The following is a 70,424-nucleotide window of genomic DNA, read 5'->3' as shown; positions in this document are numbered from 1 at the left end:
TTCGAGCTGTTTTGCATGCTCACGCGCAGAACGCGTCTTGGGTGATTGCAGCCATACCCGCGCCTGCGGGCGCTACTTTGAGGAGACGCAATGCGTGCCTTATTGGCCATATGCCAATCAATGATCAATTACTAATTAACAAATAATAAGTCGTTTTATTAATGTTTAATTATGAATAATCAATTAAGGACTGCCTAATCAATCTGTAATTATTACTAATTATTGTCTAAATAATTATTAAATACTAATTAGCGGCGGTTGCTTAATTGTTTAATAACTATTTCATATCGCGCACCCAGTGAAATCAACCACACAACAGTTAACGTAGAACTGCGAAGATACAAGGAGCGCGATACAAGCAGAATTCACCATGTTTTCGAATATGAGACCTTCTGTGCGCAGTAATGTGTTAGCAAGAAATAAAACTAGATATATACTCTGAATCCTTATACTCAATGGTCACCAGCCTGCCCTCATTCTATTCATCATCAGCATACCCGTTATACCACTATAAAGAAATAAAGCGCAAAACAGCCGAAGTGCCAGTACATTTGGTAAGGAAACTGGTAGGTCTGCCAGTGTTGATCAGCTAGGCTGCTGGTGCGGTGTTAATTTTTTTCTTTTATTCCAGTTTTTGGCGTGCTCACGCAGAACGCGTCTTGGGTGAATTGGAGCCGCACCCGCGGTATACATAAGCGCCTGCGGGCGCAGCCGCTCTCGTCTCCCTTCATTCTATAAAACACTACACCTCCACAGCCGGACGCAAGCGCTCAAGCGGCGCTGCCCCGCATGCATCGCCGCCAAGTCGCAAAGCTCTCCTGTACTTCACGTTGTGCCAGGAGGAAAGATGAGAACGAGAGCAAGAACAGCGCGCGTCTCCGTTGCTAGGCAACGACCAGACAGGCGCAGAGCAAACCCATGCGACACGTACTGCAGATAACCTCTCCCTTGTTCTTTTGAGTTTCTTTATTTTGATGCTGAAAACCAGGAACTGTTGATCCAGTTTCACTTACGATGCGGGCCACAACAACGAGTGAGCCGCCGTACCAGAGTAAACGTGTGAGAAAACGGCCACACCTAGACGCACAACCACGGACACAACTGCGCATCGGGGCCTAGCGGAGCTTTCCCGCTACGAAACTGGTGGTGGTGGTGAAAAACATTCAATTAGAAAATGAGAGTGCGCAGTCTCAAAAAGGACCCTTTGCATGAGTGGAGTCTTTAGTCCGGGACCCCGCTGGATAAAGTAGCCGCCCTTGCCATTTTCACCAGAGCCCGTTGGGACTAGCGATGAGCAGCTGATGGTGGAAGGGATGGTGGAAGGGATAGGGGAAAGAGTAGATTTCTTTGCACATGCCCACATCATATGGTAGACATCGGAAGTCTCTCCACAGTATGGGCGCCGCCCATCTATCTTGGAATCGAAATGTTTAGCTATAGCAGGATAAAACAAAGTGTAGGTATACAGGCGCCTCATGGTTCGTTCGTCCTCCCTACTCAACCCCTTTGCAGGAGCCGGGTAAAGCTGACGTTGTTCGCAATAGTCAATGAGAATTTCGCGAAACCGCAGAAGCGATAGCCTAGGCTCGAAGCCGGAGGAATCTGCGTGAGGAGCCCGGTAAGAAAGCGCTCGGGCAGCCGCATCAGCGGCCTCGTTACCTCGCAGACCCTGGTGGCCCGCAGTCCAAATGATGCGTTTGGAAGAGGGAACCGATTCCCTCAGAGTCTGTCTAAGACGGTGGTAGGCTAACGGTGACACATCGCCGGCCACGTGATGCTTACAGGCTCGTCGTGAGTCGGTCGTTATTGTTCTCGATTTCGGGTCAGTGGCGGCTAACGCAATGGCGACCTCCTCTGCCTGAGCAGAATTTCGAGCTCGATAGGAGAGCCCGTTCATGTAGAGGTACTGGTGAAGTACAGCTGCCATATAGAATCCGGAGGGCGATGGCCCTGCCACGTCCACGTAGTAGACCCCTGTGCCTGTCCTGTGTTGATGTTCGAGTGCCCGAGCCCGTGCTGCTCGTCTACCTTCATGTGTTTCTTTATCCATGTTTCGAGGGAGTGGCTGGACCCAGAGCTTGTGACGCCACAGCTCCGGGATCCGAAGCGTCTCCTCTGGTGTATGTGTAAGCGGTCTAGCCGGCGGAGCCCGGCTGCCGTCTGCGAGTCGCATGTATTGGTTCACGAGATGAGCCTCCCGTAGTTCCTGGTAGGTGTTATGCACCCCCAGTGCTAACAACCTCGCGTTAGCGGTGGCAACCGGGAGATCCAATGCTCGCTTTGTGACCTTCCTAATTATGGCATCAATGCGTTCTTCGTGTTGTTTCGTGGTGCGTAGGTACGGCACGGAGTATAGGATCCTGCTGGTTCCGAAGGCATGGGCGAGCCGAAGCGCGTCCCTGCCACGTAACTCACCACGCTTGTTTGAAACGCGGTGGATCATAAGTCCGATCTGTTCACCTACTCGCTTGAGTTTGACGAGGGTAGACTCCGGTCAGAGGTTATTGTGAATGAATAAGCCCAAGATTTGGAGCTCCTTCACCTCTCTGATGGGACCTCCCGTCAGCGAGGTGTGTAGACTCGTGTTATCTTTTGGGCGTGATAGGATATGTAAAAGTTCAGATTTCGCGGGAGTGCATTGGAGTCCACAGCCAGCGACGTAACCATCAAAAATTGCGGCTGCCTTCTGAAGGCGGTCCTCCATATCTCCAAGGCTCCTCTCGCCCGTCGAAATTTTTCGTCCGCGTATAACACGTGACGGATGCCTTCCACCCGGGCCAATTGATGTGGAAGCTGCATCATGCTATATTAAAAAGGAGTGGTGACAAGACCACCCCTTGCGGTGTGCCAGTGTTCCCATGGTGCAAGGTCCGTGCTCCTCGTCCTCAATCATGTGGAGGGCCTGACACTTCGAGAAAAAATCCCGAATGTAGGCGAAGGCATTGTGCCCACAGTTAGTTGAGCTCAAGTTAGACAGGATACTGCCATGTTTGACATCGTCAAACGCCCCCTTCAAGTCGAGGGTAAGGATGACCTTGTCATTTTGGCGCATTGCAGTGGGTCTGATTATGTCTCAGTGTAACTGGAAAAGGATATCCTGTGCCGACATGTGCGGGCGGAACCCGAACATGGTGTCGGCAAAGGGTCCCTTGGACTCCATATATGGATAGAGGCGATCCCTTATCATTGTCCCCATGAGCTTGCCCACACACGATGTGAGTAAAATGGGCCTCAGGTTGTCGGTATTCACTGCCTTCCCTGGTTTCGGAATGAGATTGACCAAAGAGGTCGGCCAGTCTGGGGGAGTGGACGTCCATCCCAGATCTGATTAATGTACTCCAATAGGTGTAGGTATGCCGAGTTCGGAAGATTCGTTAACAGTTTGACTGTGATGCGATCTTGACCCAGAGCAGTACCTCGCCTCATTTTAGCTAGCGCTGCCTCAAGTCATTCGTCTTGAAGGAGGCGTCGATTTGGAGGTTAGGCTGTCCAGCGTACTCGTACTCTGGTCCAACTGGGTCTTCCGTACAACAGAGGTACCTGTCGCACAAGGTGTCCTCTAGTTGAGTCGTTGTACCATCGTACCCATGCAAAGCCTGCCGGAGCTGTCTCTGCGTCTCCGCTCTCGTCTGAGCGGGGCCAATGAGATTGCAAAAGAGGCGCCAAGTCTCTCTCGAGCTCATTTGACGGGCTGCCGAGTTACAGCGTTCAATCCAATTTGATTCTGTAAGCTGGGCAGCATACGCCGCGGCCTGCTCAGTCAGCTCGGCAATGCGAGCCTTGAGTTTGCGATTTAGTTTGTTTCATGCACCTTTTCGTTAGACTCCGGCGTGCCTCCCACAAGTGCAGGAGGTGGTTGTCCACTGCGCGGATCTCTTCTGTAGTCTGAATGGCGGTGGCGTACTGTTGTATTTTGTCGAACTGTTTTGCCCACTCCGCATAGCCGCCGGTGAAAAGCACGGGCAGGATTTCTTTCATTCGGAAGCGGCGCCAGTTGGTCAATTTGACCTCCCTCCACTCTTTTCGATGTGCCTTCGCAAGAAGGGTAATCCTAAGAAGGTAGTGATCGCTAGTGAACCATGACCATGCTGTACTCGTGATCTGTTTCTAACTCGAGATTGACCGAAGCGGCGGTATATGCCTTATTCACCAGGATACACGTTGTGGTGCCCCGCCCCCTGAAACGAGCTGTACTCAGTGCATTTAATGTCTGCTGCGGGCTCCTGTAATACAAGAATCGCTGGTTCAGCACCGAGGGACTGCAGGTAGAGTTGGAGATGCGACCTCTTGTTCCAGCTCTTCAACCCCCTGCAGTTTCATTGCATGATCTCAAATGGTTCGCGTTGATTGTTTTTGGCTTTACGCTGGGGACGATTAGCCATACTTAACGTTATTCTTTTAATTTGGGTGGCGCACGTCCTATCCCGTGGTTGATGGTTCGCCAGGCACAGGCACCAACATCTCCGACGTCCAACATCACCTTCACCTTCCACCTACAAGTGCCGGGTCGCGAAAATCTCGAGCAGGAATGGCTAGACCGGATTTGGCTTTGAATAGCCAGCGTGACGGATTCGGTCACCTGGTTAACGATGATGGGCAGAATATGGCTTAGTTCGGTCTGAATGAGCTCCAGAATGGAGCCCTTGACTGCCTCCATGATGTTGGCTGGGAGCGACTCAGTCTTATGCTCTAGAGCGCTCTGGCGGCTCTCGAAGAACATGAGTCCCTTGGTCACGATTCCACAAGAGGAGTCAGAGGCGCTGGTTAGCCCGGATGATACCAAATGCGCATCCTCACTATTCTCCGGCTCAGATTGATCCATAGACGAGAGCCCCGCCGGACGGGACTTCGATCGCCTGTTTAGCTTAGTTTCCAGTTCCTGAATTTTGCGCGCCAAAATTTCAGTTTGGCGCCTCAGATCAGTGTTTTGTTGCTGAAGGGCGGTTTCGGTGGCGGTAGGGGAGTGAGAGCTGCCCTAGCCAAGGCTCTCACCTTGGGTTCAACGGGTGCCAAGGGTGGGAAATCCCCGGCTGAGGCACCGGTGGAGGCGGCGGCTGCTCATGGGCCCCAGACTTCACATGATTTGCACCACCGGAAGCCTTCTTCAACTTCCGGCGTTTCTTGTTCTTGGGGGCGGATCCCGGGGTGGCTTGCCCGGTTGCCCTTTGGCTTGACGGGAGATGGGGTTCCTGGCTTGCGGTACTTTCCGGAACATTCGGAAGATGCCGTAAGATGTGCTCGCCTGCAGAGCAGGCACTTTGGGGAGCATTCGTGTTGAGCTAGGCCCTCAGGCGTGACAGCCACCTGAGACCCACAGAAAGCACATCATCCGGACTGTGGGCGCGGGCAAATATCTGCCCGGTGTCCTACCGTGCCGCAGCGTTAACAAGCAGGAACAGTTTTCTTATAGAGGCGTGCAGGGACACTCTCTCGATGGTATTCAATTTGTCGCAATGTTGTATTCAGGGGCTTTGAGGTGGCCCCGGAATGCGAGCTGACGGGCTGCGCTCGTCAGCGTGACATCACCGAGTAAGTGTACGGCGGCTGGAAGGAAGATACGGGCTCACACCAACGCATTTTGGTCGCACACAGGCTACACGGTACATCCCACGTCACCGAGGTCCTTGAGTAGGCCGTCGACGGCGGCTCCGGCTTGTCCAGGGGCAAATGTAGCCTTCAAGTCCAACATTGCAGCTGGCTTGAGCACAACAATGATTTCTTCTCGCCCAATGCGCGGCGTCTGCAGCGGCCGCCATTTGGGCTGGGAGGCTCCGCCTGTCACGGAAGACCCAGCAGCCGCCTGTTGCCGGGCGGAGATGCCGTTGTCTTTAAGAGCTGATGAGTTCTTGTTGCGCCGAATTCTCACCATGTCGTCGAGGCATTCATCTTCAGATGGTGTAGAGTCCTCGGGATAGACGGTGTCCATGTTCACCACTTGCAGGGTCGACGGATCATACCCGCGGACCGAGTTGGAGGCCGTCATTTCCGGGGAATCCGCGGTAGCCACGGGAGCTGCGGCGCGTGATCGTCTGGGGTGGAGATGCGGCTGGGACCGCGGGGCTCACCATTCAGGCGCACGGCTTCCCGGGAGGCCCGATTTGGGTGCGGCGCGGGCCAAAGTTCGCGTGCTGGCTGAGCTCGGAGCGTGAGAAAATCAGATCCGACCTCTCCGGGGGCGTGCGCAGAAGCCACGAAACTGGAGACGCAATGATAAAGCGAAGAGGGCCGCTCTGAGAGCTCAAGTGACGACGCTGCTCGCGGACATTGACTCATCCCTTCGAAGTGAAGCCGACGTTTTGTTGCCGAGGTTACGTGCACTGCAGATGCAGCTTACAGAAGTGGATGCAGCTATAGAATGAGTTTTACCAGACAGCGACGCTGAAGAAGACTACATCCGCATAGTCAATATAAGCGACCAGATCGTCGCGTACATGGCGAAGCTGGACCAGGAACTGAAAGAGGGATCACTGGCCGAGAGATCGACAGGTCCTAAAATGGAAAATGGGAACAGCCATGTATCAGAGCGTAACCTGCCGAAATTGCAGCTTAGAAGATATGGTGGTGCCATGACAGACTGGCAGCGGTTCTGGCAACAGTTTCAGTACGCTGTACACGACAACGCTGCGCTCACGAACTCTGAGAAATTTCTCTACTTGCGCTCACCGATTACAGGAAAGGCATTGTCAGCTGTGGAAGGCATTCAGGCGGCGGGAGGAAGTTACAACGCTGCTATCTACCTCCTCAAGGAACGCTTCGGTCGGCCTGATGTCCTAATTTAAGAACATATGACACAGCTGCTCGACTTGCCACCGGTACGTAACAAAAACGAAGTGAGCTCTTTACGACGACTCTATGATCACCTGCAGCGTAATATGGCAGCTCTAACGACTCTTGGAGTGCAGAGCAGTAGTTATGGAGCCATGCTTTGCTCCGCACTGTTCAGAATGTTACCTGGTGCTTTCGTTGTGGAGTTTCACAAATGCCGATTTTCATACAAAATGAATGACAATCTGAAGATGGAGAGGTTGCTGGAATTCTTGAAGTTGGAAGTCGAAATTCGAGAGAAGGCACTTCAAGTCGCTCAGTGGCAGAGCAAGGAGGCAAGTCAAAAACCATAAAAGAGAATTAAAGGTTTAGAGTTGCTGAATGGCCGAACACTCCAAAGGGATCGGTAGCTTCATTGCTAACAAATCAGCAGAAGTAGTCCGAAGATTGCCGAAGTAGTCCGAAGATTTTGTGCATCGAAAGATCGTGTTACTCAGGAATGCAAGATCACTTTCTTTGCAAGAAAAAAAATATTATGCTGCAGAAAGCCGGCCGATGCTTCCAGCACACAATCAGAGAACACACACAGTGTCACAACAAAAGAAATAAATGTGGAAATTGTGGAAGGACGCACATCACTTCAATGTGCGACCCAAACTGCAAAAGGTCAAATACCAGATCAGGTAACACAGTGACTGAGTTGCACTCTGCAACGAACAATACGGCAAAGTTGACGTCCACTGCGCTGCAGCAGACAGCTCAGGTCTGGGCAGAGAATAGCCAACGAAGAGTTCTCCCTCGTACACTTTTATTGCGTTAGCATTACTGTCCCATGTTTCAGCCCGTCGCGTCGCCACGGAAAAGGCCACGTTTGACCTTGAGCCGAAGCCGAGCCGCAGCCGGCTTTAACCAAGCCGCATGAACATGCGTTAGTGGCCTACAGGGGTAACATGAATGTCAGAGTCCTGGCAAGGTGATTCTGGCATAACCGTCCCATGTGAAACGAGAGACCCAAGTAGTGCTAACGCAATTCAACCCGGTTTAACCAGAGCTACACCACAGCAAATTTTTAGAGCGCAGCTCTTTGGCGCCCGTTTCTGGGTTTCGCGTCGTCGGCGGCGTTGGCCGCGTCGGCCTCGTAATCATCTCCGGCCCCCTTTCATTCCTCCAGTTCCAGCCGGCGCTTCGGCAACCGGAGCCTCGCAGGAAGAGGGGGGGGGGCTACACTCAGCGGCGAACGATGGGGGCACGAGCGCGCGCAGCAACCGGAGAACACGAGGAATGAAAGGCGGGGGGGGGAGTCGGCGGAGGCAGCGCTAGCAGTGACTGACTGATGCCGCTGACGCCGCTAGCGAGTCAAGACAGCGTGACTGCGTAGAACACCGTCGCCGCCATGCAGAAAGAGGAGGAAGGGGTCCCCCCCTCTTCCTGCGTGGCGGCGAGGGTGCTCTCCGGTTGCCGAAACGCCGGTTCGCTATTAGCGGATCCCTGTGCGTGCATCCCGTTCTCACTCGCTTCACTCGCTAGCGGCGTCAGCGGGGTTAGTCAGTCGCTACTATCTGTTCGTCGCGCAAAGTTCCTATGGCCCCACGCGCTGCCTCCCGCAACCTCCCGATAACTTAATTGATCTCTTCAAGTCAAGTCCAGTCATTTTTTATTTACATCAAAACGATGTGGGTAAGCCCGGACAAAAAAGTGAAAAATATTTCACTTGAAGTCAGTCCGAGCCCCCCTGTACAAGGCAGGACAAAGCAAAGACAGGTCAAAATGCTGGATAACAACGTCGATGTTAGTTTGGTAGGAACAGCATAAGGTGAGTGTCACAGAATAAGCGGCATCCATTCATTTGCCCATGATGCATTTATACACGCACAGAATTGTTCTGTAAACCCCATATGTTCACGGGACGTGTATATGCGACCATCGGTCGGGCGCGCAAGGACGCGTATGTGCACGTTGCCTCGGAACAGTATAGCTTTCCCTGGGTTAGCTCCAACTCTCTCCATGCTCGAGCAGAAAAGTACGTGCTGCCTGTGTCGTACGTTCCTCACTCAAAGTCACCCCTACTACGTTCAAAGTATAGGGCTTCCTTTGTATATCCGTATATTCGTTATGGTACCCCCAGAAGAACCGAAGTCGGGGAGACTGTCGTTTCTGTTGTGCCTTATGTTTTTCAAACCTAAGGTGGCGGCCATGCAGTGCTAAAGTGTGGTGTGTCTACGTGCGCCTTCCTCTGTGAGTGAACTACTTTGTGCGCTCTAAGTGTGTGTTTTATTACGAACTCCGACCCTGCGCACAACGCATCAAAAAGGAGCCGCCGAGGCTCCAAAGTCAGTCGGCCCAGTTCGCTCCCGAGGAAAGAAACCCGAACTGCCGCGTGCTCCCGGGGGGTGCCCGAGCGCAGCCGCCGGCACCGCATCCTCAGACCGCAAGCTGCACCGGTAGGAGCGTCGCCTTCGAGTGCCGCCCGTCTGCGTCGTCCCAGTGATGGACTGCAGCCGCGTCCCAACAACCGGATGCGGCGCGAGGGGGAAACCGAAGATGGAGAGAAGAAGAGGCCGTACTGGCTGTACTAGCTACGGCCGGCACCCCCATTTCCAGCTAGCAAGGGTAAGGGCCTCGGCACCCGTGCACAAGCCCGTGCATCTTTCTCTATGGCCCGTGTTATGGTGTGCCTAGGCAGCGTGCGATGCGCGTTGTTGCGTGGATGTGAGTGCGTGTTCTTGAGCTATACTTGTGCCGCGAGTCTTCTCCAAAGATTGCATGAGGCTAGTCGTTTTGTCTTGCCACGGATGAACAAACTGCCATTTGTGCATTGATTCAATCGCTGGCGCACGGTCGCTCCACGAAGCTCTTTGTGGCTCAAACGCAGGTTTGTTACATACGGCTTATGCAAATCGGCCCCGAAATGGTATTTTTGCCAGTTATGAGGGAACGCAAGCCTTGTATTTCGGCAAGATCGCCATGTGCTGACTGCTAGAGTTCGTTCTAGTAACGTTGCTGCTAGCCGTTGGATGTGCATGCGTGCTGTCATGCCGCGAGACTTCCCCAAAGACCGCAAAGGCTAGCGCTCTAGTGGCTAGTCCTGCCACGAATCAATTAAATGTGGTTTATTTGTGCATGTATTCAATCGCTGGCGCACGGCCGCGCCAAGAAACCTGCCGTGGCTCTAAGACGCAGGTTTGTGTTACATATCGTTAACATGTGAAGTGGTTCCGAATGCTATTTTTGCCAGGTATGAGGGAACGCACGCCTTGTATTTCGGTGAGATCCTTACTTAAACCGTCCGGTGAAGAAAACGCCTGCATAAAAAAAATGCGAACCGTCCGCAGCTGTGCTTCAACCCTAAAAACTGATACATTACTTTTCTGAGTGCCTCTACTGCGTGCAGACACCTTCCGCCGTGCGTGTAGTGAAAATGGTTTGTGTATTTTGCCAGGCGAAATGCAAAGCAAAATGTTTCTTTACTCGTCCGCTTTCATGAGTGACATGCAAGCCCTTCTGTTGAAGTGACCGGTGGCTTTGAACAGCTCTTGCAGCTGTTCCAATACTAATACAGTGTGAAAATTTGCTGTTTAGGTATTGCAGCAATGTGGCACTTTTGAAAGCTATCTTGTTTGCTTCTAAGTTTTGCAGGGTATCAGATAACAGTGAAAAGGTACTCACAATGTCGCAAATGGCAATATAGCATCAACAAAACCTGAAAATGTCACGCAATTATCTCTAGGCCCTTCGTCAACAATATTCCTTCTAGAGATTTACTTTCAGATTAAAACAAGCATTCATTGAATATCCACGCCCAGGTGGAGACTACCATCACCAGCTGTTGCCTCTGAATACAATTTCTTTCCTTCAACATCAGTGTTAAAGGTCAGGGCAATAACGAGTTTCGTTTCTTTTTCGTGTCATTAAAGAAAGTTTTGTTCCTTTTTCGGTGTGGTATGTTTAACTTCTAAAAGTAATATATACTGCCTATAAGAGACGTCATAGCGGACAGCTCTGCATTAATGCCATTGATTTGGGGTTCTTTGTGTGCACTGACATTGCAAGTGTCTTGCGTTTCACCTTCATTTATTTGCAACGACCACTATGGCTGGAACTGAACCCAGGTCCTCGGCCTACCGTGTCTTAATATGAGTGCTATTTTCGTTTGCAAATGCAATTCTTAGAAATGTAGTTTGTTGGTTGCAGACAGCAGCAGAAGCAAAGCCCAGCACAAACATAGACTAGAAATCACTTACTTTATCTGTGTCATTGGGATGTGGGCATCAACAAAATCAGCCTTGCATGCTACACACATTTGCAAAAATGTTTTTTTTTTCTTGCAAGCAAAGTAAGTGGTAAAAGTTTGAAAATAATTTATTGGTACAATATATTAATCCATTTATTTCTGCCACCAGCCCGAAGTGCAATGTCTGGTGAAGGTATGTGTCTAATACTGATCAGTTAAGCGAGGCAAAATCCATGAAACAAAGTCGATTACTGTTTTCACATAGAGGAGAAGTAATTCATTTGTAGCCAGTGTGCACGAAGCAAGAAAGGTATTAACTTTGGCATGTTTTAACCTTGACAGTGTATTCCATTGCAGCATACTTGCGCTCTTGCTGCCCATGTGGCCATGAGGGAGCTGCACTAGTTGCTACTGTTACCATATGGACAAACTGTCCCGAATAACTAGAATGCTGGCAGGGGTTGCCCACAATCACTATAATATTTGGCTTCTGCTGTGCCTTGGATGTATAGTCCTTCCACCTAGCAATAGCAGCACACTTTCACCGCTAGTGCAGTCGTCGGCATACGTTTACAATGCTGGAAAGGTGTGCTGCGAAGCAAACAAAGTGAAATTATGTCTGGGATTTCAGCTAAAAAACGATTAAAGTAATAATTTCCCACTGAATACCCTGTGAAACAACAACAATAATAAAAATTTCCATATGCTTTACTTGATTTAAGTCACTTTTGGATTTCGTCATATGCATGTCGTCCCGAGCCATCCATTTTCCTACCCTTGTCTGTGCTCAAAAAGAATGAAGTTGTTACATAACTGCTGCATGGAAACTACAACAAAGAAGGAACAAATAGATGAGAACAAAGCTGCATGCATTTTTGTGATAATGAACCAACTAGTTCAGCTATCTCACTTGATTAAAGGAACATTGAAAAGGTGTTTGCTGTGGCTAGAAAAGGTGCACTACCGATTAGTATTTCATCGCTCATTTTCGCAACACAAATGTTTAAGCTGGTTTCACTAACAGAGATTGAGGTAAAAAATCATGCCCCTTCTTTCCATTCAACTCAACACACGCCGATGAGAAAAGTGAAGAAAATCTCACAACCACTCCCCGCTGTGGCCCATTTCGCCTGCATCATTTGGTCCCAGATGCCACACTGTAAACCACTTTGCACCCTTAAGGGTATATTAGTCATTTAACACCCTTACAACACTCATGTTTTATCGTGAAATGGGTGTTCTTAATTGTTCGCACCTATGTTACCCCCACTGGGGATTTTTGGGGTGTTGAAAAGGTTCATTTAGTAAAACGCACCCTGCTAATCTCCAAGGGTGTAAGGGTATTTTTGATTTTTTTTTCATTTTTCATTAATAACGGAAACTTCAGGATAAAGGGAGGGATCAGCGTGGATTTCGTTGGCAGAATGACGAAGTCTGTTCAAGTAATTGTGAAAGCAGTACAAATGCTGTCACGGTGCTGATATCATGTGCTCTTTACTACACGTTCAGGCGCTCATTCTGTTTTGCAAATGATTGCAAGAATGAAAAAAAAAATACAGTATGCGGGGTTCAGTGCCCATAATTAGGCTATATATATCAGTAACAGCTAGGGAGCGTCGTGCGTAGTAGAGCAATCCGAGATTAACTTGTAATGCACTACACATTGGCATTGTAAACATTACATGTTTTTAGTATCCATTCCGGCAGCCTTACGAAATCTGAGAACTGCACTATGCCGGCCAGAGTCCATGCATCGGATATAACTTCAAGCCAACATTTTCATCCACCCCGTTACCATCGTATTGCGGACTCAGAGTGACGGCGCCAAACGGAGCGTGCAATGCCGTTGCGGAATTAAAATTTTTCCAGCATTTCTTTTGCATCCTGACGATCTAGGAGAAAGTTGCATATTACTGCAGGTGCATTGTTAACTACATGCGCAGCTCGTAAACATTACTGCATGTTACTATTTTATTTGGCCATATAATTAACGCCTAGACCACCAACACTCTACCTCACCTTAAGGCTTTCCTGCCTCGCATGACCCCACTACGAGTAGCCAGATGCGTACATCACTGCACCGGCACTTACACGTATTCAGCCACGACTTGCTGAAAAGACCTCGGACGAGAGCGTTACGAAGGCGAGTGCCCGTCGGAAAATCGGTCTTCTTCCGGAATTTGGCGGCAGCGGCGGCAGAGCAAGGACGCCCACCTAATTCACACCTACTTCGTTTTTAAGGCAGGAACCAAGCCTTTTCAACAATACCTGCATCAGGCTCAAGTGGACTGGATTGGCGGCTGACGTCACATTACCAACGCGCTGGTCGTGCTTTGCTCTTGGTGGCTGTTATCGCAAACGAGGCATTTTGGCGGCCGCGGCGGCAGAGCAAGGACGCCCACCTAATTCGCACCTACTTCGTTTTCCAGCTCGGCCCACTAACCCTGTTGCTGGCTTACCTGTGTTCCATACGACCAAGCGAGGCGTGTTCCACTCATCATTGTTGCTGTATTTCGCCTTCCCAGGCAGGAACCAAGCCTTTTCAACAATACCTGCATCAGGCTCACGTGGACTGGATTGGCGGCTGACGTCACATTACCAACGCACTGGTCATGCTTTGCTCTTGGTGGCTGTTATCGCAAACGAGGCATTTTGGCGGCAGCGGCGGCAGAGCAAGGACGCCCACCTAATTCGCACCTACTTCGTTTTCCAGGTCGACCCACTAACCCTGTTGCTGGCTTACCTGTGTTCCATACGACCAAGCGAGGCGTGTTCCACTCATCATTGTTGCGGTATTTCGCCTTCCCAGGCAGGAACCAAGCCTTTTCAACAATACCTGCATCAGGCTCACGTGGACTGGATTGGCGGCTGACGTCACATTACCAACGCACTGGTCGTGCTTTGCTCTTGGTGGCTGTTATCGCAAACGAGGCATTTTGGCGGCAGCGGCGGCAGAGCAAGGACGCCCACCTAATTCGCACCTACTTCGTTTTCCAGGTCGGCCCACTAACCCTGTTGCTGGCTTACCTGTGTTCCATACGACCAAGCGAGGCGTGTTCCACTCATCATTGTTGCGGTATTTCGCCTTCCCAGGCAGGAACCAAGCCTTTTCAACAATACCTGCATCAGGCTTACGTGGACTGGACTGGCGGCTGACGTCACATTACCAACGCACTGGTCATGCTTTGCTCTTGGTGGCTGTTATCGTAAACGAGGCATTTTGGCGGCAGCGGCGGCAGAGCAAGGACGCCCACCTAATTCACACCTACTTCGTTTTCCAGGTCAGCCCACTAACCCTGTTGCTGGCTTACCTGTGTTCCATACGACCAAGCGAGGCGTGCTCCACTCATCATTGTTGCGGTATTTCGCCTTCCCAGGAAGGAACCAAGCCTTTTCAACAATACCTGCATCAGGCTCACGTGGACTGTATTGGCGGCTGACGTCACATTACCAACGCACAGGTCGTGCTTTGCTCTTGGTGGCTGTTATCGCAAACGAAGCATTTTGGCGGCAGCGGCGGCACAGCAAGGACGCCTACCTAATTTGCACCTACTTCGTTTCCCAGGTCGGCCCACTAATCCTGTTGCTGGCTTACCTGTGTTCCATACGACCAAGCGAGGCGTGTTCCACTCATCATTGTTGCGGCATTTCGCCTTCCCAGGCAGGAACCAAGCCTTTTCAACAATACCTGCATCAGGCTCACGTGGACTGGATTGGCGGCTGTCGTCACATTACCAACGCACTGGTCGTGCTTTGCTCTTGGTAGCTGTTATCGCAAACGACGCATTTTGGCGGCAGCGGCGGCAGAGCAAGGACGCCCACCTAATTCGCACCTACTTCGTTTTCCAGGTCGGCCCACTAACCCTGTTGCTGGCTTACCTGTGTTCCATACGACCAAGCGAGGCGTGTTCCACTCATCATTGTTGTGGTATTTCGCCTTCCCAGGCAGGAACCAAGCCTTTTCAACAATACCTGCATCAGGCTCACGTGGACTGGATTGGCGGCTGTCGTCACATTACCAACTCACTGGTCGTGCTTTGCTCTTGGTGGCCGTTATCGCAAACGAGGCATTTTGACGGCAGCGGCGTCAGAGCAAGGACGCCCACCTAATTCGCACCTACTTCGTTTTCCAGGTCGGCCCACTAATCCTGTTGCTGGCTTACCTGTGTTCCATGCGACCAAGCGAGGAGTGTTCCACTCATCATTGTTGCGGTATTTCGCCTTCCCAGGCAGGAACCAAGCCTTTTCAACAATACCTGCATCAGGCTCACGTGGACTGTATTGGCGGCTGACGTCACATTACCAACGCACTGGTCGTGCTTTGCTCTTGGTGGCTGTTATCGCAAACGACGCATTTTGGCGGCAGCGGCGGCAGAGCAAGGACGCCCACCTAATTCGCACCTACTTCGTTTTCCAGGTCGGCCCACTAACCCTGTTGCTGGCTTACCTGTGTTCCATACGACCAAGCGAGGCGTGTTCCACTCATCATTGTTGCGGTATTTTGCCTTCCCAGGCAGGAACCAAGCCTTTTCAACAATACCTGCATCAGGCTCACGTGGACTGGATTGGCGGCTGTCGTCACATTACCAACGCACTGGTCGTGCTTTGCTCTTGGTAGCTGTTATCGCAAACGACGCATTTTGGCGGCAGCGGCGTCAGAGCAAGGACGCCCACCTAATTGGCACCTACTTCGTTTTCCAGGTCGGCCCACTAACCCTGTTGCTGGCTTACCTGTGTTCCATACGACCAAGCGAGGCGTCTTTCACTCATCTTTGTTGCGGTATTTCGCCTTCCCAGGCAGGAACCAAGCCTTTTCAACAATACCTGCATCAGGCTCACGTGGACTGGATTGGCGGCGGTCGTCACATTACCAACGCACTTGTCGTGCTTTGCTCTTGGTGGCCGTTATCGCAAACGAGGCATTTTGGCGGATGCGGCGTCAGAGCAAGGACGCCCACCTAATTCGCACCTACTTCGTTTTCCAGGTCGGCCCACTAACCCTGTTGCTGGCTTACCTGTGTTCCATACGACCAAGCGAGGCGTCTTTCACTCATCTTTGTTGCGGTATTTCGCCTTCCCAGGCAGGAACCAAGCCTTTTCAACAATACCTGCATCAGGCTCACGTGGACTGGATTGGCGGCTGTCGTCACATTATCAACGCACTGGTCGTGCTTTGCTCTTGGTGGCTGTTATCGCAAACGAGGCATTTTGGCGGCAGCGGCGTCAGAGCAAGGACGCCCACCTAATTCGCACCTACATCGTTTTCCAGGTCGGCCCACTAACCCTGTTGCTTGCTTACCTGTGTTCCATACGACCAAGCGAGGCGTCTTTCACTCATCTTTGTTGCGGTATTTCGCCTTCCCAGGCAGGAACCAAGCCTTTTCAACAATACCTGCATCAGGCTCACGTGGACTGGATTGGCGGCTGTCGTCACATTACCAACTCACTGGTCGTGCTTTGCTCTTGGTGGCCGTTATCGCAAACGAGGCATTTTGGCGGCAGCGGCGTCAGAGCAAGGACGCCAACCTAATTCGCACCTACTTCGTTTTCCAGGTCGGCCCACTAACCCTGTTGCTGGCTTACCTGTGTTCCATACGACCCAGCGAGGCGTGTTCCACTCATCATTGTTGCGGTATTTCGCCTTCCCAGGCAGGAACCAAGCCTTTTCAACAATACCTGCATCAGGCTCACGTGGACTGGATTGGCGGCTGTCGTCACATTACCAACGCACTGGTCGTGCTTTGCTCTTAGTGGCCGTTATCGCAAACGAGGCATTTTGGCGGCAGCGGCGTCAGAGCAAGGACGCCCACCTAATTCGCACCTACTTCGTTTTCCAGGTCGGCCCACTAACCCTGTTGCTGGCTTACCTGTGTTCCATACGACCAAGCGAGGCGTCTTTCACTCATCTTTGTTGCGGTATTTCGCCTTCCCAGGCAGGAACCAAGCCTTTTCAACAATACCTGCATCAGGCTCACGTGGACTGGATTGGCGGCTGTCGTCACATTACCAACGCACTGGTCGTGCTTTGCTCTTGGTGGCTGTTATCGCAAACGAGGCATTTTGGCGGCAGCGGCGTCAGAGCAAGGACGCCCACCTAATTCGCACCTACTTCGTTTTCCAGGTCGGCCCACTAACCCTGTTGCTGGCTTACCTGTGTTCCATACGACCAAGCGAGGCGTCTTTCACTCATCTTTGTTGCGGTATTTCGCCTTCCCAGGCAGGAGCCAAGCCTTTTCAACAATACCTGCATCAGGCTCACGTGGACTGGATTGGCGGCTGTCGTCACATTACCAACGCACTGGTCGTCCTTTGCTCTTGGTGGCCGTTATCGCAAACGAGGCATTTTGGCGGCAGCGGCGTCAGAGCAAGGACGCCCACCTAATTCGCACCTACTTCGTTTTCCAGGTCGGCCCACTAACCCTGTTGCTGGCTTGCCTGTGTTCCATACGACCAAGCGAGGCGTCTTTCACTCATCTTTATTGCGGTATTTCGCCTTCCCAGGCAGGAATCAAGCCTTTTCAACAATACCTGCATCAGGCTCACGTGGACTGGATTGGCGGCTGTCGTCACATTATCAACGCACTGGTCGTGCTTTGCTCTTGGTGGCCGTTATCGCAAACGAGGCATTTTGGCGGCAGCGGCGTCAGAGCAAAGACGCCCACCTAATTCGCACCTACTTCGTTTTCCAGGTCGGCCCACTAACCCTCTTGCTGGCTTACCTGTGTTCCATACGACCAAGCGAGGCGTCTTTCACTCATCTTTGTTGCGGTATTTCGCCTTCCCAGGCAGGAACCAAGCCTTTTCAACAATACCTGCATCAGGCTCACGTGGACTGGATTGGCGGCTGTCGTCACATTACCAACGCACTGGTCGTGCTTTGCTCTCGGTGGCCGTTATAGCAAACGAGGCATTTTGGCGGCGGCGGCGTCAGAGCAAGGACGCCCACCTAATTCGCACCTACTTCGTTTTCCAGGCCGGCCCACTAACCCTGTTGCTGGCTTACCTGTGTTCCTTACGACCAAGCGAGGCGTCTTTCACTCATCTTTGTTGCGGTATTTCGCCTTCCCAGGCAGGAACCAAGCCTTTTCAACAATACCTGCATCAGGCTCACGTGGACTGGATTGGCGGCTGTCGTCACATTACCAACGCACTGGTCGTGCTTTGCTCTCGGTGGCCGTTATAGCAAACGAGGCATTTTGGCGGCGGCGGCGTCAGAGCAAGGACGCCCACCTAATTCGCACCTACTTCGTTTTCCAGGCCGGCCCACTAACCCTGTTGCTGGCTTACCTGTGTTCCTTACGACCAAGCGAGGCGTCTTTCACTCATCTTTGTTGCGGTATTTCGCCTTCCCAGGCAGGAACCAAGCCTTTTCAACAATACCTGCATCAGGCTCACGTGGACTGGATTGGCGACTGTCGTCACATTATCAACGCACTGGTCGTGCTTTGCTCTTGCTGGCTGTTATCGCAAACGAGGCATTTTGGCGGCAGCGGCGTCAGAGCAAGGACGCCCACCTAATTCGCACCTACTTCGTTTTCCAGGTTGGCCCACTAACCCTGTTGCTGGCTTACCTGTGTTCCATACGACCAAGCGAGGCGTCTTTCACTCATCTTTGTTGCGGTATTTCGCCTTCCCAGGCAGGAACCAAGCCTTTTCAACAATACCTGCATCAGGCTCACGTGGACTGGATTGGCGGCTGTCGTCACATTACCAACGCACTGGTCGTGCTTTGCTCTTGGTGGCTGTTATCGCAAACGAGGCATGTTGGCGGCAGCGGCGGCAGAGCAAGGACGCCCACCTAATTCGCACCTACTTCGTTTTCCAGGTCGGCCCACTAACCCTGTTGCTGGCTTACCTGTGTTTCATACGACCAAGCGAGGCGTCTTTCACTCATCTTTGTTGCGGTATTTCGCCTTCCCAGGCAGGAACCAAGCCTTTTCAACAATACCTGCATCAGGCTCACGTGGACTGGATTGGCGGCTGACGTCACATTACCAACGCACTGGTCGTGCTTTGCTCTTGGTGGCTGTTATCGCAAACGAGGCATTTTGGCGGCAGCGGCGGCAGAGCAAGGACGCCCACCTAATTCGCACCTACTTCGTTTTCCAGGTCGGCCCACTAACCCTGTTGCTGGCTTACCTGTGTTCCATACGACCAAGCGAGGCGTCTTTCACTCATCTCTGTTGCGGTATTTCGCCTTCCCAGGCAGGAACCAAGCCTTTTCAACAATACCTGCATCAGGCTCACGTGTGTATCGGGCATGCGCTGTCTGCCTTATCGTGTCAGCGCAGTCTTATCAGTGCTACCGCAAACTGTACGCTTAGCACTGCTACTACCCCGCCTCCCTCCATTGCCTATAAAAGGCCGTGCTAATAAACCCTTCTTGTTCTTGTTCCTGCAACCATGTAGTTGCCTCTATCCTTAGTGCGACACACATCGCGATACATGGTGTCAGAAGTGGGATCCTGCGACAGCTATGGAACTTCTAAAGGCCCCGCCACCTTTGCAACTGACCGGCAACCTCTCTGAGAATTGGAAACGCTTCAAGCAGAAATTCGACCTGTTCCTGCAGGCGACCGCAACGAAGGAACAACCTCGCAGCGATTCTGCAAAAGCCGCACTCCTGCTGAGCATAGCCGGCGATGAAGCGCTCGACGTGTTCAACACGTTCAAGTTCGAGGCAGCCGAAAGCAAGGATGATTACGCAACGCTGGTTGGAAAATTTGAGACCTACTGTGCCGAGGTGAGCAACGAAGTTCAGGAACGTTATGTGTTTCGCTCCAGGAAGCAGGCAGATGGAGAACCTTTTGAGAAGTTTGTCCGGGACCTCAAAAAGCAAGCCGCACAATGTAATTTCGGAGATCAGCGTGATTCGCTAATCAGGGATCAGATCGTGTTTTTCACGAATAACTCAAAGCTGCGCGGGAAAATGCTTCGAGAGAAGTCTTTAACGTTGCTGAAAGCTGAAGAATTCTGCAAGGTAGCAGAGTCTCTCGCACAACGAAACGAGGTCTGGAAAGCCACGGACGATCTGGTCGATGCTGTGTCAAGGCACGCGCCACAATCGCGAAGCAAAAGTGATGATGACTGCAGGAAGCAGTACCGTTGCAAAAAGTGCAACCGACGGCACAGACCCAGACAGTGCCCAGCCTACGGGAAAAAGTGCCATGAATGTCGTAAACTTCACCACTTCGCGGTTTGCTGTGAAGGAATGTCTAAAGTTGAACAAGTTAGTAAAGACAGCAGCGGTGACGACTTTGACATTCTAGAAGTAGGAACTGAAAGAGGAAGCAGCAAAGACTGGGTAGTGGAAGCACAAGTTGCCGGAAGAAATATTTGCTTCAAAGTAGACACCGGGTCCCAGGCCAGTCTGTTACCATTCTCTATGTACCGCAAGACTAGGGAGTCGCAGCAGTTAACGCCCACAAGTGCGGTGCTGAGAGCTTACACGGGGGGTGTCATAACTCACTTCGGAACAACGACACAGGAAGTAACTATCGGTAACGCTTCCGCCACCGTGAAGTTCTTTGTTGTAAAGAACGGCCGTCAAGCCATTCTGGGACTGGATGCAAGCGAAGCTCTGGGACTTGTCCATCGCACGGTGGCTACTGTAAATGCTTCGGAGTACCCAGCGCTCAAGGATTTCAAAAATGTCTTTCAGGGGCTAGGCTGCCTGAAGCAACCGTACAGCATGGTCATGCAACCATCTGCGATTCCAGTTGTTCAACCAGCCCGACGGGTTCCCCTGTCCCTGCGACAACCACTTCGGGAGGAGCTGCGTAGAATGGAGCGTGCAGGCGTCATCGTCAAACAGGATGGCCCGACAGACTGGGTAAGCCCATTGGTTTTGGTTAAGAAAAAGGACGGCAAACTTAGGGTTTGCATGGACCCAAGGAAAATAAACGAGCACGTAAAACGGCAGCACTACCAGCTCCCAAAGAGTGAGGACATGGAAGGGGAATTGGCCGGCGCAGCCTATTTCAGCTGTTTGGACGCAAATTCGGGTTTTCACCAGATACCACTTGACGAAAAGACGTCCAAAATATGCACGTTTTCTACACCCTTTGGAAGATACCGTTATCTCCGGCTGCCTTTCGGTATCTCATCTGCTCCCGAAGTTTTTCAAAAGCGGATGAGGTGTACACGTTTACATCGATGATATTTTGGTGTGGGGCGAAACCAAACAAGAGCATGACCAGAGACTAGTTGCAGTAATGAAAGCAGCTGAAAAATCCGGCCTAACGTTCAACGCAGAAAAATGCAAGTTTTGCGTCACCGAAGTGCAGTTCCTAGGCGATATCATCACACGCAATGGCATCTCGCCAAACCCAAAGCTTGTGCAAAGTTTGCTGCAAACGCCAGTGCCCAAGAACAAATCCGATGTTCAGCGCATGCTCGGTGTGTTGAATTATTTTGGCAAATACGTTCCGCGCCTGTCTGAGCGAACCGCGCTGCTGCGAGCACTTATCAAGTCGCACTCAGAGTTCGAGTGGACTGAAAACCACATGAGGGAGTGGAAAAGTGTCGTACAGATTTTAAGCACGACTCCCGTGTTAGCCATCTTTGATCCCCGAAACGAATCTAAGATAACTTGCGACGCATCCAAAGATGGCGTTGGCTCAGCCCTTTTGCAGTGCCATAACGGCCAATGGCGGCCAGTGGCTTATGCATCTCGTGTGCTCACGCAAGCTGAGCAGCGTTATGCTCAGATTGAAAAAGAGGCGCTTAGCATTTCTTTTGGCTGCGACAAGTTTTACCAGTTCATTTACGGACAGAAGATTTTCATTGAGACAGATCATAAACCTCTACTATCTATAGCTGCAAAAGGAATTTGTGACATGCCCCCCCGCCTCCAAAGGTTTTTTCTTAAACTTCTGAAATACGACTTTGTATTGCAGTATGTCGCAGTAAAGCACCTCATTTTGGCAGACATGCTGTCACGATCATCTCCGGCTGCTCAAGACGACACCACTGGCGCCACTGACGACGTGGAGGTACATGCAGTTGCCGCCTTGGGCTACATGGTGACGGATGCAACACGTGAGCAGCTGGCAAATGAAACTGCCCGCGATGACTACCTCCAGGCAGTCATTTCTTGCCTAGCAACTGGCAAGAATGTCGACGGGGAACTTAAACCATTTTCGTCAGAGCTTTCCGTCGTAAATGGTATATTGCTAAAAGGCAAGAAAGTTGTGATACCAAAATGCATGCGGCGAGGCATTTAGCAGGAATTCATGCCGGGCATTTGGGACTACAGAAATGCAAAGAGCCCGTCGTCTTGTTTTTTGGCCCGGTCTCAGCAGTGACATCAATGTATTGATCAAGGGTTGCCCGACTTGTCGCGAATTTGCTTACAAGCAAGCACAGGAACCACTACTCATGCGCCCAGTCCCTCGATGTGCGTGGTATCGCGTTGGTGTTGATATTTTTTCTTTTGGGGGAAGCTCGTACATCCTGGCGTTTGACGCGTTTTCTAACTTTCCAGAAGTCGAGAAACTTGTGGACACTACTGCAAGGAAGGCAATCGCTGCACTCAGTGCCATGTTCGCGAGGTATGGCGTACCGCTTGAAGTGTGCACCGATAACGGGCCACAATTTGCCAGTCACGAGTTCGCAGCCTTTGCAAGAACATACGATTTCGCTCACGTCACATCCAGCCCCCGCTACCCGCAATCCAACGGACTTGCAGAGAAAGGAGTTCAGGTGGTAAAGCGGATCATGAAGAAATGTGAACATTCACAGGAAGACTTCTGGCTAGGTCTACTGTCCTACCGCTGTACCCCAGTGGAGGACGGCCGATCACCTGGAGAACTTCTTCAGGGCAGGTGCTTGAGAGCTAATCTTCCAGATTTTGGCGCTGTGCAGACAACTGTGGTCAAGAAGCACCATCAGAAGAGTGGCGGAAAGCCTCTGCCACCTTTAGCTGAAGGTTCTGTCGTGAGGATCCGGGACAAGACATGGTCAAAGAAAGGTACTGTCGTTGGCACTGCGGCTCCCAGGTCCTACAAAGTGCAAACAGAGGATCATCGTGTGTTTAGGCGCAACAGGCGGCATCTTCTGCAAACCCGTGAGAAGTGTGCAGCAGACACTAGTGACGACGACAACGGTTCGTCCGAGCGTGAACCAGATAACCCCGGACAATCTGCTCGAAATATCTCGCCTGGTGCCACAATACGAACATCTGCTGACTCTCCTCGGCAACAGTCCGCCACCGACAGCCCGGTGCTCGGAGGCCCTGGAAAACATGTTCCACTAGCTTTGCCTGGACCGACACCAGTTCCAAGGAGGTCGGCACGTACAGTGAAGCCACCGCAACGTCTTCAGTACGACGCTGCTTTTAATCAAATAGCTTGAACATTTGTTGTTTTCATTACCCCTCGGAGGACGTATCGGGCATGCGCTGTCTGCCTTATCGTGTCAGCGCAGTCTTATCAGTGCTACCGCAAACTGTACGCTTAGCACTGCTACTACCCCGCCTCCCTCCATTGCCTATAAAAGGCCGTGCTAATAAACCCTTCTTGTTCTTCTTGTTCCTGCAACCATGTAGTTGCCTCTATCCTTAGTGCGACACACATCGCGATACAACGTGGACTGGATTGGCGGCTGACGTCACATTACCAACGCACTGGTCGTGCTTTGCTCTTGGTGGCTGTTATCGCAAACGAGGCATATTGGCGGCAGCGGCGTTAGAGCAAGGACGCCCACCTAATTCGCACCTACTTCGTTTTCCAGGTCGGCCCACTAACCCTGTTGCTGGCTTACCTGTGTTCCATACGACCAAGCGAGGCGTCTTTCACTCATCTTTGTTGCGGTATTTCTCCTTCCCAGGCAGGAACCAAGCCTTTTCAACAATACCTGCATCAGGCTCACGTGGACTGGATTGGCGGCTGTCGTCACATTACCAACGCACTGGTCGTGCTTTGCTCTTGGTGGCTGTTATCGCAAACGAGGCATATTGGCGGCAGCGGCGTTAGAGCAAGGACGCCCACCTAATTCGCACCTACTTCGTTTTCCAGGTCGGCCCACTAACCCTGTTGCTGGCTTACCTGTGTTCCATACGACCGGCGTCTTTCACTCATCTTTGTTGCGGTATTTCTCCTTCCCAGGCAGGAACCAAGCCTTTTCAACAATACCTGCATCAGGCTCACGTGGACTGGATTGGCGGCTGTCGTCACATTATCAACGCACTGGTCGTGCTTTGCTCTTGGTGGCTGTTATCGCAAACGAGGCATTTTGGCGACAGCGGCGTCAGAGCAAGGACGCCCACCTAATTCGCACCTACTTCGTTTTCCAGGTCGGCCCACTAACCCTGTTGCTGGCTTACCTGTGTTCTATACGACCAAGCGAGGCGGTTTCCACTCATCATTGTTGCGGTATTTCGTCTTCCCAGGCAGGAACCAAGCCTTTTCAACAATACCTGCATCAGGCTCACGTGGACTGGATTGGCAGCTGTCGTCACATTACCAACGCACTGGTCGTGCTTTGCTCTTGGTGGCTGTTATCGCAAACGACCCATTTTGGCGACAGCGGCGGCAGAGCAAGGACGCCCACCTAATTCGCACCTACTTCGTTTTCCAGGTCGGCCCACTAACCCTGTTGCTGGCTTACCTGTGTTCCATACGACCAAGCGAGGCGTGTTCCACTCATCATTGTTGCGGTATTTCGCCTTCCCAGGCAGGAACCAAGCCTTTTCAACAATACCTGCATCAGGCTCACGTGGACTGGATTGGCGGCTGTCGTCACATTACCAACGCACTGGTCGTGCTTTGCTCTTGGTGGCTGTTATCGCAAACGAGGCATTTTGGCGGCAGCGGCGGCAGAGCAAGGACGCCCACCTAATTCGCACCTACTTCATTTTCCAGGTCGGCCCACTAACCCTGTTGCTGGCTTACCTGTGTTCCATACGACCAAGCGAGGCGTCTTTCACTCATCTTTGTTGCGGTATTTCTCCTTCCCAAGCAGGAACCAAGCCTTTTCAACAATACCTGCATCAGGCTCACGTGGACTGGATTGGCGGCTGTCGTCACATTATCAACGCACTGGTCGTGCTTTGCTCTTGGTGGCTGTTATCGCAAACGAGGCATTTTGGCGGCAGCGGCGTCAGAGCAAGGACGCCCACCTAATTCGCACCTACTTCGTTTTCCAGGTCGGCCCACTAACCCTGTTGCTGGCTTACCTGTGTTCCATACGACCAAGCGAGGCGGTTTCCACTCATCATTGTTGCGGTATTTCGTCTTCCCAGGCAGGAACCAAGCCTTTTCAACAATACCTGCATCAGGATCACGTGGACTGGATTGGCGGCATCGTCACATTACCAACGCACTGGTCGTGCTTTGCTCTTGGTGGCTGTTATCGCAAACGAGGCATTTTGGCGGCAGCGGCGTCAGAGCAAGGACGCCCACCTAATTCGCACCTACTTCGTTTTCCAGGTCGGCCCACTAACTCAGTTGCTGGCTTACCTGTGTTCCATACGACCAAGCGAGGCGTGCTCCACTCATCATTGTTGCGGTATTTCGCCTTCCCAGGAAGGAACCAAGCCTTTTCAACAATACCTGCATCAGGCTCACGTGGACTGTATTGGCGGCTGACGTCACATTACCAACGCACAGGTCGTGCTTTGCTCTTGGTGGCTGTTATCGCAAACGAAGCATTTTGGCGGCAGCGGCGGCACAGCAAGGACGCCTACCTAATTTGCACCTACTTCGTTTCCCAGGTCGGCCCACTAACCCTGTTGCTGGCTTACCTGTGTTCCATACGACCAAGCGAGGCGTGTTCCACTCATCATTGTTGCGGCATTTCGCCTTCCCAGGCAGGAACCAAGCCTTTTCAACAATACCTGCATCAGGCTCACGTGGACTGGATTGGCGGCTGTCGTCACATTACCAACGCACTGGTCGTGCTTTGCTCTTGGTAGCTGTTATCGCAAACGACGCATTTTGGCGGCAGCGGCGGCAGAGCAAGGACGCCCACCTAATTCGCACCTACTTCGTTTTCCAGGTCGGCCCACTAACCCTGTTGCTGGCTTACCTGTGTTCCATACGACCAAGCGAGGCGTGTTCCACTCATCATTGTTGTGGTATTTCGCCTTCCCAGGCAGGAACCAAGCCTTTTCAACAATACCTGCATCAGGCTCACGTGGACTGGATTGGCGGCTGTCGTCACATTACCAACTCACTGGTCGTGCTTTGCTCTTGGTGGCCGTTATCGCAAACGAGGCATTTTGACGGCAGCGGCGTCAGAGCAAGGACGCCCACCTAATTCGCACCTACTTCGTTTTCCAGGTCGGCCCACTAATCCTGTTGCTGGCTTACCTGTGTTCCATGCGACCAAGCGAGGAGTGTTCCACTCATCATTGTTGCGGTATTTCGCCTTCCCAGGCAGGAACCAAGCCTTTTCAACAATACCTGCATCAGGCTCACGTGGACTGTATTGGCGGCTGACGTCACATTACCAACGCACTGGTCGTGCTTTGCTCTTGGTGGCTGTTATCGCAAACGACGCATTTTGGCGGCAGCGGCGGCGGAGCAAGGACGCCCACCTAATTCGCACCTACTTCGTTTTCCAGGTCGGCCCACTAACCCTGTTGCTGGCTTACCTGTGTTCCATACGACCAAGCGAGGCGTGTTCCACTCATCATTGTTGCGGTATTTCGCCTTCCCAGGCAGGAACCAAGCCTTTTCAACAATACCTGCATCAGGCTCACGTGGACTGGATTGGCGGCTGTCGTCACATTACCAACGCACTGGTCGTGCTTTGCTCTTGGTAGCTGTTATCGCAAACGACGCATTTTGGCGGCAGCGGCGTCAGAGCAAGGACGCCCACCTAATTGGCACCTACTTCGTTTTCCAGGTCGGCCCACTAACCCTGTTGCTGGCTTACCTGTGTTCCATACGACCAAGCGAGGCGTCTTTCACTCATCTTTGTTGCGGTATTTCGCCTTCCCAGGCAGGAACCAAGCCTTTTCAACAATACCTGCATCAGGCTCACGTGGACTGGATTGGCGGCGGTCGTCACATTACCAACGCACTTGTCGTGCTTTGCTCTTGGTGGCCGTTATCGCAAACGAGGCATTTTGGCGGCAGCGGCGTCAGAGCAAGGACGCCCACCTAATTCGCACCTACTTCGTTTTCCAGGTCGGCCCACTAACCCTGTTGCTGGCTTACCTGTGTTCCATACGACCAAGCGAGGCGTCTTTCACTCATCTTTGTTGCGGTATTTCGCCTTCCCAGGCAGGAACCAAGCCTTTTCAACAATACCTGCATCAGGCTCACGTGGACTGGATTGGCGGCTGTCGTCACATTATCAACGCACTGGTCGTGCTTTGCTCTTGGTGGCTGTTATCGCAAACGAGGCATTTTGGCGGCAGCGGCGTCAGAGCAAGGACGCCCACCTAATTCGCACCTACATCGTTTTCCAGGTCGGCCCACTAACCCTGTTGCTTGCTTACCTGTGTTCCATACGACCAAGCGAGGCGTCTTTCACTCATCTTTGTTGCGGTATTTCGCCTTCCCAGGCAGGAACCAAGCCTTTTCAACAATACCTGCATCAGGCTCACGTGGACTGGATTGGCGGCTGTCGTCACATTACCAACTCACTGGTCGTGCTTTGATCTTGGTGGCCGTTATCGCAAACGAGGCATTTTGGCGGCAGCGGCGTCAGAGCAAGGACGCCAACCTAATTCGCACCTACTTCGTTTTCCAGGTCGGCCCACTAACCCTGTTGCTGGCTTACCTGTGTTCCATACGACCCAGCGAGGCGTGTTCCACTCATCATTGTTGCGGTATTTCGCCTTCCCAGGCAGGAACCAAGCCTTTTCAACAATACCTGCATCAGGCTCACGTGGACTGGATTGGCGGCTGTCGTCACATTACCAACGCACTGGTCGTGCTTTGCTCTTAGTGGCCGTTATCGCAAACGAGGCATTTTGGCGGCAGCGGCGTCAGAGCAAGGACGCCCACCTAATTCGCACCTACTTCGTTTTCCAGGTCGGCCCACTAACCCCGTTGCTGGCTTACCTGTGTTCCATACGACCAAGCGAGGCGTCTTTCACTCATCTTTGTTGCGGTATTTCGCCTTCCCAGGCAGGAACCAAGCCTTTTCAACAATACCTGCATCAGGCTCACGTGGACTGGATTGGCGGCTGTCGTCACATTACCAACGCACTGGTCGTGCTTTGCTCTTGGTGGCTGTTATCGCAAACGAGGCATTTTGGCGGCAGCGGCGTCAGAGCAAGGACGCCCACCTAATTCGCACCTACTTCGTTTTCCAGGTCGGCCCACTAACCCTGTTGCTGGCTTACCTGTGTTCCATACGACCAAGCGAGGCGTCTTTCACTCATCTTTGTTGCGGTATTTCGCCTTCCCAGGCAGGAGCCAAGCCTTTTCAACAATACCTGCATCAGGCTCACGTGGACTGGATTGGCGGCTGTCGTCACATTACCAACGCACTGGTCGTGCTTTGCTCTTAGTGGCCGTTATCGCAAACGAGGCATTTTGGCGGCAGCGGCGGCAGAGCAAGGACGCCCACCTAATTCGCACCTACTTCGTTTTCCAGGTCGGCCCACTAACCCTGTTGCTGGCTTACCTGTGTTCCATACGACCAAGCGAGGCGTGTTCCACTCATCATTGTTGTGGTATTTCGCCTTCCCAGGCAGGAACCAAGCCTTTTCAACAATACCTGCATCAGGCTCACGTGGACTGGATTGGCGGCTGTCGTCACATTACCAACTCACTGGTCGTGCTTTGCTCTTGGTGGCCGTTATCGCAAACGAGGCATTTTGACGGCAGCGGCGTCAGAGCAAGGACGCCCACCTAATTCGCACCTACTTCGTTTTCCAGGTCGGCCCACTAATCCTGTTGCTGGCTTACCTGTGTTCCATGCGACCAAGCGAGGAGTGTTCCACTCATCATTGTTGCGGTATTTCGCCTTCCCAGGCAGGAACCAAGCCTTTTCAACAATACCTGCATCAGGCTCACGTGGACTGTATTGGCGGCTGACGTCACATTACCAACGCACTGGTCGTGCTTTGCTCTTGGTGGCTGTTATCGCAAACGACGCATTTTGGCGGCAGCGGCGGCAGAGCAAGGACGCCCACCTAATTCGCACCTACTTCGTTTTCCAGGTCGGCCCACTAACCCTGTTGCTGGCTTACCTGTGTTCCATACGACCCAGCGAGGCGTGTTCCACTCATCATTGTTGCGGTATTTCGCCTTCCCAGGCAGGAACCAAGCCTTTTCAACAATACCTGCATCAGGCTCACGTGGACTGGATTGGCGGCTGTCGTCACATTACCAACGCACTGGTCGTGCTTTGCTCTTAGTGGCCGTTATCGCAAACGAGGCATTTTGGCGGCAGCGGCGTCAGAGCAAGGACGCCCACCTAATTCGCACCTACTTCGTTTTCCAGGTCGGCCCACTAACCCTGTTGCTGGCTTACCTGTGTTCCATACGACCAAGCGAGGCGTCTTTCACTCATCTTTGTTGCGGTATTTCGCCTTCCCAGGCAGGAACCAAGCCTTTTCAACAATACCTGCATCAGGCTCACGTGGACTGGATTGGCGGCTGTCGTCACATTACCAACGCACTGGTCGTCCTTTGCTCTTGGTGGCCGTTATCGCAAACGAGGCATTTTGGCGGCAGCGGCGTCAGAGCAAGGACGCCCACCTAATTCGCACCTACTTCGTTTTCCAGGTCGGCCCACTAACCCTGTTGCTGGCTTACCTGTGTTCCATACGACCCAGCGAGGCGTGTTCCACTCATCATTGTTGCGGTATTTCGCCTTCCCAGGCAGGAACCAAGCCTTTTCAACAATACCTGCATCAGGCTCACGTGGACTGGATTGGCGGCTGTCGTCACATTACCAACTCACTGGTCGTGCTTTGCTCTTGGTGGCCGTTATCGCAAACGAGGCATTTTGGCGGCAGCGGCGTCAGAGCAAGGACGCCAACCTAATTCGCACCTACTTCGTTTTCCAGGTCGGCCCACTAACCCTGTTGCTGGCTTACCTGTGTTCCATACGACCCAGCGAGGCGTGTTCCACTCATCATTGTTGCGGTATTTCGCCTTCCCAGGCAGGAACCAAGCCTTTTCAACAATACCTGCATCAGGCTCACGTGGACTGGATTGGCGGCTGTCGTCACATTACCAACGCACTGGTCGTGCTTTGCTCTTAGTGGCCGTTATCGCAAACGAGGCATTTTGGCGGCAGCGGCGTCAGAGCAAGGACGCCCACCTAATTCGCACCTACTTCGTTTTCCAGGTCGGCCCACTAACCCTGTTGCTGGCTTACCTGTGTTCCATACGACCAAGCGAGGCGTCTTTCACTCATCTTTGTTGCGGTATTTCGCCTTCCCAGGCAGGAACCAAGCCTTTTCAACAATACCTGCATCAGGCTCACGTGGACTGGATTGGCGGCTGTCGTCACATTACCAACGCACTGGTCGTCCTTTGCTCTTGGTGGCCGTTATCGCAAACGAGGCATTTTGGCGGCAGCGGCGTCAGAGCAAGGACGCCCACCTAATTCGCACCTACTTCGTTTTCCAGGTCGGCCCACTAACCCTGTTGCTGGCTTGCCTGTGTTCCATACGACCAAGCGAGGCGTCTTTCACTCATCTTTATTGCGGTATTTCGCCTTCCCAGGCAGGAATCAAGCCTTTTCAACAATACCTGCATCAGGCTCACGTGGACTGGATTGGCGGCTGTCGTCACATTATCAACGCACTGGTCGTGCTTTGCTCTTGGTGGCCGTTATCGCAAACGAGGCATTTTGGCGGCAGCGGCGTCAGAGCAAAGACGCCCACCTAATTCGCACCTACTTCGTTTTCCAGGTCGGCCCACTAACCCTCTTGCTGGCTTACCTGTGTTCCATACGACCAAGCGAGGCGTCTTTCACTCATCTTTGTTGCGGTATTTCGCCTTCCCAGGCAGGAACCAAGCCTTTTCAACAATACCTGCATCAGGCTCACGTGGACTGGATTGGCGGCTGTCGTCACATTACCAACGCACTGGTCGTGCTTTGCTCTCGGTGGCCGTTATAGCAAACGAGGCATTTTGGCGGCGGCGGCGTCAGAGCAAGGACGCCCACCTAATTCGCACCTACTTCGTTTTCCAGGCCGGCCCACTAACCCTGTTGCTGGCTTACCTGTGTTCCTTACGACCAAGCGAGGCGTCTTTCACTCATCTTTGTTGCGGTATTTCGCCTTCCCAGGCAGGAACCAAGCCTTTTCAACAATACCTGCATCAGGCTCACGTGGACTGGATTGGCGGCTGTCGTCACATTACCAACGCACTGGTCGTGCTTTGCTCTCGGTGGCCGTTATAGCAAACGAGGCATTTTGGCGGCGGCGGCGTCAGAGCAAGGACGCCCACCTAATTCGCACCTACTTCGTTTTCCAGGCCGGCCCACTAACCCTGTTGCTGGCTTACCTGTGTTCCTTACGACCAAGCGAGGCGTCTTTCACTCATCTTTGTTGCGGTATTTCGCCTTCCCAGGCAGGAACCAAGCCTTTTCAACAATACCTGCATCAGGCTCACGTGGACTGGATTGGCGACTGTCGTCACATTATCAATGCACTGGTCGTGCTTTGCTCTTGCTGGCTGTTATCGCAAACGAGGCATTTTGGCGGCAGCGGCGTCAGAGCAAGGACGCCCACCTAATTCGCACCTACTTCGTTTTCCAGGTTGGCCCACTAACCCTGTTGCTGGCTTACCTGTGTTCCATACGACCAAGCGAGGCGTCTTTCACTCATCTTTGTTGCGGTATTTCGCCTTCCCAGGCAGGAACCAAGCCTTTTCAACAATACCTGCATCAGGCTCACGTGGACTGGATTGGCGGCTGTCGTCACATTACCAACGCATTGGCCGTGTTTTGCTCTTGGTGGCTGTTATCGCAAACGAGGCATTTTGGCGGCAGCGGCGGCAGAGCAAGGACGCCCACCTAATTCGCACCTACTTCGTTTTCCAGGTCGGCCCACTAACCCTGTTGCTGGCTTACCTGTGTTTCATACGACCAAGCGAGGCGTCTTTCACTCATCTTTGTTGCGGTATTTCGCCTTCCCAGGCAGGAACCAAGCCTTTTCAACAATACCTGCATCAGGCTCACGTGGACTGGATTGGCGGCTGACGTCACATTACCAACGCACTGGTCGTGCTTTGCTCTTGGTGGCTGTTATCGCAAACGAGGCATTTTGGCGGTAGCGGCGGCAGAGCAAGGACGCCCACCTAATTCGCACCTACTTCGTTTTCCAGGTCGGCCCACTAACCCTGTTGCTGGCTTACCTGTGTTCCATACGACCAAGCGAGGCGTCTTTCACTCATCTCTGTTGCGGTATTTCGCCTTCCCAGGCAGGAACCAAGCCTTTTCAACAATACCTGCATCAGGCTCACGTGTGTATCGGGCATGCGCTGTCTGCCTTATCGTGTCAGCGCAGTCTTATCAGTGCTACCGCAAACTGTACGCTTAGCACTGCTACTACCCCGCCTCCCTCCATTGCCTATAAAAGGCCGTGCTAATAAACCCTTCTTGTTCTTGTTCCTGCAACCATGTAGTTGCCTCTATCCTTAGTGCGACACACATCGCGATACATGGTGTCAGAAGTGGGATCCTGCGACAGCTATGGAACTTCTAAAGGCCCCGCCACCTTTGCAACTGACCGGCAACCTCTCTGAGAATTGGAAACGCTTCAAGCAGAAATTCGACCTGTTCCTGCAGGCGACCGCAACGAAGGAACAACCTCGCAGCGATTCTGCAAAAGCCGCACTCCTGCTGAGCATAGCCGGCGATGAAGCGCTCGACGTGTTCAACACGTTCAAGTTCGAGGCAGCCGAAAGCAAGGATGATTACGCAACGCTGGTTGGAAAATTTGAGACCTACTGTGCCGAGGTGAGCAACGAAGTTCAGGAACGTTATGTGTTTCGCTCCAGGAAGCAGGCAGATGGAGAACCTTTTGAGAAGTTTGTCCGGGACCTCAAAAAGCAAGCCGCACAATGTAATTTCGGAGATCAGCGTGATTCGCTAATCAGGGATCAGATCGTGTTTTTCACGAATAACTCAAAGCTGCGCGGGAAAATGCTTCGAGAGAAGTCTTTAACGTTGCTGAAAGCTGAAGAATTCTGCAAGGTAGCAGAGTCTCTCGCACGACGAAACGAGGTCTGGAAAGCCACGGACGATCTGGTCGATGCTGTGTCAAGGCACGCGCCACAATCGCGAAGCAAAAGTGATGATGACTGCAGGAAGCAGTACCGTTGCAAAAAGTGCAACCGACGGCACAGACCCAGACAGTGCCCAGCCTACGGGAAAAAGTGCCATGAATGTCGTAAACTTCACCACTTCGCGGTTTGCTGTGAAGGAATGTCTAAAGTTGAACAAGTTAGTAAAGACAGCAGCGGTGACGACTTTGACATTCTAGAAGTAGGAACTGAAAGAGGAAGCAGCAAAGACTGGGTAGTGGAAGCACAAGTTGCCGGAAGAAATATTTGCTTCAAAGTAGACACCGGGTCCCAGGCCAGTCTGTTACCATTCTCTATGTACCGCAAGACTAGGGAGTCGCAGCAGTTAACGCCCACAAGTGCGGTGCTGAGAGCTTACACGGGGGGTGTCATAACTCACTTCGGAACAACGACACAGGAAGTAACTATCGGTAACGCTTCCGCCACCGTGAAGTTCTTTGTTGTAAAGAACGGCCGTCAAGCCATTCTGGGACTGGATGCAAGCGAAGCTCTGGGACTTGTCCATCGCACGGTGGCTACTGTAAATGCTTCGGAGTACCCAGCGCTCAAGGATTTCAAAAATGTCTTTCAGGGGCTAGGCTGCCTGAAGCAACCGTACAGCATGGTCATGCAACCATCTGCGATTCCAGTTGTTCAACCAGCCCGACGGGTTCCCCTGTCCCTGCGACAACCACTTCGGGAGGAGCTGCGTAGAATGGAGCGTGCAGGCGTCATCGTCAAACAGGATGGCCCGACAGACTGGGTAAGCCCATTGGTTTTGGTTAAGAAAAAGGACGGCAAACTTAGGGTTTGCATGGACCCAAGGAAAATAAACGAGCACGTAAAACGGCAGCACTACCAGCTCCCAAAGAGTGAGGACATGGAAGGGGAATTGGCCGGCGCAGCCTATTTCAGCTGTTTGGACGCAAATTCGGGTTTTCACCAGATACCACTTGACGAAAAGACGTCCAAAATATGCACGTTTTCTACACCCTTTGGAAGATACCGTTATCTCCGGCTGCCTTTCGGTATCTCATCTGCTCCCGAAGTTTTTCAAAAGCGGATGAGGTGTACACGTTTACATCGATGATATTTTGGTGTGGGGCGAAACCAAACAAGAGCATGACCAGAGACTAGTTGCAGTAATGAAAGCAGCTGAAAAATCCGGCCTAACGTTCAACGCAGAAAAATGCAAGTTTTGCGTCACCGAAGTGCAGTTCCTAGGCGATATCATCACACGCAATGGCATCTCGCCAAACCCAAAGCTTGTGCAAAGTTTGCTGCAAACGCCAGTGCCCAAGAACAAATCCGATGTTCAGCGCATGCTCGGTGTGTTGAATTATTTTGGCAAATACGTTCCGCGCCTGTCTGAGCGAACCGCGCTGCTGCGAGCACTTATCAAGTCGCACTCAGAGTTCGAGTGGACTGAAAACCACATGAGGGAGTGGAAAAGTGTCGTACAGATTTTAAGCACGACTCCCGTGTTAGCCATCTTTGATCCCCGAAACGAATCTAAGATAACTTGCGACGCATCCAAAGATGGCGTTGGCTCAGCCCTTTTGCAGTGCCATAACGGCCAATGGCGGCCAGTGGCTTATGCATCTCGTGTGCTCACGCAAGCTGAGCAGCGTTATGCTCAGATTGAAAAAGAGGCGCTTAGCATTTCTTTTGGCTGCGACAAGTTTTACCAGTTCATTTACGGACAGAAGATTTTCATTGAGACAGATCATAAACCTCTACTATCTATAGCTGCAAAAGGAATTTGTGACATGCCCCCCCGCCTCCAAAGGTTTTTTCTTAAACTTCTGAAATACGACTTTGTATTGCAGTATGTCGCAGGAAAGCACCTCATTTTGGCAGACATGCTGTCACGATCATCTCCGGCTGCTCAAGACGACACCACTGGCGCCACTGACGACGTGGAGGTACATGCAGTTGCCGCCTTGGGCTACATGGTGACGGATGCAACACGTGAGCAGCTGGCAAATGAAACTGCCCGCGATGACTACCTCCAGGCAGTCATTTCTTGCCTAGCAACTGGCAAGAATGTCGACGGGGAACTTAAACCATTTTCGTCAGAGCTTTCCGTCGTAAATGGTATATTGCTAAAAGGCAAGAAAGTTGTGATACCAAAATGCATGCGGCGAGGCATTTAGCAGGAATTCATGCCGGGCATTTGGGACTACAGAAATGCAAAGAGCCCGTCGTCTTGTTTTTTGGCCCGGTCTCAGCAGTGACATCAATGTATTGATCAAGGGTTGCCCGACTTGTCGCGAATTTGCTTACAAGCAAGCGCAGGAACCACTACTCATGCGCCCAGTCCCTCGATGTGCGTGGTATCGCGTTGGTGTTGATATTTTTTCTTTTGGGGGAAGCTCGTACATCCTGGCGTTTGACGCGTTTTCTAACTTTCCAGAAGTCGAGAAACTTGTGGACACTACTGCAAGGAAGGCAATCGCTGCACTCAGTGCCATGTTCGCGAGGTATGGCGTACCGCTTGAAGTGTGCACCGATAACGGGCCACAATTTGCCAGTCACGAGTTCGCAGCCTTTGCAAGAACATACGATTTCGCTCACGTCACATCCAGCCCCCGCTACCCGCAATCCAACGGACTTGCAGAGAAAGGAGTTCAGGTGGTAAAGCGGATCATGAAGAAATGTGAACATTCACAGGAAGACTTCTGGCTAGGTCTACTGTCCTACCGCTGTACCCCAGTGGAGGACGGCCGATCACCTGGAGAACTTCTTCAGGGCAGGTGCTTGAGAGCTAATCTTCCAGATTTTGGCGCTGTGCAGACAACTGTGGTCAAGAAGCACCATCAGAAGAGTGGCGGAAAGCCTCTGCCACCTTTAGCTGAAGGTTCTGTCGTGAGGATCCGGGACAAGACATGGTCAAAGAAAGGTACTGTCGTTGGCACTGCGGCTCCCAGGTCCTACAAAGTGCAAACAGAGGATCATCGTGTGTTTAGGCGCAACAGGCGGCATCTTCTGCAAACCCGTGAGAAGTGTGCAGCAGACACTAGTGACGACGACAACGGTTCGTCCGAGCGTGAACCAGATAACCCCGGACAATCTGCTCGAAATATCTCGCCTGGTGCCACAATACGAACATCTGCTGACTCTCCTCGGCAACAGTCCGCCACCGACAGCCCGGTGCTCGGAGGCCCTGGAAACCATGTTCCACTAGCTTTGCCTGGACCGACACCAGTTCCAAGGAGCTCGGCACGTACAGTGAAGCCACCGCAACGTCTTCAGTACGACGCTGCTTTTAATCAAATAGCTTGAACATTTGTTGTTTTCATTACCCCTCGGAGGACGTATCGGGCATGCGCTGTCTGCCTTATCGTGTCAGCGCAGTCTTATCAGTGCTACCGCAAACTGTACGCTTAGCACTGCTACTACCCCGCCTCCCTCCATTGCCTATAAAAGGCCGTGCTAATAAACCCTTCTTGTTCTTCTTGTTCCTGCAACCATGTAGTTGCCTCTATCCTTAGTGCGACACACATCGCGATACAACGTGGACTGGATTGGCGGCTGACGTCACATTACCAACGCACTGGTCGTGCTTTGCTCTTGGTGGCTGTTATCGCAAACGAGGCATATTGGCGGCAGCGGCGTTAGAGCAAGGACGCCCACCTAATTCGCACCTACTTCGTTTTCCAGGTCGGCCCACTAACCCTGTTGCTGGCTTACCTGTGTTCCATACGACCAAGCGAGGCGTCTTTCACTCATCTTTGTTGCGGTATTTCTCCTTCCCAGGCAGGAACCAAGCCTTTTCAACAATACCTGCATCAGGCTCACGTGGACTGGATTGGCGGCTGTCGTCACATTACCAACGCACTGGTCGTGCTTTGCTCTTGGTGGCTGTTATCGCAAACGAGGCATATTGGCGGCAGCGGCGTTAGAGCAAGGACGCCCACCTAATTCGCACCTACTTCGTTTTCCAGGTCGGCCCACTAACCCTGTTGCTGGCTTACCTGTGTTCCATACGACCGGCGTCTTTCACTCATCTTTGTTGCGGTATTTCTCCTTCCCAGGCAGGAACCAAGCCTTTTCAACAATACCTGCATCAGGCTCACGTGGACTGGATTGGCGGCTGTCGTCACATTATCAACGCACTGGTCGTGCTTTGCTCTTGGTGGCTGTTATCGCAAACGAGGCATTTTGGCGACAGCGGCGTCAGAGCAAGGACGCCCACCTAATTCGCACCTACTTCGTTTTCCAGGTCGGCCCACTAACCCTGTTGCTGGCTTACCTGTGTTCCATACGACCAAGCGAGGCGGTTTCCACTCATCATTGTTGCGGTATTTCGTCTTCCCAGGCAGGAACCAAGCCTTTTCAACAATACCTGCATCAGGCTCACGTGGACTGGATTGGCAGCTGTCATCACATTACCAACGCACTGGTCGTGCTTTGCTCTTGGTGGCTGTTATCGCAAACGACCCATTTTGGCAGCAGCGGCGGCAGAGCAAGGACGCCCACCTAATTCGCACCTACTTCGTTTTCCAGGTCGGCCCACTAACCCTGTTGCTGGCTTACCTGTGTTCCATACGACCAAGCGAGGCGTGTTCCACTCATCATTGTTGCGGTATTTCGTCTTCCCAGGCAGGAACCAAGCCTTTTCAACAATACCTGCATCAGGCTCACGTGGACTGGATTGGCGGCTGTCGTCACATTACCAACGCACTGGTCGTGCTTTGCTCTTGGTGGCTGTTATCGTAAACGAGGCATTTTGGCGGCAGCGGCGGCAAAGCAAGGACGCCCACCTAATTCGCACCTACTTCGTTTTCCAGGTCGGCCCACTAACCCTGTTGCTGGCTTACCTGTGTTCCATACGACCAAGCGAGGCGTCTTTCACTCATCTTTGTTGCGGTATTTCTCCTTCCCAAGCAGGAACCAAGCCTTTTCAACAATACCTGCATCAGGCTCACGTGGACTGAATTGGCAGCTGTCGTCACATTATCAACGCACTGGTCGTGCTTTGCTCTTGGTGGCTGTTATCGCAAACGAGGCATTTTGGCGGCAGCGGCGTCAGAGCAAGGACGCCCACCTAATTCGCACCTACTTCGTTTTCCAGGTCGGCCCACTAACCCTGTTGCTGGCTTACCTGTGTTCCATACGACCAAGCGAGGCGGTTTCCACTCATCATTGTTGCGGTATTTTGTCTTCCCAGGCAGGAACCAAGCCTTTTCAAAAATACCTGCATCAGGCTCACGTGGACTGGATTTTCGGCTGTCGTCACATTACCAACGCACTGGTCGTGCTTTGCTCTTGGTGGCTGTTATCGCAAACGACCCATTTTGGCGGCAGCGGCGTCAGAGCAAGGACGCCCACCTAATTCGCACCTACTTCGTTTTCCAGGTCGGCCCACTAACTCAGTTGCTGGCTTACCTGTGTTCCATACGACCAAGCGAGGCGTGCTCCACTCATCATTGTTGCGGTATTTCGCCTTCCCAGGAAGGAACCAAGCCTTTTCAACAATACCTGCATCAGGCTCACGTGGACTGTATTGGCGGCTGACGTCACATTACCAACGCACAGGTCGTGCTTTGCTCTTGGTGGCTGTTATCGCAAACGAAGCATTTTGGCGGCAGCGGCGGCACAGCAAGGACGCCTACCTAATTTGCACCTACTTCGTTTCCCAGGTCGGCCCACTAACCCTGTTGCTGGCTTACCTGTGTTCCATACGACCAAGCGAGGCGTGTTCCACTCATCATTGTTGCGGCATTTCGCCTTCCCAGGCAGGAACCAAGCCTTTTCAACAATACCTGCATCAGGCTCACGTGGACTGGATTGGCGGCTGTCGTCACATTACCAACGCACTGGTCGTGCTTTGCTCTTGGTAGCTGTTATCGCAAACGACGCATTTTGGCGGCAGCGGCGGCAGAGCAAGGACGCCCACCTAATTCGCACCTACTTCGTTTTCCAGGTCGGCCCACTAACCCTGTTGCTGGCTTACCTGTGTTCCATACGACCAAGCGAGGCGTGTTCCACTCATCATTGTTGTGGTATTTCGCCTTCCCAGGCAGGAACCAAGCCTTTTCAACAATACCTGCATCAGGCTCACGTGGACTGGATTGGCGGCTGTCGTCACATTACCAACTCACTGGTCGTGCTTTGCTCTTGGTGGCCGTTATCGCAAACGAGGCATTTTGACGGCAGCGGCGTCAGAGCAAGGACGCCCACCTAATTCGCACCTACTTCGTTTTCCAGGTCGGCCCACTAATCCTGTTGCTGGCTTACCTGTGTTCCATGCGACCAAGCGAGGAGTGTTCCACTCATCATTGTTGCGGTATTTCGCCTTCCCAGGCAGGAACCAAGCCTTTTCAACAATACCTGCATCAGGCTCACGTGGACTGTATTGGCGGCTGACGTCACATTACCAACGCACTGGTCGTGCTTTGCTCTTGGTGGCTGTTATCGCAAACGACGCATTTTGGCGGCAGCGGCGGCGGAGCAAGGACGCCCACCTAATTCGCACCTACTTCGTTTTCCAGGTCGGCCCACTAACCCTGTTGCTGGCTTACCTGTGTTCCATACGACCAAGCGAGGCGTGTTCCACTCATCATTGTTGCGGTATTTCGCCTTCCCAGGCAGGAACCAAGCCTTTTCAACAATACCTGCATCAGGCTCACGTGGACTGGATTGGCGGCTGTCGTCACATTACCAACGCACTGGTCGTGCTTTGCTCTTGGTAGCTGTTATCGCAAACGACGCATTTTGGCGGCAGCGGCGTCAGAGCAAGGACGCCCACCTAATTGGCACCTACTTCGTTTTCCAGGTCGGCCCACTAACCCTGTTGCTGGCTTACCTGTGTTCCATACGACCAAGCGAGGCGTCTTTCACTCATCTTTGTTGCGGTATTTCGCCTTCCCAGGCAGGAACCAAGCCTTTTCAACAATACCTGCATCAGGCTCACGTGGACTGGATTGGCGGCGGTCGTCACATTACCAACGCACTTGTCGTGCTTTGCTCTTGGTGGCCGTTATCGCAAACGAGGCATTTTGGCGGCAGCGGCGTCAGAGCAAGGACGCCCACCTAATTCGCACCTACTTCGTTTTCCAGGTCGGCCCACTAACCCTGTTGCTGGCTTACCTGTGTTCCATACGACCAAGCGAGGCGTCTTTCACTCATCTTTGTTGCGGTATTTCGCCTTCCCAGGCAGGAACCAAGCCTTTTCAACAATACCTGCATCAGGCTCACGTGGACTGGATTGGCGGCTGTCGTCACATTATCAACGCACTGGTCGTGCTTTGCTCTTGGTGGCTGTTATCGCAAACGAGGCATTTTGGCGGCAGCGGCGTCAGAGCAAGGACGCCCACCTAATTCGCACCTACATCGTTTTCCAGGTCGGCCCACTAACCCTGTTGCTTGCTTACCTGTGTTCCATACGACCAAGCGAGGCGTCTTTCACTCATCTTTGTTGCGGTATTTCGCCTTCCCAGGCAGGAACCAAGCCTTTTCAACAATACCTGCATCAGGCTCACGTGGACTGGATTGGCGGCTGTCGTCACATTACCAACTCACTGGTCGTGCTTTGATCTTGGTGGCCGTTATCGCAAACGAGGCATTTTGGCGGCAGCGGCGTCAGAGCAAGGACGCCAACCTAATTCGCACCTACTTCGTTTTCCAGGTCGGCCCACTAACCCTGTTGCTGGCTTACCTGTGTTCCATACGACCCAGCGAGGCGTGTTCCACTCATCATTGTTGCGGTATTTCGCCTTCCCAGGCAGGAACCAAGCCTTTTCAACAATACCTGCATCAGGCTCACGTGGACTGGATTGGCGGCTGTCGTCACATTACCAACGCACTGGTCGTGCTTTGCTCTTAGTGGCCGTTATCGCAAACGAGGCATTTTGGCGGCAGCGGCGTCAGAGCAAGGACGCCCACCTAATTCGCACCTACTTCGTTTTCCAGGTCGGCCCACTAACCCCGTTGCTGGCTTACCTGTGTTCCATACGACCAAGCGAGGCGTCTTTCACTCATCTTTGTTGCGGTATTTCGCCTTCCCAGGCAGGAACCAAGCCTTTTCAACAATACCTGCATCAGGCTCACGTGGACTGGATTGGCGGCTGTCGTCACATTACCAACGCACTGGTCGTGCTTTGCTCTTGGTGGCTGTTATCGCAAACGAGGCATTTTGGCGGCAGCGGCGTCAGAGCAAGGACGCCCACCTAATTCGCACCTACTTCGTTTTCCAGGTCGGCCCACTAACCCTGTTGCTGGCTTACCTGTGTTCCATACGACCAAGCGAGGCGTCTTTCACTCATCTTTGTTGCGGTATTTCGCCTTCCCAGGCAGGAGCCAAGCCTTTTCAACAATACCTGCATCAGGCTCACGTGGACTGGATTGGCGGCTGTCGTCACATTACCAACGCACTGGTCGTGCTTTGCTCTTAGTGGCCGTTATCGCAAACGAGGCATTTTGGCGGCAGCGGCGGCAGAGCAAGGACGCCCACCTAATTCGCACCTACTTCGTTTTCCAGGTCGGCCCACTAACCCTGTTGCTGGCTTACCTGTGTTCCATACGACCAAGCGAGGCGTGTTCCACTCATCATTGTTGTGGTATTTCGCCTTCCCAGGCAGGAACCAAGCCTTTTCAACAATACCTGCATCAGGCTCACGTGGACTGGATTGGCGGCTGTCGTCACATTACCAACTCACTGGTCGTGCTTTGCTCTTGGTGGCCGTTATCGCAAACGAGGCATTTTGACGGCAGCGGCGTCAGAGCAAGGACGCCCACCTAATTCGCACCTACTTCGTTTTCCAGGTCGGCCCACTAATCCTGTTGCTGGCTTACCTGTGTTCCATGCGACCAAGCGAGGAGTGTTCCACTCATCATTGTTGCGGTATTTCGCCTTCCCAGGCAGGAACCAAGCCTTTTCAACAATACCTGCATCAGGCTCACGTGGACTGTATTGGCGGCTGACGTCACATTACCAACGCACTGGTCGTGCTTTGCTCTTGGTGGCTGTTATCGCAAACGACGCATTTTGGCGGCAGCGGCGGCAGAGCAAGGACGCCCACCTAATTCGCACCTACTTCGTTTTCCAGGTCGGCCCACTAACCCTGTTGCTGGCTTACCTGTGTTCCATACGACCAAGCGAGGCGTGTTCCACTCATCATTGTTGCGGTATTTCGCCTTCCCAGGCAGGAACCAAGCCTTTTCAACAATACCTGCATCAGGCTCACGTGGACTGGATTGGCGGCTGTCGTCACATTACCAACGCACTGGTCGTGCTTTGCTCTTGGTAGCTGTTATCGCAAACGACGCATTTTGGCGGCAGCGGCGTCAGAGCAAGGACGCCCACCTAATTGGCACCTACTTCGTTTTCCAGGTCGGCCCACTAACCCTGTTGCTGGCTTACCTGTGTTCCATACGACCAAGCGAGGCGTCTTTCACTCATCTTTGTTGCGGTATTTCGCCTTCCCAGGCAGGAACCAAGCCTTTTCAACAATACCTGCATCAGGCTCACGTGGACTGGATTGGCGGCGGTCGTCACATTACCAACGCACTTGTCGTGCTTTGCTCTTGGTGGCCGTTATCGCAAACGAGGCATTTTGGCGGCAGCGGCGTCAGAGCAAGGACGCCCACCTAATTCGCACCTACTTCGTTTTCCAGGTCGGCCCACTAACCCTGTTGCTGGCTTACCTGTGTTCCATACGACCAAGCGAGGCGTCTTTCACTCATCTTTGTTGCGGTATTTCGCCTTCCCAGACAGGAACCAAGCCTTTTCAACAATACCTGCATCAGGCTCACGTGGACTGGATTGGCGGCTGTCGTCACATTATCAACGCACTGGTCGTGCTTTGCTCTTGGTGGCTGTTATCGCAAACGAGGCATTTTGGCGGCAGCGGCGTCAGAGCAAGGACGCCCACCTAATTCGCACCTACATCGTTTTCCAGGTCGGCCCACTAACCCTGTTGCTTGCTTACCTGTGTTCCATACGACCAAGCGAGGCGTCTTTCACTCATCTTTGTTGCGGTATTTCGCCTTCCCAGGCAGGAACCAAGCCTTTTCAACAATACCTGCATCAGGCTCACGTGGACTGGATTGGCGGCTGTCGTCACATTACCAACTCACTGGTCGTGCTTTGCTCTTGGTGGCCGTTATCGCAAACGAGGCATTTTGGCGGCAGCGGCGTCAGAGCAAGGACGCCAACCTAATTCGCACCTACTTCGTTTTCCAGGTCGGCCCACTAACCCTGTTGCTGGCTTACCTGTGTTCCATACGACCCAGCGAGGCGTGTTCCACTCATCATTGTTGCGGTATTTCGCCTTCCCAGGCAGGAACCAAGCCTTTTCAACAATACCTGCATCAGGCTCACGTGGACTGGATTGGCGGCTGTCGTCACATTACCAACGCACTGGTCGTGCTTTGCTCTTAGTGGCCGTTATCGCAAACGAGGCATTTTGGCGGCAGCGGCGTCAGAGCAAGGACGCCCACCTAATTCGCACCTACTTCGTTTTCCAGGTCGGCCCACTAACCCTGTTGCTGGCTTACCTGTGTTCCATACGACCAAGCGAGGCGTCTTTCACTCATCTTTGTTGCGGTATTTCGCCTTCCCAGGCAGGAACCAAGCCTTTTCAACAATACCTGCATCAGGCTCACGTGGACTGGATTGGCGGCTGTCGTCACATTACCAACGCACTGGTCGTGCTTTGCTCTTGGTGGCTGTTATCGCAAACGAGGCATTTTGGCGGCAGCGGTGTCAGAGCAAGGACGCCCACCTAATTCGCACCTACTTCGTTTTCCAGGTCGGCCCACTAACCCTGTTGCTGGCTTACCTGTGTTCCATACGACCAAGCGAGGCGTCTTTCACTCATCTTTGTTGCGGTATTTCGCCTTCCCAGGCAGGAGCCAAGCCTTTTCAACAATACCTGCATCAGGCTCACGTGGACTGGATTGGCGGCTGTCGTCACATTACCAACGCACTGGTCGTCCTTTGCTCTTGGTGGCCGTTATCGCAAACGAGGCATTTTGGCGGCAGCGGCGTCAGAGCAAGGACGCCCACCTAATTCGCACCTACTTCGTTTTCCAGGTCGGCCCACTAACCCTGTTGCTGGCTTGCCTGTGTTCCATACGACCAAGCGAGGCGTCTTTCACTCATCTTTATTGCGGTATTTCGCCTTCCCAGGCAGGAATCAAGCCTTTTCAACAATACCTGCATCAGGCTCACGTGGACTGGATTGGCGGCTGTCGTCACATTATCAACGCACTGGTCGTGCTTTGCTCTTGGTGGCCGTTATCGCAAACGAGGCATTTTGGCGGCAGCGGCGTCAGAGCAAAGACGCCCACCTAATTCGCACCTACTTCGTTTTCCAGGTCGGCCCACTAACCCTCTTGCTGGCTTACCTGTGTTCCATACGACCAAGCGAGGCGTCTTTCACTCATCTTTGTTGCGGTATTTCGCCTTCCCAGGCAGGAACCAAGCCTTTTCAACAATACCTGCATCAGGCTCACGTGGACTGGATTGGCGGCTGTCGTCACATTACCAACGCACTGGTCGTGCTTTGCTCTCGGTGGCCGTTATAGCAAACGAGGCATTTTGGCGGCGGCGGCGTCAGAGCAAGGACGCCCACCTAATTCGCACCTACTTCGTTTTCCAGGCCGGCCCACTAACCCTGTTGCTGGCTTACCTGTGTTCCTTACGACCAAGCGAGGCGTCTTTCACTCATCTTTGTTGCGGTATTTCGCCTTCCCAGGCAGGAACCAAGCCTTTTCAACAATACCTGCATCAGGCTCACGTGGACTGGATTGGCGGCTGTCGTCACATTACCAACGCACTGGTCGTGCTTTGCTCTCGGTGGCCGTTATAGCAAACGAGGCATTTTGGCGGCGGCGGCGTCAGAGCAAGGACGCCCACCTAATTCGCACCTACTTCGTTTTCCAGGCCGGCCCACTAACCCTGTTGCTGGCTTACCTGTGTTCCTTACGACCAAGCGAGGCGTCTTTCACTCATCTTTGTTGCGGTATTTCGCCTTCCCAGGCAGGAACCAAGCCTTTTCAACAATACCTGCATCAGGCTCACGTGGACTGGATTGGCGACTGTCGTCACATTATCAATGCACTGGTCGTGCTTTGCTCTTGCTGGCTGTTATCGCAAACGAGGCATTTTGGCGGCAGCGGCGTCAGAGCAAGGACGCCCACCTAATTCGCACCTACTTCGTTTTCCAGGTTGGCCCACTAACCCTGTTGCTGGCTTACCTGTGTTCCATACGACCAAGCGAGGCGTCTTTCACTCATCTTTGTTGCGGTATTTCGCCTTCCCAGGCAGGAACCAAGCCTTTTCAACAATACCTGCATCAGGCTCACGTGGACTGGATTGGCGGCTGTCGTCACATTACCAACGCATTGGCCGTGTTTTGCTCTTGGTGGCTGTTATCGCAAACGAGGCATTTTGGCGGCAGCGGCGGCAGAGCAAGGACGCCCACCTAATTCGCACCTACTTCGTTTTCCAGGTCGGCCCACTAACCCTGTTGCTGGCTTACCTGTGTTTCATACGACCAAGCGAGGCGTCTTTCACTCATCTTTGTTGCGGTATTTCGCCTTCCCAGGCAGGAACCAAGCCTTTTCAACAATACCTGCATCAGGCTCACGTGGACTGGATTGGCGGCTGACGTCACATTACCAACGCACTGGTCGTGCTTTGCTCTTGGTGGCTGTTATCGCAAACGAGGCATTTTGGCGGCAGCGGCGGCAGAGCAAGGACGCCCACCTAATTCGCACCTACTTCGTTTTCCAGGTCGGCCCACTAACCCTGTTGCTGGCTTACCTGTGTTCCATACGACCAAGCGAGGCGTCTTTCACTCATCTCTGTTGCGGTATTTCGCCTTCCCAGGCAGGAACCAAGCCTTTTCAACAATACCTGCATCAGGCTCACGTGTGTATCGGGCATGCGCTGTCTGCCTTATCGTGTCAGCGCAGTCTTATCAGTGCTACCGCAAACTGTACGCTTAGCACTGCTACTACCCCGCCTCCCTCCATTGCCTATAAAAGGCCGTGCTAATAAACCCTTCTTGTTCTTGTTCCTGCAACCATGTAGTTGCCTCTATCCTTAGTGCGACACACATCGCGATACATGGTGTCAGAAGTGGGATCCTGCGACAGCTATGGAACTTCTAAAGGCCCCGCCACCTTTGCAACTGACCGGCAACCTCTCTGAGAATTGGAAACGCTTCAAGCAGAAATTCGACCTGTTCCTGCAGGCGACCGCAACGAAGGAACAACCTCGCAGCGATTCTGCAAAAGCCGCACTCCTGCTGAGCATAGCCGGCGATGAAGCGCTCGACGTGTTCAACACGTTCAAGTTCGAGGCAGCCGAAAGCAAGGATGATTACGCAACGCTGGTTGGAAAATTTGAGACCTACTGTGCCGAGGTGAGCAACGAAGTTCAGGAACGTTATGTGTTTCGCTCCAGGAAGCAGGCAGATGGAGAACCTTTTGAGAAGTTTGTCCGGGACCTCAAAAAGCAAGCCGCACAATGTAATTTCGGAGATCAGCGTGATTCGCTAATCAGGGATCAGATCGTGTTTTTCACGAATAACTCAAAGCTGCGCGGGAAAATGCTTCGAGAGAAGTCTTTAACGTTGCTGAAAGCTGAAGAATTCTGCAAGGTAGCAGAGTCTCTCGCACAACGAAACGAGGTCTGGAAAGCCACGGACGATCTGGTCGATGCTGTGTCAAGGCACGCGCCACAATCGCGAAGCAAAAGTGATGATGACTGCAGGAAGCAGTACCGTTGCAAAAAGTGCAACCGACGGCACAGACCCAGACAGTGCCCAGCCTACGGGAAAAAGTGCCATGAATGTCGTAAACTTCACCACTTCGCGGTTTGCTGTGAAGGAATGTCTAAAGTTGAACAAGTTAGTAAAGACAGCAGCGGTGACGACTTTGACATTCTAGAAGTAGGAACTGAAAGAGGAAGCAGCAAAGACTGGGTAGTGGAAGCACAAGTTGCCGGAAGAAATATTTGCTTCAAAGTAGACACCGGGTCCCAGGCCAGTCTGTTACCATTCTCTATGTACCGCAAGACTAGGGAGTCGCAGCAGTTAACGCCCACAAGTGCGGTGCTGAGAGCTTACACGGGGGGTGTCATAACTCACTTCGGAACAACGACACAGGAAGTAACTATCGGTAACGCTTCCGCCACCGTGAAGTTCTTTGTTGTAAAGAACGGCCGTCAAGCCATTCTGGGACTGGATGCAAGCGAAGCTCTGGGACTTGTCCATCGCACGGTGGCTACTGTAAATGCTTCGGAGTACCCAGCGCTCAAGGATTTCAAAAATGTCTTTCAGGGGCTAGGCTGCCTGAAGCAACCGTACAGCATGGTCATGCAACCATCTGCGATTCCAGTTGTTCAACCAGCCCGACGGGTTCCCCTGTCCCTGCGACAACCACTTCGGGAGGAGCTGCGTAGAATGGAGCGTGCAGGCGTCATCGTCAAACAGGATGGCCCGACAGACTGGGTAAGCCCATTGGTTTTGGTTAAGAAAAAGGACGGCAAACTTAGGGTTTGCATGGACCCAAGGAAAATAAACGAGCACGTAAAACGGCAGCACTACCAGCTCCCAAAGAGTGAGGACATGGAAGGGGAATTGGCCGGCGCAGCCTATTTCAGCTGTTTGGACGCAAATTCGGGTTTTCACCAGATACCACTTGACGAAAAGACGTCCAAAATATGCACGTTTTCTACACCCTTTGGAAGATACCGTTATCTCCGGCTGCCTTTCGGTATCTCATCTGCTCCCGAAGTTTTTCAAAAGCGGATGAGGTGTACACGTTTACATCGATGATATTTTGGTGTGGGGCGAAACCAAACAAGAGCATGACCAGAGACTAGTTGCAGTAATGAAAGCAGCTGAAAAATCCGGCCTAACGTTCAACGCAGAAAAATGCAAGTTTTGCGTCACCGAAGTGCAGTTCCTAGGCGATATCATCACACGCAATGGCATCTCGCCAAACCCAAAGCTTGTGCAAAGTTTGCTGCAAACGCCAGTGCCCAAGAACAAATCCGATGTTCAGCGCATGCTCGGTGTGTTGAATTATTTTGGCAAATACGTTCCGCGCCTGTCTGAGCGAACCGCGCTGCTGCGAGCACTTATCAAGTCGCACTCAGAGTTCGAGTGGACTGAAAACCACATGAGGGAGTGGAAAAGTGTCGTACAGATTTTAAGCACGACTCCCGTGTTAGCCATCTTTGATCCCCGAAACGAATCTAAGATAACTTGCGACGCATCCAAAGATGGCGTTGGCTCAGCCCTTTTGCAGTGCCATAACGGCCAATGGCGGCCAGTGGCTTATGCATCTCGTGTGCTCACGCAAGCTGAGCAGCGTTATGCTCAGATTGAAAAAGAGGCGCTTAGCATTTCTTTTGGCTGCGACAAGTTTTACCAGTTCATTTACGGACAGAAGATTTTCATTGAGACAGATCATAAACCTCTACTATCTATAGCTGCAAAAGGAATTTGTGACATGCCCCCCCGCCTCCAAAGGTTTTTTCTTAAACTTCTGAAATACGACTTTGTATTGCAGTATGTCGCAGGAAAGCACCTCATTTTGGCAGACATGCTGTCACGATCATCTCCGGCTGCTCAAGACGACACCACTGGCGCCACTGACGACGTGGAGGTACATGCAGTTGCCGCCTTGGGCTACATGGTGACGGATGCAACACGTGAGCAGCTGGCAAATGAAACTGCCCGCGATGACTACCTCCAGGCAGTCATTTCTTGCCTAGCAACTGGCAAGAATGTCGACGGGGAACTTAAACCATTTTCGTCAGAGCTTTCCGTCGTAAATGGTATATTGCTAAAAGGCAAGAAAGTTGTGATACCAAAATGCATGCGGCGAGGCATTTAGCAGGAATTCATGCCGGGCATTTGGGACTACAGAAATGCAAAGAGCCCGTCGTCTTGTTTTTTGGCCCGGTCTCAGCAGTGACATCAATGTATTGATCAAGGGTTGCCCGACTTGTCGCGAATTTGCTTACAAGCAAGCGCAGGAACCACTACTCATGCGCCCAGTCCCTCGATGTGCGTGGTATCGCGTTGGTGTTGATATTTTTTCTTTTGGGGGAAGCTCGTACATCCTGGCGTTTGACGCGTTTTCTAACTTTCCAGAAGTCGAGAAACTTGTGGACACTACTGCAAGGAAGGCAATCGCTGCACTCAGTGCCATGTTCGCGAGGTATGGCGTACCGCTTGAAGTGTGCACCGATAACGGGCCACAATTTGCCAGTCACGAGTTCGCAGCCTTTGCAAGAACATACGATTTCGCTCACGTCACATCCAGCCCCCGCTACCCGCAATCCAACGGACTTGCAGAGAAAGGAGTTCAGGTGGTAAAGCGGATCATGAAGAAATGTGAACATTCACAGGAAGACTTCTGGCTAGGTCTACTGTCCTACCGCTGTACCCCAGTGGAGGACGGCCGATCACCTGGAGAACTTCTTCAGGGCAGGTGCTTGAGAGCTAATCTTCCAGATTTTGGCGCTGTGCAGACAACTGTGGTCAAGAAGCACCATCAGAAGAGTGGCGGAAAGCCTCTGCCACCTTTAGCTGAAGGTTCTGTCGTGAGGATCCGGGACAAGACATGGTCAAAGAAAGGTACTGTCGTTGGCACTGCGGCTCCCAGGTCCTACAAAGTGCAAACAGAGGATCATCGTGTGTTTAGGCGCAACAGGCGGCATCTTCTGCAAACCCGTGAGAAGTGTGCAGCAGACACTAGTGACGACGACAACGGTTCGTCCGAGCGTGAACCAGATAACCCCGGACAATCTGCTCGAAATATCTCGCCTGGTGCCACAATACGAACATCTGCTGACTCTCCTCGGCAACAGTCCGCCACCGACAGCCCGGTGCTCGGAGGCCCTGGAAACCATGTTCCACTAGCTTTGCCTGGACCGACACCAGTTCCAAGGAGGTCGGCACGTACAGTGAAGCCACCGCAACGTCTTCAGTACGACGCTGCTTTTAATCAAATAGCTTGAACATTTGTTGTTTTCATTACCCCTCGGAGGACGTATCGGGCATGCGCTGTCTGCCTTATCGTGTCAGCGCAGTCTTATCAGTGCTACCGCAAACTGTACGCTTAGCACTGCTACTACCCCGCCTCCCTCCATTGCCTATAAAAGGCCGTGCTAATAAACCCTTCTTGTTCTTCTTGTTCCTGCAACCATGTAGTTGCCTCTATCCTTAGTGCGACACACATCGCGATACAACGTGGACTGGATTGGCGGCTGACGTCACATTACCAACGCACTGGTCGTGCTTTGCTCTTGGTGGCTGTTATCGCAAACGAGGCATATTGGCGGCAGCGGCGTTAGAGCAAGGACGCCCACCTAATTCGCACCTACTTCGTTTTCCAGGTCGGCCCACTAACCCTGTTGCTGGCTTACCTGTGTTCCATACGACCCAGCGAGGCGTGTTCCACTCATCATTGTTGCGGTATTTCGCCTTCCCAGGCAGGAACCAAGCCTTTTCAACAATACCTGCATCAGGCTCACGTGGACTGGATTGGCGGCTGTCGTCACATTACCAACGCACTGGTCGTGCTTTGCTCTTAGTGGCCGTTATCGCAAACGAGGCATTTTGGCGGCAGCGGCGTCAGAGCAAGGACGCCCACCTAATTCGCACCTACTTCGTTTTCCAGGTCGGCCCACTAACCCTGTTGCTGGCTTACCTGTGTTCCATACGACCAAGCGAGGCGTCTTTCACTCATCTTTGTTGCGGTATTTCGCCTTCCCAGGCAGGAACCAAGCCTTTTCAACAATACCTGCATCAGGCTCACGTGGACTGGATTGGCGGCTGTCGTCACATTACCAACGCACTGGTCGTGCTTTGCTCTTGGTGGCTGTTATCGCAAACGAGGCATTTTGGCGGCAGCGGTGTCAGAGCAAGGACGCCCACCTAATTCGCACCTACTTCGTTTTCCAGGTCGGCCCACTAACCCTGTTGCTGGCTTACCTGTGTTCCATACGACCAAGCGAGGCGTCTTTCACTCATCTTTGTTGCGGTATTTCGCCTTCCCAGGCAGGAGCCAAGCCTTTTCAACAATACCTGCATCAGGCTCACGTGGACTGGATTGGCGGCTGTCGTCACATTACCAACGCACTGGTCGTCCTTTGCTCTTGGTGGCCGTTATCGCAAACGAGGCATTTTGGCGGCAGCGGCGTCAGAGCAAGGACGCCCACCTAATTCGCACCTACTTCGTTTTCCAGGTCGGCCCACTAACCCTGTTGCTGGCTTGCCTGTGTTCCATACGACCAAGCGAGGCGTCTTTCACTCATCTTTATTGCGGTATTTCGCCTTCCCAGGCAGGAATCAAGCCTTTTCAACAATACCTGCATCAGGCTCACGTGGACTGGATTGGCGGCTGTCGTCACATTATCAACGCACTGGTCGTGCTTTGCTCTTGGTGGCCGTTATCGCAAACGAGGCATTTTGGCGGCAGCGGCGTCAGAGCAAAGACGCCCACCTAATTCGCACCTACTTCGTTTTCCAGGTCGGCCCACTAACCCTCTTGCTGGCTTACCTGTGTTCCATACGACCAAGCGAGGCGTCTTTCACTCATCTTTGTTGCGGTATTTCGCCTTCCCAGGCAGGAACCAAGCCTTTTCAACAATACCTGCATCAGGCTCACGTGGACTGGATTGGCGGCTGTCGTCACATTACCAACGCACTGGTCGTGCTTTGCTCTCGGTGGCCGTTATAGCAAACGAGGCATTTTGGCGGCGGCGGCGTCAGAGCAAGGACGCCCACCTAATTCGCACCTACTTCGTTTTCCAGGCCGGCCCACTAACCCTGTTGCTGGCTTACCTGTGTTCCTTACGACCAAGCGAGGCGTCTTTCACTCATCTTTGTTGCGGTATTTCGCCTTCCCAGGCAGGAACCAAGCCTTTTCAACAATACCTGCATCAGGCTCACGTGGACTGGATTGGCGGCTGTCGTCACATTACCAACGCACTGGTCGTGCTTTGCTCTCGGTGGCCGTTATAGCAAACGAGGCATTTTGGCGGCGGCGGCGTCAGAGCAAGGACGCCCACCTAATTCGCACCTACTTCGTTTTCCAGGCCGGCCCACTAACCCTGTTGCTGGCTTACCTGTGTTCCTTACGACCAAGCGAGGCGTCTTTCACTCATCTTTGTTGCGGTATTTCGCCTTCCCAGGCAGGAACCAAGCCTTTTCAACAATACCTGCATCAGGCTCACGTGGACTGGATTGGCGACTGTCGTCACATTATCAATGCACTGGTCGTGCTTTGCTCTTGCTGGCTGTTATCGCAAACGAGGCATTTTGGCGGCAGCGGCGTCAGAGCAAGGACGCCCACCTAATTCGCACCTACTTCGTTTTCCAGGTTGGCCCACTAACCCTGTTGCTGGCTTACCTGTGTTCCATACGACCAAGCGAGGCGTCTTTCACTCATCTTTGTTGCGGTATTTCGCCTTCCCAGGCAGGAACCAAGCCTTTTCAACAATACCTGCATCAGGCTCACGTGGACTGGATTGGCGGCTGTCGTCACATTACCAACGCATTGGCCGTGTTTTGCTCTTGGTGGCTGTTATCGCAAACGAGGCATTTTGGCGGCAGCGGCGGCAGAGCAAGGACGCCCACCTAATTCGCACCTACTTCGTTTTCCAGGTCGGCCCACTAACCCTGTTGCTGGCTTACCTGTGTTTCATACGACCAAGCGAGGCGTCTTTCACTCATCTTTGTTGCGGTATTTCGCCTTCCCAGGCAGGAACCAAGCCTTTTCAACAATACCTGCATCAGGCTCACGTGGACTGGATTGGCGGCTGACGTCACATTACCAACGCACTGGTCGTGCTTTGCTCTTGGTGGCTGTTATCGCAAACGAGGCATTTTGGCGGCAGCGGCGGCAGAGCAAGGACGCCCACCTAATTCGCACCTACTTCGTTTTCCAGGTCGGCCCACTAACCCTGTTGCTGGCTTACCTGTGTTCCATACGACCAAGCGAGGCGTCTTTCACTCATCTCTGTTGCGGTATTTCGCCTTCCCAGGCAGGAACCAAGCCTTTTCAACAATACCTGCATCAGGCTCACGTGTGTATCGGGCATGCGCTGTCTGCCTTATCGTGTCAGCGCAGTCTTATCAGTGCTACCGCAAACTGTACGCTTAGCACTGCTACTACCCCGCCTCCCTCCATTGCCTATAAAAGGCCGTGCTAATAAACCCTTCTTGTTCTTGTTCCTGCAACCATGTAGTTGCCTCTATCCTTAGTGCGACACACATCGCGATACATGGTGTCAGAAGTGGGATCCTGCGACAGCTATGGAACTTCTAAAGGCCCCGCCACCTTTGCAACTGACCGGCAACCTCTCTGAGAATTGGAAACGCTTCAAGCAGAAATTCGACCTGTTCCTGCAGGCGACCGCAACGAAGGAACAACCTCGCAGCGATTCTGCAAAAGCCGCACTCCTGCTGAGCATAGCCGGCGATGAAGCGCTCGACGTGTTCAACACGTTCAAGTTCGAGGCAGCCGAAAGCAAGGATGATTACGCAACGCTGGTTGGAAAATTTGAGACCTACTGTGCCGAGGTGAGCAACGAAGTTCAGGAACGTTATGTGTTTCGCTCCAGGAAGCAGGCAGATGGAGAACCTTTTGAGAAGTTTGTCCGGGACCTCAAAAAGCAAGCCGCACAATGTAATTTCGGAGATCAGCGTGATTCGCTAATCAGGGATCAGATCGTGTTTTTCACGAATAACTCAAAGCTGCGCGGGAAAATGCTTCGAGAGAAGTCTTTAACGTTGCTGAAAGCTGAAGAATTCTGCAAGGTAGCAGAGTCTCTCGCACAACGAAACGAGGTCTGGAAAGCCACGGACGATCTGGTCGATGCTGTGTCAAGGCACGCGCCACAATCGCGAAGCAAAAGTGATGATGACTGCAGGAAGCAGTACCGTTGCAAAAAGTGCAACCGACGGCACAGACCCAGACAGTGCCCAGCCTACGGGAAAAAGTGCCATGAATGTCGTAAACTTCACCACTTCGCGGTTTGCTGTGAAGGAATGTCTAAAGTTGAACAAGTTAGTAAAGACAGCAGCGGTGACGACTTTGACATTCTAGAAGTAGGAACTGAAAGAGGAAGCAGCAAAGACTGGGTAGTGGAAGCACAAGTTGCCGGAAGAAATATTTGCTTCAAAGTAGACACCGGGTCCCAGGCCAGTCTGTTACCATTCTCTATGTACCGCAAGACTAGGGAGTCGCAGCAGTTAACGCCCACAAGTGCGGTGCTGAGAGCTTACACGGGGGGTGTCATAACTCACTTCGGAACAACGACACAGGAAGTAACTATCGGTAACGCTTCCGCCACCGTGAAGTTCTTTGTTGTAAAGAACGGCCGTCAAGCCATTCTGGGACTGGATGCAAGCGAAGCTCTGGGACTTGTCCATCGCACGGTGGCTACTGTAAATGCTTCGGAGTACCCAGCGCTCAAGGATTTCAAAAATGTCTTTCAGGGGCTAGGCTGCCTGAAGCAACCGTACAGCATGGTCATGCAACCATCTGCGATTCCAGTTGTTCAACCAGCCCGACGGGTTCCCCTGTCCCTGCGACAACCACTTCGGGAGGAGCTGCGTAGAATGGAGCGTGCAGGCGTCATCGTCAAACAGGATGGCCCGACAGACTGGGTAAGCCCATTGGTTTTGGTTAAGAAAAAGGACGGCAAACTTAGGGTTTGCATGGACCCAAGGAAAATAAACGAGCACGTAAAACGGCAGCACTACCAGCTCCCAAAGAGTGAGGACATGGAAGGGGAATTGGCCGGCGCAGCCTATTTCAGCTGTTTGGACGCAAATTCGGGTTTTCACCAGATACCACTTGACGAAAAGACGTCCAAAATATGCACGTTTTCTACACCCTTTGGAAGATACCGTTATCTCCGGCTGCCTTTCGGTATCTCATCTGCTCCCGAAGTTTTTCAAAAGCGGATGAGGTGTACACGTTTACATCGATGATATTTTGGTGTGGGGCGAAACCAAACAAGAGCATGACCAGAGACTAGTTGCAGTAATGAAAGCAGCTGAAAAATCCGGCCTAACGTTCAACGCAGAAAAATGCAAGTTTTGCGTCACCGAAGTGCAGTTCCTAGGCGATATCATCACACGCAATGGCATCTCGCCAAACCCAAAGCTTGTGCAAAGTTTGCTGCAAACGCCAGTGCCCAAGAACAAATCCGATGTTCAGCGCATGCTCGGTGTGTTGAATTATTTTGGCAAATACGTTCCGCGCCTGTCTGAGCGAACCGCGCTGCTGCGAGCACTTATCAAGTCGCACTCAGAGTTCGAGTGGACTGAAAACCACATGAGGGAGTGGAAAAGTGTCGTACAGATTTTAAGCACGACTCCCGTGTTAGCCATCTTTGATCCCCGAAACGAATCTAAGATAACTTGCGACGCATCCAAAGATGGCGTTGGCTCAGCCCTTTTGCAGTGCCATAACGGCCAATGGCGGCCAGTGGCTTATGCATCTCGTGTGCTCACGCAAGCTGAGCAGCGTTATGCTCAGATTGAAAAAGAGGCGCTTAGCATTTCTTTTGGCTGCGACAAGTTTTACCAGTTCATTTACGGACAGAAGATTTTCATTGAGACAGATCATAAACCTCTACTATCTATAGCTGCAAAAGGAATTTGTGACATGCCCCCCCGCCTCCAAAGGTTTTTTCTTAAACTTCTGAAATACGACTTTGTATTGCAGTATGTCGCAGGAAAGCACCTCATTTTGGCAGACATGCTGTCACGATCATCTCCGGCTGCTCAAGACGACACCACTGGCGCCACTGACGACGTGGAGGTACATGCAGTTGCCGCCTTGGGCTACATGGTGACGGATGCAACACGTGAGCAGCTGGCAAATGAAACTGCCCGCGATGACTACCTCCAGGCAGTCATTTCTTGCCTAGCAACTGGCAAGAATGTCGACGGGGAACTTAAACCATTTTCGTCAGAGCTTTCCGTCGTAAATGGTATATTGCTAAAAGGCAAGAAAGTTGTGATACCAAAATGCATGCGGCGAGGCATTTAGCAGGAATTCATGCCGGGCATTTGGGACTACAGAAATGCAAAGAGCCCGTCGTCTTGTTTTTTGGCCCGGTCTCAGCAGTGACATCAATGTATTGATCAAGGGTTGCCCGACTTGTCGCGAATTTGCTTACAAGCAAGCGCAGGAACCACTACTCATGCGCCCAGTCCCTCGATGTGCGTGGTATCGCGTTGGTGTTGATATTTTTTCTTTTGGGGGAAGCTCGTACATCCTGGCGTTTGACGCGTTTTCTAACTTTCCAGAAGTCGAGAAACTTGTGGACACTACTGCAAGGAAGGCAATCGCTGCACTCAGTGCCATGTTCGCGAGGTATGGCGTACCGCTTGAAGTGTGCACCGATAACGGGCCACAATTTGCCAGTCACGAGTTCGCAGCCTTTGCAAGAACATACGATTTCGCTCACGTCACATCCAGCCCCCGCTACCCGCAATCCAACGGACTTGCAGAGAAAGGAGTTCAGGTGGTAAAGCGGATCATGAAGAAATGTGAACATTCACAGGAAGACTTCTGGCTAGGTCTACTGTCCTACCGCTGTACCCCAGTGGAGGACGGCCGATCACCTGGAGAACTTCTTCAGGGCAGGTGCTTGAGAGCTAATCTTCCAGATTTTGGCGCTGTGCAGACAACTGTGGTCAAGAAGCACCATCAGAAGAGTGGCGGAAAGCCTCTGCCACCTTTAGCTGAAGGTTCTGTCGTGAGGATCCGGGACAAGACATGGTCAAAGAAAGGTACTGTCGTTGGCACTGCGGCTCCCAGGTCCTACAAAGTGCAAACAGAGGATCATCGTGTGTTTAGGCGCAACAGGCGGCATCTTCTGCAAACCCGTGAGAAGTGTGCAGCAGACACTAGTGACGACGACAACGGTTCGTCCGAGCGTGAACCAGATAACCCCGGACAATCTGCTCGAAATATCTCGCCTGGTGCCACAATACGAACATCTGCTGACTCTCCTCGGCAACAGTCCGCCACCGACAGCCCGGTGCTCGGAGGCCCTGGAAACCATGTTCCACTAGCTTTGCCTGGACCGACACCAGTTCCAAGGAGGTCGGCACGTACAGTGAAGCCACCGCAACGTCTTCAGTACGACGCTGCTTTTAATCAAATAGCTTGAACATTTGTTGTTTTCATTACCCCTCGGAGGACGTATCGGGCATGCGCTGTCTGCCTTATCGTGTCAGCGCAGTCTTATCAGTGCTACCGCAAACTGTACGCTTAGCACTGCTACTACCCCGCCTCCCTCCATTGCCTATAAAAGGCCGTGCTAATAAACCCTTCTTGTTCTTCTTGTTCCTGCAACCATGTAGTTGCCTCTATCCTTAGTGCGACACACATCGCGATACAACGTGGACTGGATTGGCGGCTGACGTCACATTACCAACGCACTGGTCGTGCTTTGCTCTTGGTGGCTGTTATCGCAAACGAGGCATATTGGCGGCAGCGGCGTTAGAGCAAGGACGCCCACCTAATTCGCACCTACTTCGTTTTCCAGGTCGGCCCACTAACCCTGTTGCTGGCTTACCTGTGTTCCATACGACCAAGCGAGGCGTCTTTCACTCATATTTGTTGCGGTATTTCTCCTTCCCAGGCAGGAACCAAGCCTTTTCAACAATACCTGCATCAGGCTCACGTGGACTGGATTGGCGGCTGTCGTCACATTACCAACGCACTGGTCGTGCTTTGCTCTTGGTGGCTGTTATCGCAAACGAGGCATATTGGCGGCAGCGGCGTTAGAGCAAGGACGCCCACCTAATTCGCACCTACTTCGTTTTCCAGGTCGGCCCACTAACCCTGTTGCTGGCTTACCTGTGTTCCATACGACCGGCGTCTTTCACTCATCTTTGTTGCGGTATTTCTCCTTCCCAGGCAGGAACCAAGCCTTTTCAACAATACCTGCATCAGGCTCACGTGGACTGGATTGGCGGCTGTCGTCACATTATCAACGCACTGGTCGTGCTTTGCTCTTGGTGGCTGTTATCGCAAACGAGGCATTTTGGCGACAGCGGCGTCAGAGCAAGGACGCCCACCTAATTCGCACCTACTTCGTTTTCCAGGTCGGCCCACTAACCCTGTTGCTGGCTTACCTGTGTTCCATACGACCAAGCGAGGCGGTTTCCACTCATCATTGTTGCGGTATTTCGTCTTCCCAGGCAGGAACCAAGCCTTTTCAACAATACCTGCATCAGGCTCACGTGGACTGGATTGGCAGCTGTCATCACATTACCAACGCACTGGTCGTGCTTTGCTCTTGGTGGCTGTTATCGCAAACGACCCATTTTGGCAGCAGCGGCGGCAGAGCAAGGACGCCCACCTAATTCGCACCTACTTCGTTTTCCAGGTCGGCCCACTAACCCTGTTGCTGGCTTACCTGTGTTCCATACGACCAAGCGAGGCGTGTTCCACTCATCATTGTTGCGGTATTTCGTCTTCCCAGGCAGGAACCAAGCCTTTTCAACAATACCTGCATCAGGCTCACGTGGACTGAATTGGCGGCTGTCGTCACATTATCAACGCACTGGTCGTGCTTTGCTCTTGGTGGCTGTTATCGCAAACGAGGCATTTTGGCGGCAGCGGCGTCAGAGCAAGGACGCCCACCTAATTCGCACCTACTTCGTTTTCCAGGTCGGCCCACTAACCCTGTTGCTGGCTTACCTGTGTTCCATACGACCAAGCGAGGCGGTTTCCACTCATCATTGTTGCGGTATTTCGTCTTCCCAGGCAGGAACCAAGCCTTTTCAAAAATACCTGCATCAGGCTCACGTGGACTGGATTTTCGGCTGTCGTCACATTACCAACGCACTGGTCGTGCTTTGCTCTTGGTGGCTGTTATCGCAAACGACCCATTTTGGCGGCAGCGGCGTCAGAGCAAGGACGCCCACCTAATTCGCACCTACTTCGTTTTCCAGGTCGGCCCACTAACCCTGTTGCTGGCTTACCTGTGTTCCATACGACCAAGCGAGGCGTGTTCCACTCATCATTGTTGCGGTATTTCGCCTTCCCAGGCAGGAACCAAGCCTTTTCAACAATACCTGCATCAGGCTCACGTGGACTGGATTGGCGGCTGTCGTCACATTACCAACGCATTGGCCGTGTTTTGCTCTTGGTGGCTGTTATCGCAAACGAGGCATTTTGGCGGCAGCGGCGGCAGAGCAAGGACGCCCACCTAATTCGCACCTACTTCGTTTTCCAGGTCGGCCCACTAACCCTGTTGCTGGCTTACCTGTGATCCATACGACCAAGCGAGGCGTCTTTCACTCATCTTTGTTGCGGTATTTAGCCTTCCCAGGCAGGAACCAAGCCTTTTCAACAATACCTGCATCAGGCTCACGTGGACTGGATTGGCGGCATCGTCACATTACCAACGCACTGGTCGTGCTTTGCTCTTGGTGGCTGTTATCGCAAACGAGTCATTTTGGTGGCAGCGGCGGCAGAGCAAGGACGCCCACCTAATTCGCACCTACTTCGTTTTCCAGGTCGGCCCACTAACCCTGTTGCTGGCTTACCTGTGTTTCATACGACCAAGCGAGGCGTCTTTCACTCATCTTTGTTGCGGTATTTCGCCTTCCCATGCAGGAACCAAGCCTTTTCAACAATACCTGCATCAGGCTCACGCGGACTGGATTGGCGGCTGTCGTCACATTACCAACGCACTGGTCGTGCTTTGCTCTTAGTGGCCGTTATCGCAAACAAGGCATTTTGGCGGCAGCGGCGTCAGAGCAAGGACGCCCACCTAATTCGCACCTACTTCGTTTTCCAGGTCGGCCCACTAACCCTGTTGCCGGCTTACCAGTGTTCCATACGACCAAGCGAGGCGTCTTTCACTCATCTTTGTTGCGGTATTTCGCCTTCCCAGGCAGGAACCAAGCCTTTTCAACTATACCTGCATCAGGCTCACGTGGACAGGATTGGCGGCCGTCGTCACATTATCAACGCACTGGTCGTGCTTTGCTCTTGGTGGCCGTTATCGCAAACGAGGCATTTTGGCGGCAGCGGCGTCAGAGCAAGGACGCCCACCTAATTCGCACCTACTTCGTTTTCCAGGTCGGCCCACTAACACTGTTGCTGGCTTACCTGTGTTCCATACGACCAAGCAAGGCGTCTTTCACTCATCTTTGTTGCGGTATTTCGCCTTCCCAGGCAGGAACCAAGCCTTTTCAACAATACCTGCATCAGGCTCACGTGGACTGGATTGGCGGCTGTCGTCACATTATCAACGCACTGATCGTGCTTTGCTCTTGGTGGCTGTTATCGCAAACGAGGCATTTTGGCGGCAGCGGCGTCAGAGCAAGGACGCCCACCTAATTCGCACCTACTTCGTTTTCCAGGTCGGCCCACTAACCCTGTTGCTGGCTTACCTGTGTTCCATACGACCAAGCGAGGCGTCTTTCACTCATCTTTGTTGCGGTATTTCGCCTTCCCAGGCAGGAACCAAGCCTTTTCAACAATACCTGCGTCAGGTTCACGTGGACTGGATTGGCGGCTGTCGTCACATTATCAACGCACTGCTCGTGCTTTGCTCTTGGTGGCTGTTATCGCAAACGAGGCATTTTGGCGGCAGCGGTGTCAGAGCAAGGACGCCCACCTAATTCGCACCTACTTCGTTTTCCAGGTCGGCCCACTAACACTGTTGCTGGCTTACCTGTGTTCCATACGACCAAGCGAGGCGTCTTTCACTCATCTTTGTTGCGGTATTTCGCCTTCCCAGGCAGGAACCAAGCCTTTTCAACAATACCTGCATCAGGCTCACGTGGACTGGATTGGCGGCTGTCGTCACATTACCAACGCACTGGTCGTGTTTTGCTCTTGGTGGCTGTTATCGCAAACGAGGCATTTTGGCGGCAGCGGCGTCAGAGCAAGGACGCCCACCTAATTCGCACCTACTTCGTTTTCCAGGTCGGCCCACTAAGCCTGTTGCTGGCTTACCTGTGTTTCATACGACCAAGCGAGGCGGTTTCCACTCATCATTGTTGCGGTATTTTGTCTTCCCAGGCAGGAACCAAGCCTTTTCAACAATACCTGCATCAGGCTCACGTGGACTGGATTGGCGGCTGTCGTCACATTACCAACGCACTGGTCGTGTTTTGCTCTTGGTGGCTGTTATCGCAAACGACGCATTTTGGCGGCAGCGGCGTCAGAGCAAGGACGCCCACCTAATTCGCACCTACTTCATTTTCCAGGTCGGCCCACTAACCCTGTTGCTGGCTTACCTGTGTTCCATACGACCAAGCGAGGCGTGTTCCACTCATCATTGTTGCGGTATTTTGCCTTCCCAGGCAGGAACCAAGCCTTTTCAACAATACCTGCATCAGGCTCGCGTGGACTGGATTGGCGGCTGTCGTCACATTACCAATGCACTGGTCGTGCTTTGCTCTTGGTGGCTGTTATCGCAAACGAGGCATTTTGGCGGCAGCGGGGTCATAGCAAGGACGCCCACCTAATTCGCACCTACTTCGTTTTCCAGGTCGGCCCACTAACCCTTTTGCTCGCTTACCTGTGTTCCATACGACCAAGCAAGGCGTCTTTCACTCATCTTTGTTGCGGTATTTCGCCTTCCCAGGCAGTAACCAAGCCTTTTCAACAATACCTGCATCAGGCTCACGTGGACTGGATTGGTGGCTTTCGTCACATTACCAACGCACTGGTCCTGCTTTGCTCTTGGTGGCTGTTATCGCAAACGACGCATTTTGGCGGCAGCGGCGGCAGAGCAAGGACGTCCACCTAATTCGCACCTACTTCGTTTTCCAGGTCGGCCCACTAACCCTGTTGCTGGCTTACCTGTTTCATACGACCAAGCGAGGCGTCTTTCACTCATCTTTGTTGCGGTATTTCACCTTCCCAGGCAGGAACCAAGGCTTTTCAACAATACCTCCATCAGGCTAACGTGGAGTGGATTGGCGGCTGACGTCACATTACCAACGCACAGGTCGTGCTTTGTTCTTGGTGGCAGTTATCGCAAACGAGGCATTTTGGCGGCAGCGGCGTCAGAGCAAGGACGCCCACCTAATTCGCACCTACTTCGTTTTCCAGGTCGGCCCACTAATCCTGTTGCTGGCTTACCTGTGTTCCATACGACCAAGCGAGTGTCTTTCACTCATCTTTGTTGCGGTATTTCGCCTTTCCAGGCAGGAACCAGAAAGGTAGGCTTGAAAATCAATATTCAGAAGACTAAGGTAATGTTCAACAGCCTCGGGAAGGAACAGGAGTTTACATTAGGTAGCAAAATACTGGAAGTAGTAGGCGAATATATCTACTTAGGACAGGTAGTAACCGCAGATCCGGATCATGAAAAGGAAATAACAAGAAGAATAAGATTGGGATGGAGCGCATTTGGCAAGCACTCGCAGATTATGACTAGCAGCTTACCGGTATCGCTCAAGAGGAAAGTATACAACAGTTGCATCTTGCCTGTACTCACCTATGGGGCTGAAACGTGGAGGCTAACCAAGAGAGTTCTACTTAAGTTGAGGACAACCCAGAGGGCTATGGAACGAAAAATGGTAGGGGTAACATTAAGAGATAGAAAGCGTGCAGAGTGGGTCAGAGAAATAACTCAAGTTAACGACATTCTAGTGGAAATTAAGAAGAAGAAATGGGCATGGGCAGGACATGTAGTGCGAAGAGAGGATAACCGATGGTCGCTGAGGGTAACAAACTGGATTCCAAGGGAAGGAAAGCGTAGCAGGGGGCGGCAGAAAGTTAGGTGGTCGGATGAGATTAAGAAGTTCGCAGGGGTCAAGTGGATGCAGCTAGCACAGAACCGGGTTAAGTGGAGAGATATGGGAGAGGCCTTCGCCCTGCAGCGGGTATAATCAGGCTGATGATGATGATGATGATGAGGCAGGAACCAAGCCTTTTCAACAATACCTGCATCAGGCTCACGTGGACTGGATTGGCGGCTGTCGTCACATTACCAAGGCACTGGTCGTGCTTTGCTCTTGGTGGCCTTTATCGCAAACGACGCATTTTGGCGGCAGCGGCGTCAGAGCAAGGACGCCCGCCTAATTCGCACCTACTTCGTTTTCCAGGTCGGCCCACTTACCCTGTTGCTGGCTTACCTGTGTTCCATACGACCAAGCGAGGCGTGTTCCACTCATCATTGTTGTGGTATTTCGCCTTCCCAGGCAGGAACCAAGCCTTTTCAACAATACCTGCATCAGGCTCACGTGGACTGGATTGGCGGCTGTCGTCACATTACCAACGCACTGGTCGTGCTTTGCTCTTTGTGGCCGTTATCGCAAACGAGGCATTTTGGCGGCAGCGGCGGCAGAGCAAGGACGCCCACCTAATTCGCACCTACTTCGTTTTCCAGGTCGGCCCACTAACCCTGTTGCTGGCTTACCTGTGTTTCATACGACCAAGCGAGGCGTCTTTCACTCATCTTTGTTGCAGTATTTCGCCTTCCCAGGCAGGAACCAAGCCTTTTCAACAATACCTGCATCAGGCTCACGTGGACTGGATTGGCGGCTGACGTCACATTACCAACGCACTGGTCGTGCTTTGCTCTTGGTGGCCGTTATCGCAAACGAGGCATTTTGGCGGCAGCGGCGTCAGAGCAAGGACGCCCACCTAATTCGCACCTACTTCGTTTTCCAGGTCGGCCCACTTACCCTGTTGCTGGCTTACCTGTGTTCCATACGACCAAACGAGGCGTGTTCCACTCATCATTGTTGCGGTATTTCGCCGTCCCAGGCAGGAACCAAGCCTTTTCAACAATACCTGCGTCATGCTCACGTGGACTGGATTGGCGGCTGTCGTCACATTATCAACGCACTGGTCGTGCTTTGCTCTTGGTGGCCGTTATCGCAAACGAGGCATTTTGGCGGCAGCGGCGTCAGAGCAAGGACGCCCAATAATTCGCACCTACTTCGTTTTCCAGGTCGGCCCACTAACCCTGTTGCTGGCTTACCTGTGTTCCATACGACCAAGCGAGGCGTCTTTCACTCATCTTTGTTGCGGTATTTCGCCTTCCCAGGCAGGAACCAAGCCTTTTCAACAATACCTGCATCAGGCTCACGTGGACTGGATTGGTGGCTGTCTCCACATTACCAACGCACTGGTCGTGCTTTGCTCTTGGTGGCTGTTATCGCAAACGAGGCATTTTGGCGGCAGCGGCGGCAGAGCAAGGACGCCCACCTAATTCGCACCTACTTCGTTTTCAAGGTCGGCCCACTAACCCTGTTGCTGGCTTGCCTGTGTTTCATGCAACCAAGCGAGGCGTCTTTGACTCATCTTTGTTACGGTATTTCGCCTTCCCAGGCAGGAACCAAGCCTTTTCAACAATACCTCCATCAGGCTCACGTGGACTGGATTGGCGGCTGACGTCACATTACCAACGGACTGGTCGTGCTTTGCTCTTGGTGGCTGTTATCGCTAACGAGGCATTTTGGCGGCAGCGGCGGCAGAGCAAGGACGCCCACCTAATTCGCACCTACTTCGTCTTCCAGGTCGGCCCACTAACCCTGTTGCTGGCTTACCTGTGTTCCATACGACCAAGCGAGGCGTGTTCCACTCATCATTGTTGCGGTATTTCGCCTTCCCAGGCAGGAACCAAGCCTTTTCAACAATACCTGCATCAGGCTCACGTGGACTCGATTGGTGGCTGTCGTCACATTACCAACGCACTGGTCGTGCTTTGCTCTTGATGGCTGTTATCGCAAACGAGGCATTTTGGCGGCAGCGGCGGCAGAGCAAGGACGCCCACCTAATTCGCACCTACTTCATTTTCCAGGTCGGCCCAATAATCCTGTTGCTGGCTTACCTGTGTTTCATACGACGAAGCGAGGCGTCTTTCACTCATCTTTGTTGCGGTATTTCGCCTTCCCAGGTAGGAACCAAGCCTTTTCAACAATACCTGCATCAGGCTCACGTGGACTGGATTGGCGGCTGTCGTCACATTACCAACGCACTGGTCGTGCTTTGCTCTTGGTGGCCTTTATCGCAAACGACGCATTTTGGCGGCAGCGGCGTCAGAGCAAGGACGCCCGCCTAATTCGCACCTACTTCGTTTTCCAGGTCGGCCCACTTACCCTGTTGCTGGCTTACCTGTGTTCCATACGACCAAGCGAGGCGTGTTCCACTCATCATTGTTGTGGTATTTCGCCTTCCCAGGCAGGAACCAAGCCTTTTCAACAATACCTGCATCAGGCTCACGTGGACTGGATTGGCGGCTGTCGTCACATTACCAACGCACTGGTCGTGCTTTGCTCTTGGTGGCCGTTATCGCAAACGAGGCATTTTGGCGGCAGCGGCGGAAGAGCAAGGACGCCCACCTAATTCGCACCTACTTCGTTTTCCAGGTCGGCCCACTAACCCTGTTGCTGGCTTACCTGTGTTCCATACGACCAAGCGAGGCATCTTTCACTCATCTTTGTTGCGGTATTTCGCCTTCTCAGGCAGGAACCAAGCCTTTTGAACAATACCTGCATCAGGCTCACGTGGACTGGATTGGCGGCTGTCGTCACATTATCAACGCACTGGTCGTGCTTTGCTCTTGGTAGCCGTTATCGCAAACGAGGCATTTTGGCGGCAGCGGCGTCAGAGCAAGGACGCCCACCTAATTCGCACCTACTTCGTTTTCCAGGTCGGCCCACTAACCCTGTTGCTGGCTGACCTGTGTTCCATACGACCAAGCGAGCCGTCTTTCACTCATCTTTGTTGCAGTATTTCGCCTTCCCAGGCAGGAACCAAGCCTTTTCAACAATACCTGCATCAGGCTCACGTGGACTGGATTGGCGGCTGTCGTCACATTACCAACGCACTGGTCGTGCTTTGCTCTTGGTGGCTGTTATCGCAAACGAGGCATTTTGGCGGCAGCGGCGGCAGAGCAAGGACGCCCACCTAATTCGCACCTACTTCGTTTTCCAGGTCGGCCCACTAACCCTGTTGCTGGCTTACCTGTGTTCCATACGACCAAGCGAGGCGTCTTTCACTCATCTTTGTTGCGGTATTTCGCCTTCCCAGGCAGGAACCAAGCCTTTTCAACAATACCTGCATCAGGCTCACGTGGACTGGATTGGCGGCTGTCGTCACATTACCAACGCACTGGTCGTGCTTTGCTCTTGGTGGCTGTTATCGCAAACGAGGCATTTTGGCGGCAGCGGCGGCAGAGCAAGGACGCCCACCTAATTCGCACCTACTTCGTTTTCCAGGTCGGCCCACTAACCCTGTTGCTGGCTTACCTGTGTTTCATACGACCAAGCGAGGCGTCTTTCACTCATCTTTGTTGCGGTATTTCGCCTTCCCAGGTAGGAACCAAGCCTTTTCAACAATACCTGCATCAGGCTCACGTGGACTGGATTGGCGGCTGACGTCACATTACCAACGCACAGGTCGTGCTTTGCTCTTGGTGGCTGTTATCGCAAACGAGGCATTTTGGCGGCAGTGGCGGCAGAGCAAGGACGCCCACCTAATTCGCACCTACTTCGTTTTCCAGGTCGGCCCACTAACGCTGTTGCTGGCTTACCTGTGTTCCATACGACCAAGCGAGGCGTCTTTCACTCATCTTTGTTACGGTATTTCGCCTTCCCAGGAAGGAACCAAGCCTTTTCAAAAATACCTGCATCAGGCTCACGTGGACTGGATTGGTGGCTGTCGTCACATTACCAACGCACTGGTCGTGCTTTGCTCTTGGTGGCTGTTATCGCAAACGATGCATTTTGGCGGCAGCGGCGGCAGAGCAAGGACGCCCACCTAATTCGCACCTACTTCGTTTTCCAGGTCGGCCCACTGACCCTGTTGCTGGCTTACCTGTGTTTCATACGACCAAGCGCGGCGTCTTTCACTCATCTTTGTTGCGGTATTTCGCCTTCCCAGGCAGGAACCAAGCCTTTTCAACAATACCTGCATCAGGCTCACGTGGACTGGATTGGCGGCTGTCGTCACATTACCAACGCACTGCTCGTGCTTTGCTCTTGGTGGCTGTTATCGCAAACGAGGCATTTTGGCAGCAGCGGCGGCAGAGCAAGGACGCCCACCTAATTCGCACCTACTTCGTTTTCCAGGTCGGCCCACTAACCCTGTTGCTGGCTTACCTGTGTTCCATACGACCAAGCGAGGCGTGTTCCACTCATCATTGTTGCGGTATTTCGCCTTCCCAGGCAGGAACCAAGCCTTTTCAACAATACCTGCATCAGGCTCACGTGGACTGGATTGGCGGCTGTCGTCACATTACCAACGCACTGGTCGTGCTTTGCTCTTGGTGGCTGTTATCGCAAACGAGGCATTTTGGCGGCAGCGGCGGCAGAGCAAGGACGCCCACCTAATTCGCACCTACTTTGTTTTCCAGGTCGGCCCACTAACCCTGTTGCTGGCTTACCTGTGTTCCATACGACCAAGCGAGGCGTCTTTCACTCATCTTTGTTGCGGTATTTCGCCTTCCCAGGCAGGAACCAAGCCTTTTCAACAATACCTGCATCAGGCTCACGTGGACTGGATTGGCGGCTGTCGTCACATTACCAACGCACTGGTCGTGCTTTGCTCTTGGTGGCTGTTATCGCAAACGAGGCATTTTGGCGGCAGCGGCGGCAGAGCAAGGACGCCCACCTAATTCGCACCTACTTCGTTTTCCAGGTCGGCCCACTAACCCTGTTGCTGGCTTACCTGTGTTTCATACGACCAAGCGAGGCGTCTTTCACTCATCTTTGTTGCGGTATTTCGCCTTCCCAGGTAGGAACCAAGCCTTTTCAACAATACCTGCATCAGGCTCACGTGGACTGGATTGGCGGCTGACGTCACATTACCAACGCACAGGTCGTGCTTTGCTCTTGGTGGCTGTTATCGCAAACGAGGCATTTTGGCGGCAGTGGCGGCAGAGCAAGGACGCCCACCTAATTCGCACCTACTTCGTTTTCCAGGTCGGCCCACTAACGCTGTTGCTGGCTTACCTGTGTTCCATACGACCAAGCGAGGTGTCTTTCACTCATCTTTGTTACGGTATTTCGCCTTCCCAGGAAGGAACCAAGCCTTTTCAAAAATACCTGCATCAGGCTCACGTGGACTGGATTGGTGGCTGTCGTCACATTACCAACGCACTGGTCGTGCTTTGCTCTTGGTGGCTGTTATCGCAAACGATGCATTTTGGCGGCAGCGGCGGCAGAGCAAGGACGCCCACCTAATTCGCACCTACTTCGATTTCCAGGTCGGCCCACTGACCCTGTTGCTGGCTTACCTGTGTTTCATACGACCAAGCGCGGCGTCTTTCACTCATCTTTGTTGCGGTATTTCGCCTTCCCAGGCAGGAACCAAGCCTTTTCAACACTACCTCCATAAGGCTCACGTGGACTGGATTGGCGGCTGACGTCACATTACCAACGCACAGGTCGTGCTTTCTTCTTGGTGGCTGTTATCGCAAACGAGGCATTTTGGCGGCAGCGGCGTCAGAGCAAGGACGCCCACCTAATTCGCACCTACTTCGTTTTCCAGGTCGGCCCACTAACCCTGTTGCTGGCTGACCTGTGTTCCATACGACCAAGCGAGGCGTCTTTCACTCATCTTTGTTGCGGTATTTCGCCTTCCCAGGCAGGAACCAAGCCTTTTCAACAATACCTGCATCAGGTTCACGTGGACTGGATTGGTGGCTGTCGTCACATTACCAACGCACTGGTCGTGCTTTGCTCTTGGTGGCTGTTATCGCAAACGAGGCATTTTGGCGGCAGCGGCGGCAGAGCAAGGACGCCCACCTAATTCGCACCTACTTCGTCTTCCAGGTCGGCCCACTAACCCTGTTGCTGGCTTACCTGTGTTCCATACGACCAAGCGAGGCGTGTTCCACTCATCATTGTTGCGGTATTTCGCCTTCCCAGGCAGGAACCAAGCCTTTTCAACAATACCTGCATCAGGCTCACGTGGACTGGATTGGCGGCTGACGTCACATTACCAACGCACAGGTCGTGCTTTGCTCTTGGTGGCTGTTATCGCAAACGAGGCATTTTGGCGGCAGTGGCGGCAGAGCAAGGACGCCCACCTAATTCGCACCTACTTCGTTTTCCAGGTCGGCCCACTAACGCTGTTGCTGGCTTACCTGTGTTCCATACGACCAAGCGAGCCGTCTTTCACTCATCTTTGTTGCAGTATTTCGCCTTCCCAGGCAGGAACCAAGCCTTTTCAACAATACCTGCATCAGGCTCACGTGGACTGGATTGGCGGCTGTCGTCACATTACCAACGCACAGGTCGTGCTTTGCTCTTGGTGGCTGTTATCGCAAACGAGGCATTTTGGCAGCAGCGGCGGCAGAGCAAGGACGCCCACCTAATTCGCACCTACTTCGTTTTCCAGGTCGGCCCACTAACCCTGTTGCTGGCTTACCTGTGTTCCATACGACCAAGCGAGGCGTGTTCCACTCATCATTGTTGCGGTATTTCGCCTTCCCAGGCAGGAACCAAGCCTTTTCAACAATACCTGCATCAGGCTCACGTGGACTGGATTGGCGGCTGTCGTCACATTACCAACGCACTGGTCGTGCTTTGCTCTTGGTGGCTGTTATCGCAAGCGAGGCATTTTGGCGGCAGCGGCGGCAGAGCAAGGACGCCCACCTAATTCGCACCTACTTTGTTTTCCAGGTCGGCCCACTAACCCTGTTGCTGGCTTACCTGTGTTCCATACGACCAAGCGAGGCGTCTTTCACTCATCTTTGTTGCGGTATTTCGCCTTCCCAGGCAGGAACCAAGCCTTTTCAACAATACCTGCATCAGGCTCACGTGGACTGGATTGGCGGCTGTCGTCACATTACCAACGCACTGGTCGTGCTTTGCTCTTGGTGGCTGTTATCGCAAACGAGGCATTTTGGCGGCAGCGGCGGCAGAGCAAGGACGCCCACCTAATTCGCACCTACTTCGTTTTCCAGGTCGGCCCACTAACCCTGTTGCTGGCTTACCTGTGTTTCATACGACCAAGCGAGGCGTCTTTCACTCATCTTTGTTGCGGTATTTCGCCTTCCCAGGCAGGAACCAAGCCTTTTCAACAATACCTGCATCAGGCTCACGTGGACTGGATTGGCGGCTGACGTCACATTACCAACGCACAGGTCGTGCTTTGCTCTTGGTGGCTGTTATCGCAAACGAGGCATTTTGGCGGCAGTGGCGGCAGAGCAAGGACGCCCACCTAATTCGCACCTACTTCGTTTTCCAGGTCGGCCCACTAACGCTGTTGCTGGCTTACCTGTGTTCCATACG

General features: G+C 52.6%; 4 protein-coding genes and 1 pseudogene across 4 annotated transcripts; 4 read left to right on the top strand and 1 right to left on the bottom strand.

The window, feature by feature from the left end:
- Positions 1-1,221: 1,221 nt before the first annotated feature.
- Positions 1,222-5,983, bottom strand: LOC146194106 (uncharacterized; annotated as a pseudogene).
- A 15,944-nt stretch (positions 5,984-21,927) lies between these two features.
- Positions 21,928-23,374, top strand: LOC146194105 (uncharacterized). Its single transcript, XM_084596001.1, has 2 exons — positions 21,928-22,036; positions 22,482-23,374. The coding sequence occupies exons 1-2, from the start codon at positions 21,928-21,930 to the stop codon at positions 23,348-23,350; spliced, it is 978 nt and encodes a 325-aa protein (XP_084452127.1). The 3' UTR covers positions 23,351-23,374.
- Positions 23,375-35,673: 12,299 nt separating this feature from the next.
- LOC146194104 (uncharacterized) lies at positions 35,674-36,509 on the top strand. The gene has a single exon (XM_084596000.1). The coding sequence runs from the start codon at positions 35,674-35,676 to the stop codon at positions 36,484-36,486; it is 813 nt and encodes a 270-aa protein (XP_084452126.1). The 3' UTR covers positions 36,487-36,509.
- Positions 36,510-48,768: 12,259 nt separating this feature from the next.
- LOC146194103 (uncharacterized) lies at positions 48,769-50,215 on the top strand. The gene is made up of 2 exons (XM_084595999.1): positions 48,769-48,877; positions 49,323-50,215. The coding sequence occupies exons 1-2, from the start codon at positions 48,769-48,771 to the stop codon at positions 50,189-50,191; spliced, it is 978 nt and encodes a 325-aa protein (XP_084452125.1). The 3' UTR covers positions 50,192-50,215.
- Positions 50,216-55,947: 5,732 nt separating this feature from the next.
- LOC146194102 (uncharacterized) lies at positions 55,948-57,394 on the top strand. Its single transcript, XM_084595998.1, has 2 exons — positions 55,948-56,056; positions 56,502-57,394. The coding sequence occupies exons 1-2, from the start codon at positions 55,948-55,950 to the stop codon at positions 57,368-57,370; spliced, it is 978 nt and encodes a 325-aa protein (XP_084452124.1). The 3' UTR covers positions 57,371-57,394.
- Positions 57,395-70,424: the final 13,030 nt, after the last annotated feature.

Source organism: Amblyomma maculatum, chromosome 3 (assembly GCF_055883805.1).
Source record: "Amblyomma maculatum isolate TAMU_Amacu chromosome 3, ASM5588380v1, whole genome shotgun sequence".
In the NCBI taxonomy this organism is placed as follows: domain Eukaryota; kingdom Metazoa; phylum Arthropoda; class Arachnida; order Ixodida; family Ixodidae; genus Amblyomma; species Amblyomma maculatum.
Note: the sequence above shows the minus strand (reverse complement) of the source record. Positions and strands in the feature narration are given on the sequence as shown.

Excerpts from the sequence above, each read along its gene's own strand:
- LOC146194105 (XM_084596001.1), top strand. The coding sequence starts at position 21,928 with ATGCTGTCACGATCATCTCCGGCTGCTCAAGACGACACCACTGGCGCC. Across the intron at positions 22,037-22,481 it reads CATGGTGACGGATGCAACAC|AAGTCGAGAAACTTGTGGAC; the intron begins GTGAGCAGCTGG and ends CTAACTTTCCAG.
- LOC146194104 (XM_084596000.1), top strand. The coding sequence starts at position 35,674 with ATGTTCGCGAGGTATGGCGTACCGCTTGAAGTGTGCACCGATAACGGG.
- LOC146194103 (XM_084595999.1), top strand. The coding sequence starts at position 48,769 with ATGCTGTCACGATCATCTCCGGCTGCTCAAGACGACACCACTGGCGCC. Across the intron at positions 48,878-49,322 it reads CATGGTGACGGATGCAACAC|AAGTCGAGAAACTTGTGGAC; the intron begins GTGAGCAGCTGG and ends CTAACTTTCCAG.
- LOC146194102 (XM_084595998.1), top strand. The coding sequence starts at position 55,948 with ATGCTGTCACGATCATCTCCGGCTGCTCAAGACGACACCACTGGCGCC. Across the intron at positions 56,057-56,501 it reads CATGGTGACGGATGCAACAC|AAGTCGAGAAACTTGTGGAC; the intron begins GTGAGCAGCTGG and ends CTAACTTTCCAG.